This window comes from Trachemys scripta, chromosome 11 (assembly GCF_013100865.1).
Source record: "Trachemys scripta elegans isolate TJP31775 chromosome 11, CAS_Tse_1.0, whole genome shotgun sequence".
Taxonomy (NCBI): Eukaryota; Metazoa; Chordata; order Testudines; family Emydidae; genus Trachemys; species Trachemys scripta.
Genome location: NC_048308.1, coordinates 18,109,109 through 18,180,842, shown reverse-complemented (window position 1 = coordinate 18,180,842; position 71,734 = coordinate 18,109,109). Strand labels below are relative to the sequence as shown.

General features: G+C 43.0%; 1 protein-coding gene across 2 annotated transcripts; it reads right to left on the bottom strand.

Annotated features, from left to right (window-relative positions):
- Nucleotides 1-11,104: 11,104 nt before the first annotated feature.
- On the bottom strand, nt 11,105-37,411 carry HNMT (histamine N-methyltransferase). Of its 2 annotated transcripts, XM_034785711.1 has the most exons (8): nt 37,290-37,407; nt 33,360-33,486; nt 31,309-31,455; nt 26,557-26,609; nt 20,853-20,960; nt 18,671-18,801; nt 16,556-16,649; nt 11,105-12,509 (listed from the first exon to the last, which is right to left on the bottom strand). In XM_034785711.1, the coding sequence occupies exons 3-8, from the start codon at nt 31,443-31,445 to the stop codon at nt 12,154-12,156; spliced, it is 879 nt and encodes a 292-aa protein (XP_034641602.1). In that variant the 5' UTR covers nt 31,446-31,455; nt 33,360-33,486; nt 37,290-37,407; the 3' UTR covers nt 11,105-12,153. The 2 variants fall into 2 exon arrangements, with proteins under 2 accessions (XP_034641602.1, XP_034641603.1); XM_034785712.1 differs by lacking the exon at nt 33,360-33,486 and having other exon boundaries at nt 37,290-37,411.
- Between the last annotated feature and the right edge of the window lie 34,323 nt (nt 37,412-71,734).

The window sequence follows — 71,734 nt, the reverse complement described above, 5'->3', positions numbered from 1 at the left end:
GCTTTGGGCAGCCCCCATGCCTCCGGACCCTGAGCCGCCAGCCGGGCACTTCCCCTCCCGGGCTCCGGGGGCGCAGGGTCCAGAGGCATGGGGGCTGCCCAAAGCCGGTAGCGCTCGGGCAGCTCGGCTCTTAAACAGAGCCGAAGAGTCAGGGGAGGAGCACAGCAGCCAGAGCCCGGGAGGGAAAGTGCCCGGCCAGGGGCGCAGGGTCTGGACGCATGGGGGCTGCCTGAAGCCCGAGAGATATCAGCTTCATGATTTGCCAGGCAGCCTCCAGACCCTGCGCCCCCAGCTGGGCGCTTCCCCTTCTGGGCTCCAGCTGCGCTGGGGAAGCGCCGGCTGGGGGCGCAGGGTCTGGGGGCTGCCCGGCAAACCGTGAAGCCGGTAGCGCTCAGGCAGCCCTTTTCGTGTGGCTGGGAGGGAGGAGGGGGAGTTAGGGCGGGGACTTTGGGGAAGGGGTGGGGAATGGGCGTAGTTGGGGTGGGGAAGGGGGTGGGGAAAGGGGCAGGGCCAGGGCCCCGTGGAGTGTCCTCTTTTTTTATTTTTTAAATATGGTAACCCTACTCATTGTACTAAGAATTGTACAAACTCAGAGTAAGTGTCCCTGCTCCAGAGAGCTTGCAATGTAAATACATGATTGGCTCTCATTTGAGGGGTGTTCACTGAGAATCTTTACAGATGTAGATGCATGAGAAACCCAAGATGGAAGTTCTTCGAGATAGCCTACATCAACCACCACACATACAAGTTAAGTGCATAATCTTAATTTGAATCCTTCCCAGATAAAATATATATGCAAGTAGTGCAGCATATTTCCATTGATTCTGAATCAGTGATTTCTTTCTAAAATGGGAATATGATATGCAGAATATTTCTAATTTTATATAGCAGAGCTGATGTCCATGTCTAGAGTATGCCTATCCAAACTACTTAAAAATAAAAGCTTATTACTGTCTTCATAGATCAGTTCAAAGTAATAACTTTTAGTACAGCTCAACTGCTTAGCTTACTTTGGTACATTCTGATGCAGTTTGTTCTAAACAAGTCATGTCCACTATTCTAATATGACATGAAGCCTGATAGAAAAATCTATGATCGATTATAGGAGCAGGACAAAGAGATATGAGAAGAAAGCAATGCAGAAGAACAGATATCCATCACTGTTTAGCAATGAGACTAAAGAAGGAAGCTAGTCATATTATAGAATTTGAAGTTAATGTAGCACATCTTTTTGCTATGTGTAGGTAAACACTCTATGCACTAGACAGTTTGTCTTACAGACAGACTGATTTGGTATGAAAAGTGGATTCTGAAGTGTGGGTTTTGTTGGAAGTGAACAAAATAAACTATTGTTTTGTTAACTTGAAAATAACTTATCATGTAATAAAGAATACTTTCCAGCTGTTTGACTGTTGCTTACTAAAATTATTTTAAGCTCTTAAAACATTTGATAGTTTACAACTTAAAAATAGCAGAATACTAAATACGGATGAGGAAATACCAAAATATATTGATTAGAATGAAATACCAAAGCAAGTCTACTGGCTTTTTAATGTCAAATTAAACTGGTTTTTGTTCTTGGTTGGAAATTCATATTTCAAAAGAAATTAATAATTGAAGGTCAAATTTTGGTATCCGTGATACCAGTGGGTGTTTTGCTATCAGCCTCAGTGGAACTAAGTTCTAGCCTTTGAGCTTAATCCATTCCATCTAATCACGTATATCTGTCTGCCTTTCTCTATAAAATGTTATCTATATAGCCAGGAGATAAATTGCATTGGGCATGCACTTTTGGCTAGATCACCTGCACTCTAACCACAAATCCATGGAGATTTAGTCTAACTTTCTAAATCCTTTGAAACAGCTTCCACAAGCTGCTATATATTTTTTTCCTTTAAGAAAACACACTCAACCTATTAGAGAAACATTTTCGTCTCCTCCCAAATTATAGGATGGACAATACTAAATCCTTTATTAGATGAAGATATGATTTTGCAGTAAAATCATATAAAAAGTGTAATAATATATATGTGCAGTACTCAGCCATTATGAGCAAGATGGGCCCGTGGCCTGATCCTGGCTCCAGCTCCATTTCTGTGCATATGGGCAGAGGGGGAAAATGGGCAGAGTCAAAGTTTGTTTTGTCCCCTGTTGCATAAGGAGAAGTAGGCTGCTACTCATATAGACGTCTCAGCAGAGGGGAACTGGGGGTGGGGTGTCCTGCTCAGCAGAAGGCAGATGTTGGGGAGCCAGTTGTGGTTCCCTGATCCCATGGATTAGTCTATGCCAGCCCCAGATGCAGCATTAGTCTGAGCATTCCAGAAGCTGCTCTAAAATACACCACTAGCAAATAACCCTTTGGAACTGAATGCCAGTGGAGGATCAGTGTTATTTAACAGAACTTTGCCATGTCCTTTCCTCAGGGCAGTACAAATAGGCTGTAGCATAATTGTAAATCTGGCCTCAAGGCTATCGAGTAGATATAGAGACTTGTGCTTATGCCCTAATTTCTAGATATTTTGTAAAACCCCAGCTCTGCCATGTCAGGCTGTGACCTCATTAGCTTTGCCAATCTAAGCAAGGACAAGATCTACTGAGTGCATTGTGTGAGCTTTCTGGACTACTGCTGCACACTGTACACGTTTTCAGAGAACTATCCATGATGACTCCAAGATTTCCTTCTTGAGGGTAACAGCTAATGTAGACCCCATCATTTCGTATGGATCATTGGGATGATATTTTCCAATGTGCGTTACGTTGCACTTATCAGCAGTGAATTTCATCTAACATTTTTGATGGGCCTGGTCACCTAATTTTATGAGGTGCCTTTTAACTCTTTCCTGTCTGCTTTGGACACATCTGCAAACTTTGCCACCTAACCATTCACCCCCTATTCCAGATCATGTTATTGAATAGCACTGGTCACAGTACAGATCCTTGGGGGACCCCACCATTTACTTTTCTCCACTATGAAAACTGACCTACCCTCTCTTTCCTATCTTTTAATCAATTACTGATCCATGAGCGGACCTTAAAATAATAAAATATATTTGGAGATATACCTATCTCCTAGAACTGGAAGGGACCTTGGAAGGTCATCAAGTCCAGCCCCCTGCCTTCACTAGCAGGACCAAGTACTGATTTTTGCCCCAGATCCCCAAGTGGCCCCCTCAAGGATTGAATTCACAACTCTGGGTTTAGTAAACCAATGCTCAAACCACTGAGCTATCCCTCCCCCTACCATCTTATCCCATCATCTTCCCTCTTATCCCATGACAACTTACTTTGCTTAAGAGCTTTCAGTGAAGGACCTTGTCAAAGGCTTTCTGAAAGTCCAAATATGCTATATTAACTGGCTCATGATTGTCGTCACCCCTAAATAGATGGGTCAGGCATAAGAAGAGGTGTTAGTTCCAGTGTCCTGGCAAAATTCCAATTTGAGTAATTACATTCTGTTTCTCTAAATTTCCTCTCTTTCAGCTGCTTACAGAATTCTCCACTTCCTGCCATAAATTGTTATGTAATGGTGCTGTGAGCAATTAAACAGCTGCTAAATTTTACCCGAGAGGTTGCTGCACCTCGGTGGTAGAGGAAGTGATTTTTTTTTTTTTTGCATCTAAAGATTTTAAAGCACTTTGGAACATTGAGATGCAAGATGCTATATACATGAAACATGATTATTTACTATTATGTTATGTAGCCCATCCAGACACATGTTGTACTTTAAAGACTGAATACGTACTGTAGGTATGGGCTGAAATCCTAGCCTTATTGAAGTCAGGGGGAGTTCCCCACTAATTTCAGTGGGGACAGTATTTCATCCTATAATATTCTAAGCATAACTGTCAATCTATCTAGTGAACACATGGTTCTCCTGAAATATGTTAGATGCACTCAAATTGAAGTAATTTATTATGAAGTTAAATAAGGGCAGATTTGGACCCAATGTGTACTTTGGGCCATCAATAATATTTATACTTCATAACTCCTTGGTAACTTTATTTTGATACTTGTCACCTTTATAGAGTTTTGCATGCTCAAAGCATTGTATATACATAAAGGTGACTGCAGCTCAGCCAGGATTTCACCCTTTAATTATTAGTCCTTTGCAACGCATGCAGGTAAACATTATTATCCCATTTTACAGATAGAAACAGAAGCACAGAGTTTGTCTAAGGCCTCATGGCATAGCTGAGTATGATCATTCGCCTGGTCATGCTACAACCCTCTTCTTGCTTTAGTTTTAATGCTAACAAAAGTTTTAGAAACAATATTGGCCAATTGCTTGTCAACGTTCATGTTTTCCAGTAGAATCAATTAGGTTGTATTTTTTCCTTTTGTATTTCTAATTTAACTACTAGGTTTCTTCTTCTAAAACTTAAATGTGAGTGAACCAAATCTCTCAAACAAACACAAACACCCCCTACCTCGTGGGCTGAGACCTTGAAAGCCGTGGTTCAGCTTGTTGCAGATTTTTACGGTTCAGTCATAACTCCCTGAAAAACAGGGCTTTAAAACGGAAGTGCTGACAAAACTTTAAACTACAGCAGTGCAAATGGCGCTGCAATAATTTATAATCTACAGGCAGCTCTTGGGTTTATTATCACTATGACAAATGCACTGTCATTGTTAATAGGATATTTCCCAGCAAGGACTTCTTGTTATGCAAGCCAGGTTCAGTATGTCATGCAGCATGATAGCAATAAAGTCTACAAGAATTTGTAATGAACTTCAATTACTAATAGATTATGGTTAATGGGAAATATGTGCAGTAAAGATATGGGTTTTTATATGCGCCTTCTGGTACTCTACTAGGCTATGATTTATGATACAATTTATGTTAACATTCTCCAGTATGAAAAAAGCCTAAATTGGTGGAAAGCTGCTTCATCCATAACAAATATTTAAGATAATTTTGCACATCATGTAAATGAAGATATAAAATTAGATATTAATCCTTTTCATTTTAGCATTTGTATTTTTATTAATATGAAGATGTTGCCCTACTGTGTAATGACATTAAATATCCCATCATGAGCTGCAAGCATGAATTACGTGGACATGGTGAAAATGACGCTAGCATCTGAGATGTAAACGCAATTGTTCAAATTGCTGTTGTAATTAACCAGCACGATAAATTATACATAAAAATATTATAAAGTGACAGACTTGAGGCTGCTCAGACAAATGGATTTGGCATTGAACCGAGCCAGTTTATGAGAACCGGGGCCCTTTTAAGTAGGGGTAGTGGTTTGGAGGCCAAATACAGCAGGAAGGAAGGGTATTTTGGAACCAGCCTTTTTGCTCTCTGTGGCTATGCTCTTTCCCCATGTCTTGCATCACTCCAACAATCGGGTCCTCACAAGTTCCTTTTCATCTCCTTCCACCTAGTAACACTCTTCCTATAAACAAAGCCTCTTGCAGGAGCCATTTCTAGGAATGATCACATCACACAGCACAAGAGCCATGAGCCCACAGTTATTTGCAGGTGAGGCAGAAAGCTGGAAGTTTTGTCAATATTCTGACAAAAGTCCCACTAACTCTCCCACTTCCTGTGATAAACCCCATGCACCCTAAGTGCATGTGCTCATAAAGTAGAGAAATGAGGGGAGATCTACCCATCTAGCCAAAATGCTTCATCATAGGCACAGCCAATGAGAGAAGCAATGCCAATTGCTAAACAGACATATCAAGCTGCATTTGGCTGGAAATGTTTGTTTTTAGTTTCTGAAAAATATACTTGGCCAAATAGAAGACACAAACTTCCATTCCCATTTAAGTACATCTTTACCTTGATATAACGCTGTCCTCAGGAGCCAAAAAAATCTTACCGCGTTATAGGTGAAACCGCGTTATATCAAACTTGCTTTGATCCACCAGAGTGCGCAGCCCCGCCCCCCCCGGAGCATTGCTTTACCGGGTTATATCCGAATTCGTGTTATATCGGGGTAGAGGTGTATATAGATAATACAACACTGTGGGTCTGTGTCCCCTTTGATTTACACAAGTTTTGCACGGGTGTAGCTACATTGACTTAATTGGACTTGCTCATGATTTGTGTGCATTAGAAAAGGATCAGGCCCCTACTGTTCAACCTGTTTAAGCCAAAGTGGGAGTGTGGGCAGAAGACAGTGCAGAAGGGTCTTCCTCTGCAAAGCTATTCTGGGAAAAAATACTTGCCCTTTGGTTCAATCTGTTCTATTCCTAAGGCAAACAATTATATGTGGCAGAGAAAGGGACTCAGCTAAGCTAACATTTCATAAATCTCAACGGGGGGGGGGGGAGTCTTCTTGTGAATTATAAAATAGTACTATCCTGCTGCCAGTTAATGGCCCCACTTACCTGTCATTAGGCAAAAATGGAATGTCCTTTGAGAGGCATGAAAAATCTCTTACAACTTCAGTGAACCAGCAAGCCCCAAACTAGGTTCCTTTCTCCTTGCTTCCTTCCTGGAAATAGAAGTGCCCAATTTAAAGTTGAGTAGTGTATCCCCTTTAACACTCAACTGGTCTAATTCTCACTTGTCCCTGTTAACAGAGGTGGCTGGCAATATAGACTGAAGTTTAGGAATTTGATATATTCTCTATTAAAAAACTGAGATCTCGTGAAACACAAATGGAACATGCCAGAATTCCCTGTATTCCTCTGTTTACAAGGAGTTTTCTTACTCAGCCTGAGCTCCAAGGGGCCAGCACTAGAGTCCTTTCTTTTTGATCAAATTCTGTTTTTAAGTAGGAAGCACAGAAAGCTGGTAAGATTGTACAAAACAAACTTCTTCCTTGCCTGTTAAGGAAAAGAGAGTTGGCACACATCCTCTTGAACTGGAGGCAGGGGTGCCGGAACTGGGGAGGCCAGGGGGGCCATGCCCCCCACTTTTTACCAGCTGTAAGGGCAAGTGGCAGGGGAGGGGGCAGAGAGGAACAAGCAGGGGTTGGGGCCTCCAGGGGAAAGGTGTGGCACAGAAGTGGTGCCATGAGTGGGGGAAGAGACTGTGTGGGAATGGGGCCATAGTTTGGGCACCTGTGCGCCCCCCCCCACACACACACTTTTAGGGTGCTTCTGCTGCTCCTGGCTAGAGGAATGGGATTCCATAGTGTCCTTCACAGGGATTTGTTCTCTTTCAACAAATGTGTCAGAGAATCATAGAATCATAGAACTAGATGGGAACTTGAGAGATCATCTTGTCCAGTCCCCTGTACTCATGGCAGGACTAAGTATTATCTAGACCATCTCTGACAGGTGTTTGTCTAGTCTACTCTTAAAAGTCACCAGTGATGGAGATTCCACAACCTCCCTAGGCAATTTATTCCAGTGCTTAACCACCCTGACAGTTAGGAAGTTTTTCCTAATGTCCAACCTAAACCTCCCTTGCTGCAATTTAAGCTCATTGCTTCTTGTCCTATCCTCAGAAGTTAGAAAAAGCAATTTTTCTCCCTCCTCCTTGTAACAACCTTTTATATACTTGAAAACTGTTACCATGTCCCCCTCAGTCTTCTTTTCTCTAGACTAAACAAGCCCAGTTTTTTCAATCTTCCCTCATAGGCCATGTTTTCTCGACCTTTAATCATTTTTGTTGCTCTTCTCTGGACTTTCTCCAGAGAAGAGCAGAATTTGTTCACATCTTTCCTGAAATGTGGTGCCCAGAACTGGACACCATACTCCAGGTGAGGCCTAATAAGCATGGAGTAGAGTGGAAGCATTACTTCTTGTGTCTTGCTTACAACACTCCTGCCAATACATCCCAGAATGTTTGCTTTTTTTTTTGGCAACAGTGTTACACTGTTGACTCATATTTAGCTTGTGATCCACTATGACCCCCCAGATCCCTTTCTGCAGTACTCCTTCCTAGGTAGTTATTTCCCATTTTGTATGTGTATAACTGACTGTTCCTCTCTAAGTGGAGTACATTGTATTTGTCCTTATTGAATGTCATGCTGTATACTTCAGACCATTTCTCCAGTTTGTCCAGATCATTTTGAATTTCAATCCTATCCTCCAAAGCACTTGCAACTCCTACCAGTTTGGTATTGTCCACAAACTTTATAAGTGTATTCTCTATGCCATTATCTAAATCAATGATTAGATATTCAACAGAATCGGACCCAGAACTGGTCCCTGCGGGACCCCACTCAATAAGTCCTTTCAACTTGACTGTGAACCACTGATAACTATGCTCTGGGTTTTCTGACCAGTTATGTGCTCACCTTATAGTAGCTCCATCTAGGTTGTATTTCCTAAGTCATTTGTTTATGAGAAGATCATGCCAGACAGTATCAAAAGCCTCACTAAAGTCAAGTTATACCACATCTACTGCTTCCCCCTATCCACAAGGCTTGTTACCCTCAATGGTGCCAACATTGCTTAGAATGGACATTCCAGATGCTGGAAACACTACAATCAGCTGACTTGTCCAAAATTAACTCCTGATTGGCTCTTTATTGCCTCAAAAACATCACTAGATTTTTGGTACCCAGAAGTTCATTTCTTAGGACACTTCAACCTTGCATTTGATAGATAGGCTGAAGTTGGCTGCTCGGTCAATTGTAAGAGATGGGAAAACCTTAACTCTCCCACCATGCTGGAATACACTCAACTGGCTTGGAACCTTTTTCCTCTGTATAAAGCTGTACTGACAGATCAGTTTACAGATAAAATAACTTCCAAAATAACCGTAGCAAAAAACAACAACAACAAAAAACAGGAAAAGGCCATTTTCTGCAAGAAGGGCAATGAAAATGTTTAGGGGAATGGAACAGTTCCTCTATGAGGAAAGATTAAAAAGATGGACTATTCAGCTTAAAAAAGAAATGACTAAGGAGGACTTTGAAAGAAGTTATAAAATCAAGTATGGTGTGGAGAAAGTGACTACGGAATTGTTAGTTACTCCTTCACATAACCCAAAAACTAGAGGTAACCTGATTAAATTAATAGGCAGCAGGTTTAAAAGAAACAAAAGGAAGTATTTCTTCACACAACACAGTCAACTTGTGGAACTCATTGCCATAGGCCGTTGTGAAAGCCAAAAGTATAACTGGGTTCATAAAAGATTTAGATAAGTTCATGGAGGATGAGTCCATCAGTGACTATTGGTCAAAATTATCAGGGATGCAACCCCATACTCCAGGTGTCCCTAAACCTCCAAGTGCCAGAAGCATCTTGCACTGGCCACTGTCTAGTGTACTAGATGGACCATTGGTCTGATCATTCTTATGTTCCATCTAGTCATAACAGTTTTGTTATATATGAATGTATTTCTGTAAATTTCCAGGGATCTATCATCTCTGGTAGGGATGAATTGGCACAGCTTCCAGAGAGGGTGCTCTTGATGTGTTATAAAACCATTCCCACCCCTCCCTTTGATTTGGTGGCAACATTACAACAAGTGTTTCCCAAGAGTTCCAGCTACTGTATCACTGAAGGGGACAAACCACCCATAACAGATGACAACTGGCTGAAATCTTGCACCTGTTGTAATTAGAGATGCATACAGCATTGTGTCTGAAGGGGAGATTTCCTTCGCTCCCCTTTTAGAATTGTCATAGTATTACAGGTCTGCTAACATGAAACTGCACATGCTGCTGTATAAAAGTGGTAGTTTCTGTTCAGTGCAGCAACTGTGAAATATAGTAGGTACATTATAAAGTACACTGGGATTAATATTTGATCCCTAGATGTAGATATGTAAAACAAGTCACACCAACATGACTGTAAATTGCTATTAATGCCTGGTACACTTCCTACTAAATCACCCATCACCTCAAATATTTAATACATCGATATTGAATTGGCTGTATATACAAAATTAAAGATCCCATCTTGCAGCTAAAGCATTATCTACAGTAAACCATTTCAATATTGAATCAAGTTCACCTGCTTCACTGAATGAACTGAGTATTCAAGCTATTAAATTCACTCATGCAGCTATATTGTATTCCACTAAGCACTGTACCTTGTATATAGCATAATAGCTCCTAAAACCATAAAATCATTTATCAAAACAAATTAATCAGCTACTGAAGTGAAGACAGTGAAGTTCAGGGAAGGGATTTAGGATAAAATCACTTCACCAGCATTGAGAAGCATGAAAAAAGTCCTCCAAAGTATGTCTACACTACAGCTGGGAGTGTGCTTGAGCTAGCATATGAAAATAGCTTTGTAGCTGGAGGTAGGTCGGGCAGTAGCTTGGCCTAGGCACCCAAATACAAACCTGCCCAGAACCCCCCAGATACATACTCAGCCCCTGTGCCCGGGCTACCCCCAGCTATGTGGCTATTTTTAGCCTGCTAGCTAGAGCAGAGCTAGTGCATGTTTGACTACCTGAGCTGGGACTCATTTTCTTAGCTGCAGTGTAGATGTACCCTGAGTCAGAAATGGGTCAATGTCTTTAGATAACTTCAAAAAAAGATCCTTCTTGCCGAATAGCTTATATTATAGATCAGTGGTTTTCAAACTGGTCGCAGAATGTAAGGCACTGGGTCGCGGCGGCTCTGGTCAGCACCGCTGATCGGGCCGTTAAAAGTCCCTGCTCGGCTAAAGCAGGCTAGTTCCTACCTGTTCTGTCACTGCACTGTGCCACGGAAGCAGCCAGCAGCAGGTCCGGCTCCTAGGCGGGGAGGCCACAGGGCTCCGTGCTCTGCCCGCGCCCCAGCATCGGCTCCGCACTCCGGAGCTGGGGGGGCGGGGTGGTGGTGGTGCCTGTGGGCGAGAGCCGCATGGAGCTGCTTGCGTACCTCTGCCTAGGAGCTGGACCTGTTGGCCGCTTCTGGGGCACAGCGTGGTCCACGGTGCCAGGCAGGCAGGACAGGCAGGAAGCTTGCCTTAGCACCCCTGCTGCACCTATCCCCTACCCCAGCCCTGAGCCTCCCCCAAACCCGGAGCCCCCTCCTGCACCACAAAGCCCTCATCCCTGTCCCCAGTCCAGAGCCCTGACCCCCTCTTGCACCCCAACCCCCTGCCCCAGCCCTGAGCCCCTCCCACACCCCACGGGCTTCAACAATTATCTTCAACTGGGTCACCAGGAAAAAAGTTTGAAAACCACTGACACTGGGCCAGCTCCAGCCCTGGTGTAACTCTGTTGAAAACAAGAAGAACCCCACTGATGCCGTTTCTGTTTCATCCTTTAAGTTTTATGTTTACATCTTGTACATTATGGAGGCCACCAGACACATGTAGCCCTTGTTACACAAGAGTGAAGAGAAATAAGGGGAAATACATATTTCTCTAACTGAAAATACAAACATGAGACAACATTTTGGTTTAAAAGATCAGCAGCAACTCATGCCTACTAAGGATTTGCATACTACCTTGTTCTCTAATCCAGTGCTGCAGAGATCTGGGCATCTGATGTGAAGAGCCAATATATTCTGCATGCATGGAAGTTATGATCACCATTGCCCAGGGAGCCTGTTCATTTTGAGAAATGGTCTATGAGAGCTATAGCTTTATCTCTCCAGAATCAGCTGTGTATATGAATCTGATTCATGGGGAAGGGAAGCCGTAGGTGAAATAAAATACATTTGGAAATACGTGAACAGGGGAACAGTGCTTTGAGATGGTGTTGATTAGTAGGGCAGCAGATGCATGCAATTAATGCCTACAGAAGATAACCAGAAGTATGTTGTTTTGAAGGCAGTGTTGCAACAACTTCAAAACCACATCAGTAGCAGAGGAACCAATCCAAGGATCGGTAGTTATGGGGGAAGAGTTTTGTAAGCGAGGTTGACTTGTACCAGAGATTTCCAAACATACTTCATTTAAAAAACTATTTGGCTGGATAGCATATTTAAATTATAATGATATCCATTCAAGGTCAGTATTACTCCTTACCCATCCATCAGAAGTGCATTGTTTTGTATTTGCTGGGCTTTGATTAATGGTGCTAGTTATATGTATTCTGATTATAGAACTGCCATATAAGAAAGTATAACTTGCTGAATAGCAAGTTATGTATTAATATATTTTTGAAGAATTAGTAATGTATTAACGTGCATTTGTTACACCTATTAATATTAATTTCCTAACTGTTTATAAACTCTCTCAGACATACCTTAGTAAACTTAATTGATAGAGTATGAAACACAGACAGACATTTAAGTGGTTAACTGTTTGTATATGATCATTTGTTTTTGGACTGAGAAATCCAGTAGATCTTAATCATGGCTCAATCACTATTGCACTCAAGTTGTTGTTAAAAAAAACCTTTCCATCTTTCTCTTCACTGCATTCAGGCTTTTTAAGTTCTTCCATTATTTCATTTTTTAGGTCTAGACTAGAGGTTTTACTAAAATCGCAGGTTTCTGTCAAAAAATCCATCAGCAGCTCCCCCTCTTTGTTCCCTTTGATAAAACAATTAGTTATGTCCATAGTGGATGGAAGCTCATAGACCTGATGCTTCAGCCCTATTGTATTGAGTTGCTCTTTGATGTCAGCAGACGAAACATATAAGCAAAGATCGTTCAGAGGTAAGCGAGGTCCATATTTCTTCCACAGCCTGGCCCAGCCACTGGTTCCTGCCAGATTAAAATCATATTAAAAATAAGAGTGTATTTAAACAAAGTTTCAGATGTATTATTTTAAGCATTATGGCCCCAATTCTGAGCTGAACCTTTCAGGAGGCACAGCCCAGGAGACACAGCCCATGACATGGGAGCACAGAGGCTATATGCAAAATAATTGCTACACTAAATGGGTAAGACCCCTGAGTGTAGATGGGCCTGCACACAGTGGAACCAATGCAGTCTGGTGTGGCAGCAAAAGGGCAAGATCCACAGAATCTGCATAGGAGGTCCACATACCCCGCCTCTGCTTCCCTTGTACCAATGCCCAGTGGGGTTTGGAGGAAGGGATAGGATGGATTCAGCCACTGAATCCCCACTCATAAGACAGCTTCTGCAGCATTGGTAGCTTCAGGGAGGATTCCGTTACAAACCCAGCCCTTCATTCTTTGGCGGCAATTCGGCGGCAGGTCCTTCCCTCCGAGAGGGACTGAGGGACTCGCCGCCGAATTGCCGCCGAAGAGTCAGACATGCCACCCCTTTCCGTTGGCCGCCCCAAGCACCTGCTTCCTGAGCTGGTGCCTGGAGCCGGCCCTGCACCCCTTAACCTGGGAGCCCCCTTATGCACAGTTCATTAAAGGCCTGATCCTGTTGCTACTGCTGTCAATGACAAAACAACCACTGATGCAGGACTGGGCCCTTACCCGGGCTATATAGAAGCCTTGACCCTGAAAGAATACAGGGATTATTCAGCAGTTTAACGGTTTTAAGTTTAAGGCTTGTTAAATGATAAAACAAAACACTTAGTTATATCTAATATTTATATAGGGTTAGGCTGTGCAAGTTGCCTAGAGCCCAGAGTAAAGGATGGTGCAGAGACGCATCACTTAAGGCTAGGGCAAAATTCTACCTCAAAGCTGTTTAGGGTACAGGTGAGTATGTCTGCTGCTACATCCTGTCAGTCCCATTACACGAGGACATTCTTGAGTAGATTCCTCCCTCTCTGCACCTCTGGAGAGCAATCAGGGCCTGCTATTTTGACTGGCTCTTATTCAGGCTGTACAAGGCAGCAGGGCTGGCTCCAGGTTTTTCATGCCCCAAGCAAAAAAAAAACAAAAAAAAAAGCCAGAGTGCCGCTGCCGAAGCAAAAAACAAAAACCTGGAATGCTGCCCCTTGAAAAGTGCCGCCCCAAGCATATGCTTGGAATGCTGGTGCCTAGAGCCGGCCCTGCAAGGCAGCAGGGGTGGGTAGGAGAGGAGGGATGAGAATGCTCCTATAGCCTTCCCCAATCCTGCACGTGCATCTAAGGACCAGCCACAATCTGGCCCATAGTGATCACACGTTTGTACATACATACGTTTTCACCGCAGAGACATACTTTGAATTAGTAAGGTACCGAGACAGTGGACATTAGAAAAAGAACAGTCAGGGAAGCTGATGACAATGCAGGATTGATTTCTTTACTCTCTCTAATCTCAGTTCCATGATTCAGCATTTCCAGTGTAAATCATTTATAAAAAGGATGACACCACCCTGATTGGGTGGGCTGGAAATAAATCCAGGCCTAATTGAGGCCCTGCTGAGAGACAGGACTCTAAATTCCCTTAACTAATAAACCATTCTCCAAAACTGGCTTTATCTGTAAACAGGTACCTACAGTATAATAAATACTTCAGTGGTTTAGAGGAGACTCTGATGATATTTTTTTTTCACCTGGTTGAAAATGAATGCAGAGCACTAATTGGAGAAAAGTTGCTGGTGTCAGTGTTCAGTTACTTGGTGCCATTTCTGAGCGGAGCAATTATATACTACTTGAGTGAAGCATCATTATAATAGCTCTCTGTAGGCGCAACATATGGCACTACTTTTGTTTTCAAGATGATGTTAACTGAATGGGGTTTTTTTTTTGATTTGTGATTATAAACACTACAACTTAACTCTTGTAGCTGTCCTGGCCTCTCGAAAGGTACAGAGTGAGTCGGAGGGACTGAAACCGTCATAGAGAGACCATGTATCCTTATCAATTCTTCTCTTTTTAGTCCCAGGTTGTTTTTCTGTTTGTTTGTTTGTTTTGTTTGTTTGAGGGAGCTATATTTTGAAACTGCTTTTGCCTGTTTATTTTCTTGTAGTTTTCCCATCTCACCTTTCTCTTCCTGTTTCATTCTCTCTGTAGCTCTTCTCCTTCCCTTCTTTTTTCCTCTTCCCTTAGTTTTATTTATTTTTTTATTCTCTGCTATTCTAAGCTGCTTCTGATTCAGTTTTCCTTTCCCTTGTTGGTTCCATTGCTTTCTGCTCTTCTCTATTCCATTATCTTCCTCCTTTCCTTGTCACCAGTCCACCTCTCTCCAGGTTAAAGGCCACTCTAGGTCAGAAATCCTACACTCAAGACTCTTGTTCTGACTCGGGTGGGAGGGCTGGCCTATCAAAACTTGTGAGACTTCTGGACACAGCAATCATGACTGTTCACATATGTTTTCTAATAGCCTTACTTGTAGATGTAGATTGACTCATGCAATCGTGAATTATGAGTTGCATTTTCAGAGATAAGTACAATAAGGAATAATACCATGCAAAAACTGTAACGCTGGGTGAGGACTGCAAATATTTTATGCATTAGTTCAAATTTGTAAAAATTCCTTTTGACTGTGTTCATGCCCTTTTTTGTAAAAAGCAACAGAGGGTCCTGTGTTTTTTGTGTTTGCCTTCCATGAATATTCCAGTGAATACATTTACTGGTAGCTTGAAGGGAGTCAAGTGAATATCCCAAAACATTCATGGACAAGAAATTTCAAATTCAGATTTCCGGGTATTTGTGCCAGGAACCTGATTTTAAGAGTTATGCTGATGCAATCACGGAACTGAAACATGTCACCTGTGTGTCTAATGTAAACGATTGTAATTTTAAATATGGAATACTTGCACTGAACAGCTTGCTAACAAGCTACCAGCCAAAAATGATTCAAAAACAATTTTGAATAGTACCTTTATGAATTGCCTGCAAAAAGCACAATTTTCTCAAACACAAAAAGGGGTGAACTTCATTATTTAAAATATACATTACAAATTTCCCCAAATCTAATAAAAACAAAACTTTAAGCACTGAGGCCCAGTTCCTCAAAGGTATTTAGCTGCCTAAGGGCCTTGCCAAGACAATCATAGGTGAACGTTTACATATCCTAGCAACGATTACATGTTACTGTATCCTAGCGTCAGAAAATCCCATATAACTGTATGAGAAATTTCCCAGGAGGTTATGTTAGACTCCAGTCATGGTAATGCTAATAAATCCATAGTCATCTGATGTCACAGTACTGTAGAATCCTAACTTATTGTTTTTCTATTTTGCTACTGAATCGATTATACAGTATCTCAATCAGATGTGAAACAGCCAATCTAATTCTGCAGATGAGATTTTCCACAAAATGATGATATTAAGGAAATGGGCAGTTAAAGGGGAAAATGGACCATATGTCCACCAACACCTGTTGTATGGCACAACAGGGCACCATTGCTGCTGTTTGCTTAATGCCACGTGTCTAAAAGAGTTACAAGTCTTTGTGCCTGATCCTGTAACCTTTAATGCATGAATAGCTTCACTGATATTAATGGCACTACTTACTTGAGTAAGAGTGTCAGGATCAAGCCTGTTTGGTTCACTGTCTGTCTATTATGAGTTTATCACTGTCCTTGTTGTTTTTATAGCAGTATTTTTGAATGTATTGCAAAGAGAGACATTGTGTGTGGTCAGGGAGCAATTTTTTTTACAAACGAAGTTGCCAAGATTCTGACGTGAATTTCACAAAGTTCTGTTTTTATTTTGTGGACTTTGAGGCATACAGTCTACTGTATATAAAACACACACACACACACCATATAATACATGTCTAGTTCGCTGGTAGTTCACTAAGCTAGGAGCTTAAGCTCTATAGTACAGGAATTAAGTTAATGGAGAACTGGCCTATGACGAATTCAGATGTGTGCACACATGAACACATACAGTTCTCATAGGTGCACATTCAGATCTGCACTGTGTGGAAAGAACTCACTTAAGATCACCTACCTGATACGACAATAATAAGGAGCTTAGCCTTAGCTTCCAGCAGACCGTGAAAGTATTTAATAGTAGCAGGGATATCTTTCACATAGTAGAGCATCTGGAAATGAAAAGAAATACTGTAAAATAAATACTCCAAGCCTGACAGGTTCCTTGGAGATTGATGGCAAATGCAGAGGCGTGGGCAGCGTCTGTCTGTGTGTAGCCAGAAAGCAGGCAGAAAATGAGCAGATAGTGGGAGCAGCAGTGGGAGGTATCCCTGAGAGGCTACAGCTACACTAGAGAGCTCACAGAGTTGCAGATGCACCAATGCAGCTACACCTCTGTAAGTTCTCTAACGTAGCTGCTCAAAGCTGACTGGGCGACAGCTCTCTCAGCTTAATTACTCCAGCCCCCATGAGCAGCAATAGCTATGTCGGGAGGAGAAGCTTTCAGCAACTCCTGCTCTTGTTGAACAAAGATGAAAAAATAAGGGATGTCCCTTGTAATAAGGGACTGTTGGCAACCCTAAGAGTCAGCTACTAAATAACATAAGTGGATTTACTATTAGCCCTGAGTAAGAGGCATCAAGTAGTTGCCCAGAGCCACAATTTGGTCCCTGGTTCCCCCTTTGCTCCAGTAAGTAAGTAAGCTGGAGCACCTATTGACCTGGAGCAGATAACTTCCTTCTCTGCACCAGCTCAGCTCTGTGGACTGACGCGCTGTGGGGGAGGGCAATGCATAAGCTCCGCCCACTTCCCATCCATCTGCATGAGAGGAGGCGGCTGCTCACACTTGGCAGCGACATGGGTACCCTGCACAGAGGAGTGAGGGGGTGTCTTATGCCCCCTTACACCTTGCCTGGGTGTGTTGGGCAAGTGACGGTCTTGCCCTAAGTTTTTTGTCCAGGTTTGCATTGGATACCTTTTAAAAAAAAGAAACCTAGAACTTTTTTGTAATTGCTGAAAGTTTTACTCATGATGCCATTTCTAGCCAATAAAAATAGGATGTGTCCAGAATAATGTAGGTTATGTACAATACACAGAGTGACATGATTACCACTCTAGGATTTCTGCTCACCTGGGACAGCTCCATCACAGAAGTGGAAAGTTTACTTTTTTTATGACCAGACTGTTAGCCCTCTCACCAATGGAGAAGCACTGACCACTTAAAGGGACTGCGTTTTCCTTCTCACTTGTCTAATTACCATGCCTAGAAAACCAAGAAGGTGCCAAAACACCTTGGATCCAATCCTGCTCCCATTGAAATCAGTAGTAAAACTCCACTTGACTGCAATAGAAGTAGTATGGATCAGGGACTCTATTTAAGAAAAGTTGTCCCTAGAATGAAACGACATGCAGTAGCTCACACTCCAGGGAAGTGGTGTTAAAGTTCTGTAATTTTCTGAATGACACCGCTAACCGAGCTGTGCGGCGATTTCAGCACAGAAGTGTTTAATTTAATGTTTGCTAACATTCTTCTCTGCCCCCTTCCTGAAATCCTTCTGGCAATGTCTGGTCCACAAACACATCTTTCTGTGATATCATTAATCATTCTGGGGCTTTGTCTTCACTGGGGCCTTGTCTTTACCTTTTTTACCTCAGGGTAACTAATACAGCTGAGCTATTCCAAGGCAAAACCACGGTGGAGACAAGGCACAGATAAGGTAGGTAAGGTCAAGCCCAGGTGGGGATATAGTGCTCACCTCACCTATTTTAACTGATGGTAAAACTACAGTGCCTTGTCTCCACTGTGTTTTTACCTTGGGTTAGCTCACCTGCATTAGTTACTCTGGGTGTGGGGGGGAATACACAGATTTTTAGCAGTGGAAACACTGTCTGTGATAACTTCAGTGACCCTAGAAGTACAAAGAGAATTTCACAGAGAGGGAAAACTTAAAAAAACATTAGTTAACATTGACATCTCTGCTGACTGCCACCTTAGCCTGGTTAATGAGGCTACTAAACCCTAAAGTTGCCTTGCTATACCTCAGTTTTCATTTTTGCTGCTCATTTGTAGGTTGAGTTTATTTCTTAATAATTCTTTACCTTTCTTCTCATCAAAGTGCATAATGAGGTCACTGACCTTAGGCATACTCTGTAGAGACGGACTTCAACAACATTTACTATGCATAGCTTTTACCTGAATCATGTGAATAAAGTCCCATTTCTTAAACACTTTTTTCTCATTCATTCGACTTTTGTATTCAGATGACGTCTCCTTATGCCAGGTAAACTTTATGTTCTCAAGGTTCGGTGTCTTAGCTACACGTTCTAAAATACAGAGAGGATGGTGTTTAGTCGATCCCATTTGCAAATGTGGAAACAATTTCCATTCAGAATTGTAATATAGCCAAAAGTTACATGTTGGCATCATTTGTAATGTAATAACAGAATATTAAAAATGAAGCCTATATGTTATAGTATGTGAACAAATAAAGGTAATACATAGTAAAGATCGGCCCAGTTCTGTGAGGGACTGACTGGTCAAGTCTTTGTGGGATGAAGTACAAATGGGATCTGATGCCTTTATCTTTGGCACTCTTTGCTGTAGAGACTTTTCAGTAGAAATGAGCAAAAATTTTTAATGTGTGTACAAAGACTGAATATTAGGAAGAGGGAAGTGTGTTTAGAGTGGGCTCACTGACTCAAGGGCCTGATTCACCACTGCACTCCCAGTTTTATGGCAGTGTAACTAGGTTGTTTCCAGTAGTTATATCAGCATAAAAACGGCAGCATCGCAGCAGGGCTTCCCGGGGAGGGGGCAAGTGGGGCAATTTGCCCCAGGCCCCTTAGGGGCCCCCCATGAGAATATAGTATTCTATAGTATTGCAACTTTTTTTATGGAAGGGGCCCCTGAAATTGCTTTGCCCCAGGCCCCCTGAATCCTCTGGGCAGCCCTGCATCACAGTGGTAAATTCAGCCTAAGATGTGCACCACTTGTTCAGAAGAACATGCTTTGTTAAAATCACTTGCACATTTTGATCTGGTACTGGTCTGCGCCCACGAGGAGCACGGCTGGCCACAGGCCCTGCTTCCAAAAGCGTACAATCTATACGTAGAAATCAGTTTGCCCATCACCAGAATATGTATAGCCACGTACTGATGGAACCCAGTAGGTGTTTGACAGTACATAACTGGCTAAGATTGGCAATCAAAATGAATACATTTAGTTGAAACTTCAGTGAGAATTTGGCCAAGGGCAAAGACTAAACACTCATACTTTATTAGGTTTCAGAGTGGACTGGGAATGGCTGAGCCATTACAAACATTGAATCTATCTCCCCTTGTAAGTATTCCCACACTTCTTATCAACCTGTCTGTACTGGGCTAGCTTGATTATCACTTCAAAAGTTTTTTTTCTCTTACTTAATTGGCCTCTCAGAGTTGGTAAGACAACTCCCACCTGTTCATGCTCTCTGTATGTGTGTATATATATCTCCTCAATATATGTTCCATTCTATATGCATCCGAAGAAGTGGGCTGTAGTCCACGAAAGCTTATGCTCTAATAAATTTGTTAGTCTCTAAGGTGCCACAAGTACTCCTATACTTTATTAGGTATGCCAGGGCATTTTTCACAAAACAATCGGTGAGGATCTCTGATTTATGGAGAGAGGCATGTTCTAGGCCTCTGAGCATAGGACTGAAAGCAAAGATCTTTTGATTGCCAGTTTGTACATTAATGTTGTCAGTATCTTGGGCAAGCTAATTAACCTCTATGCCTTAGTTACCTAATTTGTGAGGACTATACTTAACTCAGTAGGGTATTATGAGGATTAGGTAGTTAATATTTGCAAACCACTTAAAAATAATTCTTGGCATTCTTGTTAAATACAATCTCAAGCAGACCCCTCAATGCTATTCTGGGACACTGAGTCAGTACCATCTGAGGGAAGAGCACCACACCACTGAAACACAAACACGACATCCTAAAACATTAGGGTTTTACTTATAGCTCTCTCATCCAATTACTGAACCCTGTCTAGTTTATAAAATCTGACCACCTAGGCATGTAAGGAGGCATGGTTGCAGATAGCAGTCTAACACTGCACATACTGATAAATACTGTGCCATAAAAAGTGCGGGATAAGCAGAAGCATCTGTGTAGTTATAAGGTTTGTCCATGCAGCGCTCTTTGCAGGATCAGGAACTAGGACATTGCTAAGAAGGCAGGACTCAGCAATACAGTTGAAAAATTACTAATCCTAAATGAAGATAGTAACTTTTTCCTCTTTTTGAGGTGAAATTGGAACAAAAAGCCTTATAAAGATGATATGTCAGCCAGTGGTCAACTTCGTTAAATGCATTTGCTAGTTCAAATACCTTTGTAGCTGAGGATTTGTTCACTGCTTGGCTCTATCACCTCATTGCTAATGGTAACTCCTGGATATTTAGCCTGTACTTTTGAGAGAATCTGAAGGTCAATTTCACCTAGGATACAAATATGAAACAGAATAAAAATCATCAGAGCAAGGTTAAATGTGAGGGTTCTGCTAGCTATCATCCTTCCCAAAATCCCTCTTTTTTTTAAAAAAAATGTAGGTCTCAGATCAATTGCCATGATGATTAAATCCACTATTTATGTACTGGACAGGTATCACACGGGCATTGGCAGTGTAGTCTTCCACATATTGCTCTCATTGAATTTCTTCAACCTCATCCTGGAAGATTATCTCTAGGGACTGAATATTAATTCCATCAGTCCCTCATGAGTCTGACTTTTCTGACACTATTGCACTGGTATCAGATGTGATGTTCTGTAGTGATATGTACACATGTCCTCTCAAAAATGGACTGAACCTCCTATTTTGTTTCACACATGCCACTAAATAGCTGTCATCTGGTTTTATTAGAGAGTGGTCAATACCAAAACCCAGGATACAATCATCCCTGATCTTTGGCAAAGTATAGATCTCGATCCAAACTGCAGATCTGCCCCTTTTCTAGTTACTACCAACCCAGGCTGGTGTGGAAACAATGAACCAGAGGTAAAAAGCTCCGTGGCCTATTAGAAAATCTCTAAGCCATCACAGTATTCCCCCATTTGTATTTTACAAGGCCATTTGGAGAGTCTTTTGTGTTTATTTTTGAGAGTGAATTAGGGGTCTTTGTTGGCTAATGAGACACATGAGAAGGGGGGGAAAAATTAATTTGAAAACTGAAGCAAATCGCCATTTTTTCCTTTGGTGCTTAAAGTGCTTTGCTCTTTCTGTGACTGACTAAGCTGAATACTGTGTGTCTCTGTATACAGCATAAAGCAAATATAACAGCACTGGCTGCTTTTTCTCTGCACACAAGGGATCATTCAAAGCTGCTGCAGTGATGTTATTGATGAGTGTATTGATAGGCCAACATTTAAATTCCTAGTCCAATAGGCAGCATCAGTAAAGCAAGCAAATAAGACGTTCATTTGTATGACGAAGGACGCCAAGGACACTGTGCTGTAACACTTTATAAAGGCATTGCTTAGACTGCACTGGCTGCATGGTTTTGGTGTTCAGTGTTGGTCACCTTATTTGTCTAAACATTCAGTTAAGGTCGAGAGTGAAAACAGAGGGCAACTAAAATGAAAAATTGAATAGCGGGTCTTATTTACAAGGAGCAGCTGAACTTAGTCACGAAAGGCGACAAGATTGAAGTATTTAAACTATGTTAAAGTATAAAATGTTTGACACTCAATCAAGAGTAGAACTATGGACAGAGATTTAAGATAACAGAGAATGTATGCAAGAAGAATTTATGGAGGGATGGTGAATAGTTGGAACGGATTTCCAACTGAGTAGGTGGAGTCAAGCAGCATTAATGTACTTAGGCAAAAATGGATAACTGGGGTGAATTTGGTAAGTTGAAGAGATACAGATGTGTCTGAGAGTGGCTGGCTAACCTTCCTGGAGGCAAGCAGGCAACTTTTCACATGCTCATTCTCTCCTCCCCCTCTCCCCACCAGCTTGGTTTAATGTGACTTCTTTTGGTACACATGGTACTTATGACTCCCATTATCTAAGCACCTTACAGTCTTCATTTTATCTAGCCTCACAACACCATGTGAGGTAGGGAAGTACTATTATGCCCATTTTACAGACGGGTATCTGAGGCACAGAGTTGCCCAAGGTAACACAGGAAGTTGGCAAAAGAATAGGAAATTGAATTCAGGTCGCCTGCGTCCCAGGCTAGCGACCTAACCACTGGACCATCTTTCTTCTCGTCATACCACTGCAGACATGAAGAGGTCCATGCCTTGCTTCTGGACCTACTATATGTCATGTGACAGGGTGCTGGGCAAAGGGTTTCTGATTCAGCCCTCTGTCACGCCAGCTCCTATTTAGGGGGATAGATTAGAGCTGGCTGGAGATAACCTGGCCCTAATTGGGGAAGCAGAGACAGCTGCCGCGTAATTACCCTGGGGCTGTATAAAAGCCTCAGGGGGTGGGGAGGGAAGAGCAGAAAGAAAGGGAAAAGGCAGGGAGTGGAAGCAGGAAGGTCGGTCTCACCTCCTTTTTGCCTGCAGATGGTGAAGGGCCAACTGTAAAACAGTGGTAGGAACAAGCCTGTGAATAAACTGCACCAGTGGTTACTAACCCCAGAATCTCAGAGTGACTTTGTAGACTTGGCAGAGGCAGGAACCATGGGCGCCCTGCTGCGCTCTGCTACATGCCACTACAGTTTTTAACTTCACACTACAGTCGAAGGGTTCAAGTCTTGCACTATTTGTGTGTGAATAAGCCCTATTACAGGTACATAAAAACATGGGGAAGAGTTTAATCTTTTCAGAGCTAAGTATCTTTTTAAAAACAAATGTTTACATGGCATTTGTGTAAGCATGTTCTTTCAAGAAAGGGAAATTGAATTTCAGAAGTAACAAATAGCTGTGGTTTTGCTATCACCACAAAATTGCTTTTTATTGAAAATCAGGGCAAATTAATTTGTTCACAGTCTGCTGTGGGAAAATCTGGGAACATGGAATTGTTAACTAACTACTACAGAGTTCATTTTCTGTATCAACCTTCTGTAAAAAAATTATCCCCTTGGAAAGGCTGTGCCAGTCTCAGTAAAATAAAATCTGAATTTTCCATTTCCATATGTTGATAGAAATTTCTACTCTTCATGGCCACACCACCCTTACGTTATTTGGAAACAAAAAAACTTTGACTCATGACTTAATCTACAGCCTTAATTAACTTCAGTGAGTTCTTTTATATGCAAACAGGTGTCCTGAGGCATTTTATAGTCAAATATGCGGCAGCTTGCATTATCAACAATTTGGCAATTAGGCTATTGGAAGTATTTAAACTCTCTAATACAATTACCTTTTAAAGGCTATCACTATGTTCACCATCAAGTTTCTAATTAAAAATTTTAAATAAAGGGATAGTTTACAGCACAGTTGATGCCTTTTATGTTTTTTTACAGGTACAGCAACATTAGGATGCTGTGCACTGAAGTGGAAACTTAATAAGGCACAAGCTGCAGTCAACAGCAGACTCTCTCCATCGTCTGGTTATAATGGGCCCAAACAGCGACATTGAATGGCCAGATCGTGCCTGGCCTTAGTGTGGGAGCACTAGGGATGAGAGAAGCAGGATGAGTGCATGGAGCCATCCATCGACCTGTACTCTCTGCACCAAGGACCAGCAACAATCATGCTCCCTGCATGCTGGAGGGCCCAGAAGGGGATGAGGCCCCAGGAAGAACAATCTTTACTGAGCTCTCACAGGGTTTTACAGCTTCATACTGGCCTCAATATGGTCCTGAGGCTACATGAAACTGGTGTGAGCCCATTAAAATAACGAACAGTTGAACCTTCCTTATTGACTCACAGACCCTCAGGGTGAGGGAGAGAAACCTCAGCAAATCAGAAAACCGCTTATTCTTAAAGTATAACGGTAGTTGAGCAAATGAGCTGTCCTGAGTTTAGCATATGACTTTAGTCCACTCTCAGAGCCAATGAGAATCCAGCTTCTCGGTTATGGCAAAATGAGCAATTGCCACTTTATTGAATCAGTGTCCGTCACACTAAGATGCGTCTCTCTGATTAGACAGTTAAACACCCCACTAATTGACTCAAATGATCCTGTGAGAAACAACACTTTTTTGGCATAAAATGATCCCCCTTGTTTAGAAATAAATCTCTCTACCCTGTCTCACTGTCAAGGTTACTCGTAAATTACTAATTACTCGGCGTTTACACATGGCAATTCTTACTTGTAAGGAAAGATTGAAAAAAATGAGATTAGTCTTCAGAGATGACATGACTAAAGCATTTAAATTACATTAAGGGTTACTTTAAACTTGTTGATCTAATAGAGTCTAATGGGCAGACTAGAACTAAGGGACATCAGTATTAAGTGGGGAGACTTATGTAAGCAGTATTTAGGAAGGCATTATATCATGTAGGAAGGCCACTCCCTTATTTATCTACATATATATCTTCAGGTTTTCAACAGCACCCAGACACCACAGTGGCTGAAAAGATGGTGGCTACCAATACCTTGTCTACCCTAGCATCACTACCCCACTAGTGGACCAGAACTGGGGGCAACAATAGTGGGAAATGTTAGGGGGAAAAAACCTTATGTGACCAAGCTCAAAGTGTCTGTCTCCTGCACAGTATCCCATCAGCAAATGAGGATTCAGAGATGCATGTTTGATGGCGTTATAACTATCTAAAGCATAGGAATTCTTGGGAACCAGTAATTTCTATAAGAGGCCTTTGTGGTGAGCATGATTATTCATATGAACTTGTAATGTAATGTGACAGCAGGAACAAAGCCAAATCTAGAGATTTTAGGGTTCATACGCAGAGGTCTTTATGTACCAGGAAGGAAATAGGTTTGTGGTATTTTTTAAAAAAACTTTACTCATGATCTGCTCCGTCCTTGGCACCTAAAGATGCAGAAGGAATCAGTTCTGTGTAGGTAGTGCACAGAAGTACAGTAAAACTGAATGAGTTACAGGAGAGACTGATTTATGTGAAGGTTCAAGGGATTTTTATGAGCTTGGCAAGATGAAAAATGAAGGGAGATAGGACAGCCATGTGAACTGTTTTTTGTGTGTAAACACTGTGGGCTAACTTGAGCCAGCTAGGCACAGTCCTGAGTAGAGGATAGTGCCACAGAAGGAGCTCAGGGAGAGATTTCTTGTGAGGGGTACACAAAGGGGCAGGAGGTGGTTCCTTGTACCCTGCTTGAACACACATACCTGGAACCAAGCACTGTGTCCCTCATTGTGTGGTGGATGGGATATAGAAGATTAAGAGAACTTACAGAATTAGTTTCTTTCCCTTTCTTTTGATTTCCTTTCCCCTTCTCTTCTTATCTAAAGATGATAATCCGAACCTGCCAGATCCGTAGATGTGTATGGCAGACGTGGGGCTAAATCCCAAATCTTTGCTTGCTTTGTATTCACTCCTTACTCAGGCAATCAACAGGAGTTCTGCCTTACACAGCACTGAGTAGTGAGCCCAGGCCCTCAGCATTTGGGAGGTGGGGGGAATACTTCAACTGCAACATAATCCCCTTTCACGCCCCAGCCTCACAGAATCTCTGCAGGACTCCTGCTGTGTGAAAATAAAGGTAGTGGGTGTGTGAAGGTACATGTTGGGCTCCACTGGATTTCCCAGGCCCTCAAACCGACAAACTATTATTCAAGCAACGAAGGGTGAGCAGGAACTAGTCTCTAAGTAGTAACATGGAATAGGTTAGTCTTTGAGTCGAGTAATCCGCCAGTTGCTATAGATTACTTTATGAAGGTAACTCTAATAAGCCTGTAAATTTCCTCTGCTATTCCCATGGATTTATTCTGAGTACAGATTGACAGCTGTGTGATGCTTTTGGTTGGTGGACAGCAGCCAATATCACCAGAAACCTTGTTTTTACTAGAGAGCCAGATTTGGATTTGAACCCATTTTTTTCAAGGAAAGGTGCATCCACTCAGGCCCATTGTGGTGTCGATTCTCATCTGTGATTTGCCATCCAATATTCCCACCGGAAAAAATAAATATATACAAAGCTTCAAGGTTTTACTGTACCTGAACCACCACCTACACTTAGAATATTGATGGCAGACTTTCCATTTCCAATGCTGAAAACAAAAATAGGTTTGCATATTTTAGGCTAGATATTTAATAGATTATTTTCATTAGTGCAAAGATTTAACACCCTTAGGAAAACACACGCACACCCCACAATAAGACAGTGTACACAGATATGTGTTGCTTTATATTAACATAGAACTATAAGTGGGCATGGCAGGCATAGAGCCAGGCAAAGGATTCATGCTCAGTGTTTATTCAGTCATTACTCAGGCAATCCATTGGAGTTCTGCATGTCTTAGGCCTGAAAACAAACTGGGCCCACCACACGTTTTCTTCCATCTTGGAGGGGAGTGTGTCCTCGGACATATGCAAAATTGTGTGTGTATACATATAATGGATATGTTTGTATTGTACTTGATTGCACCTGATCATGGCTTTGGTTTATAAGCTATTCAGAGCATGGACTTTGTTTTAATGTTTGTTTAGTAGCACACACACATAGGCCTTATTTATACCTGCGTAAATCCAGAGTAACTCTATTGAACAGAAACATTAATACCTAGATCTTGTACAGCATTTTTTATCTCTAGCTTTCAAAGCCCTTTGCAAAGGAGGTCAGTATTATCCTTATTTTACAGATGGAGAAACTAAGGCACAGGAAAACAGCAGAGTCAGAGATGCCAAGAGAAAAGAAGGCAGAGCAGAGAATGGTCTGCTGTGGTAAATGCAGCCAAGCGATCTAGACTAATAAAGCAGCACACCTTGACTTTACCTAGGAGGAGGTCATTAATGACTCGGGTGAAATCCTTTCTCTGTTAAAATCAATGACAAAACTCGCATTGACTTCAGTGGGATCAGGATTTTACCTCTTTTTAGCGGGTTGTGGCTGATCCTACTGCTTTGTAAGAGGGGAGGTGTGACCTAAGAACCCTTTAATGACACCTGGTGAGGGAGTAATAGGAATATCTTGAGCCTGACAGGTACATTCTGGTTCAATGAAGAATGTCAGTGAGGTCTTAAATGAAAGCTGACTCGCTGTCTTTATCTAGGGTTACCATACGTCCGGATTTTCCCGGACATGTCCGGATTTTGGGGGCTCAAATCCCCGTCCGGGGGGAAATCCCCAAAAGCCGGGCATGTCCGGGAAAATCGGGAGGCTCGGCCGGGGCCTCTTTGTCCGGGGCCGGGGGCAGGGGGCGGCGGGGAGTGAGGCGGGGGGTGCGCCGGGCCGGGAGCCGGGGTCGGGAGCCGGGGTCGGGGAGCCGGGGGGTGCGCCGGGCCGGGAGCCGGGATCGGGGAGCCGGAGGGTGCGGGGCCGGGAGCCGGGCCCGCGGGGCTGGGAGCCGGGGGGTGCGCCGGGCCCGCGGGGGGTGGTCGGTTGGGGCCGGCACCCCAGGGCCCGAGCCGACCCAGGCTGGAGCCGCCGGGGGGGGCCAGCCTGGGCCGCGCCTCCTCCCCCCCGCCCCCCTTACCTGCTTCAGGCTTCCCGCAAATTAAATGTTCGCGGGAAGCAGGGGAGGGGGCGGAGACTTTGGGAGGGGGCGGAGTTGGGGCGGGGGCGGGGCCGGGGCCCCGGGGAGTGTCCTCCATTTGGAGGCACAAAATATGGTAACCCTACTTTATCATCATAGCCAAATGTATGTGCAGATACCATGTAAGGGGTTATGTGTGTATACATACACACTGAAAATATGTTCTTCGATTCTGTTTCAAGGTATGAGTCACCAGAAGAGGTGAAAAAACAGGCTGTCAGATAAGAGATGTGTATTCACCTCTCTGTGTGTCAGTATGTAAATTAAGCATGTTAAGAAACCCAATGGATGCCCACTTATATACAAAGCCAAAGAGATGTGAAGTAAACAGGGAAGCAGCACACAAGAAAAACAAGCCACGGGAGGGCAGACATTGAACTTGTCTTGTTTGCCTTCTATTTATACTGCCACCTCCTTATCCTGGAAGTGAACAGGCAGTTTATCAGCTAACCGTTTTAAAGCTGCAAAAGACCCTGGATGAGAGAATGTCTTTAACAGGAGTTTAACCTGTTGGTCTCCAGAAAGCATGTTATGATTGTTTTACATGTAACCTTTTGTTTCTAATACTTTACTCATTATCACTTGAATCTTTGATAATAACATTATTCGTGTCTACACTACAGATATACCTAACTGCTGTGGTGTCAGAAATGCTGGACCAGAGCTGAATCTTACAGCTCTGGTGTGTACGTGGTTCACGGGGACAGCAGACCAGGGATTTATGTGAGTAGCCAGTGATGGGGCTGGATATTACAGGCATAGCCCAGAGGAGAGCACTTGAGTGGCTAGAAAGCTGGCAGTGTTGGGAAGCTGTCGCTGAGCTCAGCACAGGCAAGGCTCCCTACCACGGGAGGCAGGGGGTAAGAAGGTGAGTCACAGCCCTGGGTACCCCTGAGAGCCATCACAACAGCACTCCCTTCTCTCTCAGGCTACAGGCCAGAGGGCTTACTCACAGCTAAAAAAGATTCTGAAGCACGAGCCCTGCAATTCCCTCTGTCTCTGGGAGAATGGGTTTTGAGAATCAGAGCTTGGCCAGGAAACAGAACTTCCATCCTGTGATAAATTTTGAGTTTTTGAAAATGAGATTTCCTAAATCAGGATGAAAACTAAATTGTTCCTGAGACTGAAATTCCAAAATAATTGTTTTGGAAACAAAAAAACGTTCACACTTCCTGGACTGCTGTGTGGGTGGCTGGGCTGTCCAGCTCCTTTGCCTGCTTGAGCAGCTGGGAAGCCAGTCTGCTGGCAAGTGTAGGTAGCCCCCCCTGTGACAGGCAGACAGCCATGGAGCTGAGGAGCCAGGGATCCCAGGAAGCTGGACAGGCTGGCAGGAAAGTTGATGGAATCAACACGTTCCCATGGAACATTTCCCCTGGAAGATGCTGATTCAACAGAACTGAAAACTGTTCTGTTGGAAAATTTCAACCGGCTGTATTTTGCATGTAGAATATAAAAGCACTTTTAGCTTTTTTTAAGTACTTTGCAAAAGTATTTATATTTTACAGATGGGGAAACTGAAGCACTGAGAGAGGTTAAGTAACTTGCTCGAGGCCCAAGTTGGGAACAGAAACCAGGGGTGAAATCCTGCTCTCATTGATTTCCATGGATCCAAGATTGCACCCCAGGCCTTCAAGGGAAGGTAGTCCGTAAACTTATTTGATTAGTAAATAGATTGTGTGAAAGCCAGAGAAAATCTTTAATTTCAGTTAAAATGCTATTTGTTTTTTATAAACATAAAAGCCTTAAATATAATTATTAAAATAATTCCATGGAAATCAATAAGCATTTTATCTTAGAATTTAGATTATTAAAATCCTATGCGGTTTGTTAATATATTTTTTGTACATTAGTGTTTATTAAATCTAAGTTATATTTGCATACAAGGAAACAATTAAATCTAACTATTTCCTGCTACCAACTGCTTCACTACAGCCTACTTAGAATCAAACAAGTATGCAGCCAATATTCATAACTTAGAATACAAAAATGATACATACATACAAATAGGATTAATAGATTCAATAGATCATAACCTTTACAGAGATATGTTACATGGCATACGTAGTATAAAACACATTCTAGTTATGTTATATATATATACATTCATATGCATATTTCCATAAAGCCTTATGGGAGGTACCGTCAGAGGGGGGAGAAGTAGATTCACTGGAGAGTAGGGATAGGGTCCAGAGTGACCTAGACAAATTGGAAGATTGGGCCAAAAGAAATCTGATGAGGTTCAACAAGGACAAGTGCAGAGTCCTGCACTTAGGAAGGAAGAATCCCAGACATTGCTACAGGCTGGGGTCCAACTGGCTAAGCGGCAGTTCTGCAGAAAAGGATCTGGGGATTACAGTAGACGAGAAGCTGGATATGAGTCAGCAATGTGCCCTTGTTGCCAAGAAGGCCAACGGCATATTGGGCTGTATTAGAAGGAGCATTGCCAGCTGATCGAGGGCTGGTGAGGCCACACCTGGAGTATTGCATCCAGTTTTGGGCCCCCCACTACAGAAGGGATGTGGACAAATTGGAGAAAGTCCAGCGGAGGTCAACGAAAATGATTAGGGGTTGGGGCACATGACATATGAGGAGAGGCTGAGGGAACTGGGGTTATTTAGTCTGCAGAAGAGAAGAGTGAGGGGGGATTTGATAGCAGCCTTCAACTACCTGAAGGGTTCCAAAGAGGATGGAGCTCAGCTGTTCGCAAGTGGTGGCAGAAGACAGAACAAGGAGAAATGGTCTCAAGTTGCAGCAGGAGAGGCTTAGGTTGGATATTAGGAAATACTATTCCACTAGGAGGGTGGTGAAGCACTGGAATGGGTTATCTAGACAGGTGGTGGAATCTCCTTCCTTAGAGGTTTTTAAGGTCAGGTTTGACAAAGCCCTGGCTGGGACGATTTAGTTGGGAATTGGTCCAGCTTTGAGCAGGGGGTTGGACTAGATGACCTCCTGAGATCCCTTCCAACCCTGATATTCTATGATTCTAGTCAGACCTCATCACAAAAAAAGGCCTTTCAGTGGAGTGTCTACATAAAATCTCTAACTAAAGCACTATCAAAGATCTACAGAGGGGGAGAGGGGGGAAAAAGGGCAATCTATAACTCTCAGGCAGCTCTTGCAAGCCCAGGCTCCTGCACTCAGAAGCATACATTCATCACTTGTACAGAATTGTATCAAGGGTTTGTCCTTTTGATAAAACATCTGACTCAGTTACCTCGATATTATGCCCGGCAGCTTCTTCTCAATGAATTCCAGCATGCATTGGTGCTCTGTCGAATTCTCAAGGAACAGACGAAAAGCTTCGACATATCGGCTGTGGTCTGAGAGCAAGCTCCTCATAGAAGATGCCATGTTTGGTTTCCTATGGAATACACAAAAGAATGGGGTAGGTTTTTTTCCTCCCTGTTTTAACTCTTTCTTCAGCCCTAGTAATGAATCAAACACACACAGACTACAGTTATAAGTTCCCCAATGTCTCAGACTGCTTCAGAATGCCATGCCAGTGCTGTATCTGGTCTGAACACTGACAATGTGCTTGTATAATCGGCATAGCTACATTATTGCTGGACTTTGTTCTGAGACCTTGGCCTGTTGCTTTAGATTAGAAACAGAGCTGTGGAAGGAGCTTCCATATAAAGTGCATAACACTATTCTACAATAAAAGCCCTAGTTCAGGTCTGAGTAACAATTACAAATCATATATAATCTCCACTGACAAAATGTCCCCATTTTATCTAGGGTTACCATACGTCCGGATTTTCCCAGACATGTCCGGCTTTTTGGTCGTCAAATCTCCGTCAGGGGGGAAATTCCAAAAAGCTGGACATGTCCGGGAAAATAGGGAGGGGTCGTGGGGCTTGGATCCGCGCTGGGGCTGGAGCCGGAGCTGCTGGGGCCAGCGGTGCTCGGCTGGGGCCAGCATGCTCAGCCGGAACCAGGGCCGGTGCCCCGGGGCACGAGCTGGGCCGGGCTGGAGCCACCGGGGCCGGAGCCGCTCGGCTGGGGCCGGTGCCCGTGTCCTGGGGCCCGAGCCAAGCTGGAGCCGCCGGGGCTGGGGTGTCCCGGGGCCGGCGCGCTCCGCCGGAACCAGGGCCGGCGCCCCCAGGCCCCGAGCCGAGCCAGGCCGGAGCTGCTTGGCCGGGACCGGTGCCACGGGGCCTGAGCCGAGCTGGAACCACCGGCGCCGGGGCGGGCCGGGGCTGGCGCGCTTGGCTGGAACTGGGGCTGGCACCCCAGGGCCCAAGCCGAGCCCGAGCCGCTCGGCCAGGGAGCCAGACTGGGCCGCACCTCCTCGCGCCCCCCCGCCCCAGTTTACCTGCTGCCTGCCTCCCTGTTTCAGGCTTCCTGCGAACATTTGATTCGCGGGAAGCAGGGGAGGGGGAGGAGCAGGGGGCAGAGCGTTCAGGGAATGGGGCGGAGTTGGGGTGGGGACTTTGGGAAAGGGGCGGAGTTGGGATGGGGCCGGGGCTCCTTGGAATGTCCTCTTTTTGTTAGTTTAAAAAATGGTAACCCTAATTTTATCACAGTAATGGGGTAGGATTCAATTACAATCTACACAGATTATTTGTAGCGGAGGGAAGGTATCTAAATAGTAGCACTTGAATGTGGGGATTGGAAGGAAACTAGGTATAAACTCCCAGAGAAGCTAGGAATTGTTATTTCTTGCTTTCAGCCACTTGGTATTTTTATAGAGGACTCTGAGTAGTGGTATTTTTGTAGATAGGTTGTTGAAAACTATAACAATCTAATAAACAATATTTTATTTATGAAGCACCTTTCATCCGAGAAGATTAAAATGCTTCACCAGCATTAGTTAGTTAAGTCTCACAAAAGTCATTTGAGCTACTAGTAGAGCAGTAGTTTTAACCCCATTTTACAGATGGACAAATGGAGGCAAATAGAAAGTGGAGTAAGTGAGACAGCAAAGTCACAGAGAGAGTCAGTGGAAAAGCTAGGAATTGAATCCAGAGTGCTGAACCTTAGTCCTGTGCTCTAACCAACAAACACTGCTTTCTCTCTCCTCTTCTGCTACTGTGTATGGTGGGGAATATTGTGGCAAAATACACTGTATGAATAGGTTATGCCTGTGAGCAAACAGAACCGAATAGATGCTTGACTCATTTTTCCCAGCTGTCTAGCAGTTCTTTGCTCCATTATCCCTGCGTGGAGTCATTTGCCTAAATGTTGTTTAAACCCCTCTCCAATAACCCTGAGCTGAACTCCCCACAAAGGGAACGGTTAAACAGAGTCAAAGCAGTTACCTACCTTATCCGACGAGCTCTGGAATGAGAGTAGCCAGCTGAATAAAGCTACAGTGCCGTATTTCCTGGATTTGGTTGCTGTGCAACCACTATAGCAGCCCACGGGCTCCAACTCTGCTCTGTTACCTCCACTGAGCATAAATGGGAAAAATATAAAATGCGGAGTTTTAGCTGGGTTTCTCTGTGTGTTGGGCCCACCTGTCTGCAGGGCGTTAGCTGAATTTGTATTCGTAGGCGAATCTTTGTTGGGTAAAGTAAAAGAGTTCCAGCTAGTGCATATGCTGTGAAACTGGGATGCCTCTTCCTTTCAGGGCACTGCACCATTACATTGCCCCAAACTCCCTCAATGAGCAGTTCAGCAGCCATTTTGTTCTCTAAGTTGCCACAGCACATAACAGAGAAGAGCGACACTATACTTTCCTCTAGGAGCTGTGTGGCCAGGAGCAACCCTGGAACTTCCACAGGAAGATCCCACAGCACGGATTGGAAAGCTGTGCTGTTGCTGCTTACATGGTCTATAGCAACTTGTGCCACTGTGTTCGGTGGGTATTTTGGCAGGGAAGGATCCTGCTGAGCACGTCTAAGAACATATCAACAAACCCCCCAACCATGCCCAGCTGGGATTCATGGGATAGATGCTTACAGTGGCACTGAACTGTGCCTGCATTAGGGAATTGTCTCTGGCCCTTTGTGATGCCTCCACAGCCCCGGTACCCCACTAGAATAGGGGCAAACTCTCTCCCTATTGCTCTCTTTGAGGCTTTCTCTTATGGTTTGCCAAGTCGCCCTCTCAGGCCTCATTCTGTGCATATTTCTAGTTCATCAACAGGAGTAGGAGCCAATTTTTAAATGTATCCAGATTTTTCTTGGAATGCTAAATTATTGTTCCAGTAACTGCCACAGACAGTGGGGTTTCTTTTTAAAAAAATATTAAGTTTATTGGGTAGCCCCAAAGCTCCACCAGACTATGGGCTGTCCTGTGACTTCAATATACTTTTAGATGTATTATTGCTGTTGAATGACTGGGGTGAAATGAGCTTGGTGGTCTCACTTCAGTCCCCAATGGACAGTCCCCTACACTGTGAAGACCATCACCATAAACAGCACTCACTGATGGTCCCTAGCAAACCATGGAGAAAACAGACAAAGGTACTGATTCTCCATGCCTTACAGCTGGATAGCCATGTACATCAGTGCCAAGCAGCTGTAAAAAGCCACCATGCTGATTGGGTAGCACCAGTGGGGTTCCTGGAGTGCTGTGGGACAGGCACCCTTTTCAGAAACAGTGACTGGTGGTATAGATCAACTGCATGACAAGCATTTAAGGTCCTTGTACTGCAAGGCCCCTTTGGCTTTAGCAGCTGGTGGGTCCCACCCAATAAGCATTCAGGCACACAGCTCAAACGAAAGGATGATTCTCTAGATCCCAAATACCTTAGGCTCACTGGCTTAAACAGTTTCAATTAACAATTATAATATAGTCTTTGGGGTAGTTTTAGCCTTCAGGGGAAGTCCAAAAGAAAATTATCACTCCTCAGGCCTAATACCCTGGGTGACAGCTCTTGGTCCATTCCTCCATTAGAAGTAATTAGGTATCCTCAAGGTCACCTACCCAATGTTCACTTCTGTGGTATGGGAGTCTCTGGGCACTGTTTATTCATGCTGAAACAGTGGTTCCCACACAGTTCCTGCTCCACTTCCACTCAGGGCTGGCTCCAGGCACCAGCTTAACAAGCAGATGCTTGGGGCGGCCAAGGGAGAGGGGCGGCACCTGCAGCAATTCGGGGGCGGCAGGTCCCTCACTCCCTCTAGGAGCGAAGGACCTGCCGCTGAACTGCCACCGCCGATCGCGGCTTTTTTTTTTTTTTTTTGGCTTGGGGCGGCAGAAATGCTGGAGCCGGCCCTGCTTCCACTTGACTGGTAGCTAATTTAAAAAAAACAAAAAAACAAAACCTCAGACAACTGACCTAGCTCTTCATGATCTGGCTACCAGAACCCAACCACTTTCAAGTCCTGTGCTCCTCAAGATATCTTAACCTGACTGAACCACTCTTGACAAACCATCCTCCCAACTGGCGTGGAAACTTCTCCTTCCTACTGTCCTATGACCGCATTCATTCAACTCTGTCAGATTCATCACAGTATTTTACACTTTTTTTGGAAACGATGGTATTGCCCCTTGTGTAGGGAAAGGGAGGTACTTTTCAGGTAACAATTCTGTCAGTGGTGTAAGTGCTGGGCCAACTCTATCAACCCCTATAAGTTTCGGTATACCTAGGTGGGTAAGGGATTGTGGGCTAGAGTCTGACCTCAGTTACATCTGGGTAATTCCGCAGCAGCTATTGAAAGTAACTGAGTTATACTTGGGGTCAAATCAGAATTTGGCCCTGCTCATGAAATTTACCTAGAGACAAGAAAAATGACTCAATCCATCTGAAATGCCCCTTGAATCTTTCAAGTACCCTAAAAGCACTCAGAGAAAAATGTTTAAATAAGTATATTAAGGGCAATATTGTGGAGCTCTTACTCACGCTGATAAGCACTTACTGAGGCAAGCAGTCTCAGAAAACAAAAGGTCTGATCATGTGATTAAGGGGTCACCCGTATAAACAGGTGCTCCAGAATCTGGCCCTCACATAGTAAACTATAGGCACAGGTAGCTGTGAAGCACCTAGTCTCTGTTCGTTGTTGCTGGGGATTGTTTTAATGAGCCTGGTTTTGTTAGATAAGAGCCGTAATCTTGCCTATGCATTAGAAAGACAGACTAACAAATTGCAGCTAAATTGACTCCATTACATGAATTACCAGCCCTCAGGCCAACAATTCAGTATGTATTTGGTGCACTAAAGTGAAATTTGCAGTGAATAAACACATAATAAAATGCAGTTATGCATTAGGAACTACAAAACTGTTCCGGCTGCCACATATCCAGACATTCAGACACGCATATGGATCAGTTTCACTGACAATTGCTTTCTTTCTTAGATGCTCAGCACTGAAATCCTCCAACAAAATCAGAGAACTAAGGGAGATTTCAGAATAGACAAACTAAAATGTTGCCAGAATTGTACAGGTTAGTAAGAAAGCAAAGTAATAATTGAATGTCCACAGGGGTTATGAAACACACTGTATACCACCCATAAGAAAGAATGGTACATTCCATGTTGACACATTCCTTTGCTCAGTCCACCAGCTTATTCTTTAGTGTAGATGGAATAACGCAGGCTCATACCATTTGGCATTAAAACATTTTACAACCTTCAATCTTCTAAAAATATTCTACAGTTGTTAGTCTTTTTACAATTTAGGATCATGATAGTCAAGGTTTTTTATTTCTATAATAACTATAGTAGTTGCTGTGATTTAATTTGCATGTTTATTTTGTACAACTACAGTGATAAGAACAGAATAAATTCATTTCACGTTAGATGCAGTTTAAGGAATGTATCTTGTTCATTTGATTGACTGATTGATTGTGATTTGGCCTGCAATCCGTTAGCTTAGAAGTGGGGAAAGAGGAGGAGGAAATTAATTCTACAAACAGACCACTAATGATAGGGCAACTTGTCCAAATGAGCATTACTAACTGATAATCAAAAATTATCCTGGACATGTTTGGTTTGGTAAATTGTAGGCTTGAGTCTGATCTTACACTAGTGTAATTGACGTTACTCCTGATTTACACGGGTGTGAATTAGACCCTCATTGAACCATACAGCAAAACCTTTTAAACTCTTCAGATTAAATCAGAAAGCAAAGTGAGCACTCCTCAAGCAATTGTAAACTGGTTGCAACAGGAAAGCATTGATTGCTACAGGATTATTTCTTATTGCTGAATGCTACCAAAATATGGAAGACATTAGCCTTCCCTTTTGAGAACTTCAGTGAAAAATACTTTGAAGCCTGTGCTTCTCCTGAAAGCATTTGTACTTACGTGTATAAAGTCTGTGCCTTAAGAGGGCCAGCTCCTTTCAGTTTCTCTGATTGTTGCTACAATGTGCAGGAAATGGACTCTGAATCAAAACAGCTTGTTTGTTACAGACGGATTATATCCCCACCCATAGAATCAGGTTTTGGCATAAAGCCTGATCAGGAATGAAGCAACACAACCTTTAATGTGTTGTAATGTGGTTTACAACAGAGGGCCAAATTCTTCTCAGTTTCACCGCTGTAAATCTGGAGTAGTTCAGGTTTTTATAAGTGTAACTGTAGAATTTGATTCTTACCATTTAAACAGAAATATAATTAAGAGTGGTAGTTTTAATAAGAGACTGCACCTACCTTTCAAACAGAATAATGTATTTTATAACTGTAAGAACCTTATACATATTGAGCATGCCAGAATATTAAACAGTTAAACCATATGAGAGCTACTGACATCTCCTAGGACTCCACCTTCAGAGCCTTAATCAGTCATACTCAAATTCTTGTTCACTTTCATACAAATTTGCCTGAATAAGTACTGGCAAAAATTGCATAAGGATGTCAGGGTTTGAACCACTGCCAATTGTTTACACACAGTTGACACAGACCCTAGCAAGTGCCCCTTCCTGGCCACCTGCCAGGACTGCTGTGAGGGGAATCCTAGCCTCTGTGCTCTGGGTCCCCTGGGTGTGTGATGCTTCTGGGTCCTGAACGGGGTCCCCAAGCCCTCTCAAGGTGCAGACCCTTCTCTGAGCATTGGAACCTGCTGTGCAGCCACCTACCCACCCTGGGAGCAACACTGACTCTTCAGGCTCCCCAGTACATAAAAACACCCCTGTTCCAGAACACTCCCCCAAAGTATGAAGCTTCTGGTTTACAGTTGACCTCTCTCAGGGGCAACATGGTAATTGTGAATTCTTAACGTATACCAGTAGGGGGACTTTGCACAGATTCTAGGGCCATTGCTCATAACAGATAAAGCACCAACAATACAGATCATATAGAAAATATCCTAAACACAATGTCACCCTCTCATAGAATCATAGAGTATCAGGGTTGGAAGGGACTTCAGGAGGTCATCTAGTCTAACCCACTGCTCAAAGCAGGACCAATCCCCAACTAAATCATCCCAGCCAGGGCTTTGTCAAGCCTGACCGTAAAAACCTCTAAGGAAGGAGATTCCACCACCTCCCTAGGTAACCCATTCCAGTGCTTCATCACCCTCCTAGTGAAAAAGATTTTCCTACTATCCAACCTAAACCTCCCCCACTGCAACTTGAGACCATTACTCCTTGTACTGTCATCTGGTACCACTGAGAACAGTCTAGCTCCATCCTCTTTGAAACCCCCTTTCAGGTAGTTGAAAACAGCTATCAAATCCTCCCTTGTTCTTCTCTTCTGCAGACTAAACAATCCCAGTTTCCTTAGCCTCTCCTCATAAGCCAGGTGCTCCAGTCCCCAATCATTTTTGTTACCCTGCAATGGACTCTTTCCAATTTTTCCACATCCTTCTTGTAGTGTAGGGCCCAAAACTGGACACAATACTCCAGATGAGGCCTCACCAATGCCAAATAGAGGGGAATGATCACATCCTTTGATCTGCTGGCAATGCCCCTACTTATACAGCCCAAAATGCCATTAGCCTTCTTGGCAACAAGGGCACACTGTTGACTCATATCAAGCTTCTCGTCCACCATAACCCCTAGGTCCTTTCCTGCAGAACTGCTGCCTAGCCACTCGGTCCCTAGTCTGTAGCAGTGCATGGGATTCTTCTGTCCTAAGCGCAGGACTCTGCACTTGTCCTTGTTGAACCTCATGAGATTTCTTTTGGCCCAATCCTCTAATTTGTCTAGGTCCCTCTGTATCCTATCCCTACTCTCCAGCGTATCTACCACTCCTCCCAGTTTAGTGTCATCTGCAAACTGCTGAGGGTGCAGTCCACGCCATCCTCCAGATCATTAATGAAGGTATTGAACAAAACTGGCCCCAGGACTGACTCTTGAGGCACTCCGCTTGATACTGGCTGCCAACTAGACATGAAGCCATTGATCACTACCTGTTGAGCCTGACAATCTAGCCAACTTGCTATCCAGCTTATAGTCCATTCATCTCTTGGGGAACCATTTCTCCTTTTTTCAGGCAGGCAGGGTCCACCATGCCATTGCTTACCCTGCCCCTGAAGCAGCCCCTTCATCTTAATATATGCAAAATGGCTCTCCACCTCCAGCCACCTTCCTCCGCAAATCCACCTTCCTCTGCATCCATCCACTTTCCCCCGCAAATCCTTTTAAAGATTCATGCTGGGGGGTCACTTGCTTCTTTTGTTCTGCCTTTTGGTACCTTTTCACTGCTCCCAAACCCCTCCAGACAAGAGGAGAAGTTGTCTTCTCTCAGCTAAAGCCAGCTCATTGCCCCAAGATGTTTTACTTTGACTAGACAATCATTGAGTGCTGGGGAATCACTCACCATCGTCTCTTTCTGGTCTGGCAGAGACATGACACAACACTGCTAATTCATGGGGGATCCACCAAGGCTTTCCATGACACAGTAATTTCATAAAATCATCCACAATTCAGAAGTGGTACAGGCAGAGCCCCCAAATCATCACAACTGCAAAGGCTCAACATCTTTACTCAGGGCTCATTGTTGACTTCCCTCCCCCTCCCCCCCGCTTTTTATTTTTATTTTTGTAAGGATTTATTTGGAAGTGACACAGATCAACCCCCCAAATCTGAACAGTCCAGAACTTCAGTAGAAGGTGGTGATCCTGAAATCAGGATTTAAGCCCGGACCTGACATAGCTCTGCTCTCCCATCCTCCTCCTTTCCCCCCCAGTCTAAACTCAGATCTGAACAGCCATACTTTGGGGGGGGCATGAAGGGAGGAGGAAAATGGGGTTTTTGAAATGAAGATCCAAACCCAATCCAGCACCATCTTCCCTTTTAATGAAAATAGTTGCCACTTAACATTTTCCAAAGTCCCCAGATGTGCATGGGTGTGTTTTTAAATAGTTGAATGAACTCTCTAGGGACACAGCATGGTCACCAGTTCATGACCACATAGCAATTCCATATCTGTACACACACTGGCCAATCCATTCACCTCACTCCTTCAACCTAGTTTATGCATGTTGTCTCCCAAGATAGACATGGCATTGCACACAGAAACCACTACCACAGCAGGTGCAGTTAGCTGTAGCCATCTAGCAGTATGCTAATAAAAGGTCAGATAAAAGAACAGAAGAAACCTGCCAGTAATAATATAAGAAATGTTGCCCCAGGGAAATTTAAAAGCAGTTTGCTGTGGCATTTGTGGTGTGTACTCATGGACTCGTGCAACATTGTTTACCTTTTGCTTTTATAAAACCTATAGTCGTAATGGTTACATTCTAGCATTTCTTTCCAGTATTATACGCATGTGCTGGTTAAGGTTATAAACAGTGGGTAACATTTTCAAAGTGCCTAAGTCACAAGTTTCATTGACATTAGGCTTCTAAGTGATTTAGAGTAGACAATGCTGTAAAAAATGCACCCAGTCTCAACTATCACCCCTGTGTTCAAGTGTTGATTAGTACATAACATTTGTCTTTTCATCTTAAATTCTCCATGTTTTCTCTACTGCAAGATTAATTATTTTAAGAATAAAAACCTTTCAACCACATTTAAATTATGCAAGCCTGAAAAAACTCTTTCCATTACAAAATGTATAATAATAATAATCATCATATTAAGCACACTTTTAAGGACAATTAAAAATGGCTGAAGTTTGAAACTTGTCCTGAACATAGTCCTCAATGAGAATTAGCACATTTGCTCGATTTGGGGGATGGTACATATAACTCTTAGATTTTTAAAAGCAATTGAATAATCACTTCTGTGCATGTTCAGTGGACACCTGATAGATTTAGCAAAACTTTGTCTAAAGATCAATGAAGATCTTTGACATCACAGCATATCCTCCCTTTTGGAGAAGAGAAGTGTGTTAGGCAGTAATAGGGATTGGTGCATGAGGGAAAAGACTAAATGATGCTCCAACATTTTGTTAACATCAAGGGAAGGTGTGGGGGGGAGAAATTACAGGCATGAAGAATATTGTAAATCCCACATTTTAGGATCTTAAAATTTAATTTTTATTTGCTGCATTCTATCATACTTTCTAAATCCAAAAATTTCATTCCAAAGGTAAATTTCTATCTCCATCTGAATACTGACATTTAGAACGCACAAGCAATTGCATACAAAACCCCACACACAATACCCTCTGATACAGAAACAAAGTTTGCAGAGCTAAAATTAGAAATAGTGGAGAAATGGCAGTTGTGATTGCTGGGAGAAAAACTGGTATATTTTTCCGATGTACTTACACATCATTCTTTGCAAAGTAGCTTTGTTTATTTTTTTAAACTATTATGTATTTCACAATGAGCCTGTCAAACTACAATAATTTATAGATGTTATTGTAAATCCTTTGAAGAAAATGAAATCAACAGAGGATGTTCCCAATAATATTTTTTGAAATTTCAACTGTTGAGTCTTAATATTACTTTGTTGAATTCAACATGCATTATATTTGGCCTTTGTATCCTTGCTCCCAACACTAAGTGCATCTGACTTAGAAAAAAAAAATATTACGTGTAACATTTGGGTTGGCAGTTTTAACCCTGTAGTAGAAACGTATGCAACACTGTAGTTTTGATTCACAAGTAGTGTGCGAGAAATTTCTTTGGCTTCAATTGTCATTACTCACACTCACTTAATTTTGCTGTGAGTCCAGGGTTTAATCAAAACTCAGCTTTAAATGTCAAATTCACTTATTTTAAATATTTCTATAATTTTAACTTGAAGCTGTAAATCTGCTCAGGTTCCCAAACTTTTCAACAAGCACCTTAGAGGAAATTTTGGCCCTTCTGCAGACAATAGGAGTTTTCCCACTGATTTTAATGGGGCAAGGATTTGACCCATGGTGTATTTCTAACTTTTAAAGAAACATTACACCAGGCAAGTTTCCTATGGTTTCAGGCTTCATAATCAAATATTTCCCACAGCTTGTTATTACTCTCACATATGACAGTTGAGGACAGCAATGCTTTCTAAGATACAGAGCCAAATTCTGCCTACAGTTACACTGGTGTAACACCACTGGAAGCCAGCAGCCTTGCACCAGTGTAACTGCAAACACAAAGGATCATAGAATATCAGGATTGGAAGGAACCTCAGGAGGTCATCTAGTCCAACCCCCTGCTCAAAGCAGGACCAATCCCCAGACAGATTTTTGCCCCAGATCCCTAAATGGTCCCCTCAAGGACTGAGCTCACAACCCTGGGTTAGCAGGCCAATGCTCAAACCACTGAGCTATCCCTCTCCTATCCCCTCCTACACAGACATATGTTTTGGAGCGAGCTTCCCAGCCCGGGTCGACAGACTGGGGCTAGCGCTAGTGCTCTAAAAATAGCTGTATAGACAGCGCTTTGAAGTTGTGGTCTTAATTGGAACTCTGGGTCTGAAGCCTGGGGAAGAGGGGTGGGCTTCAGAGACCAAGCTCCAGCCAAACTGCAACTTCAATGCACCGCCTATACAGCTGTTTTAGAGCACGACCACAAGCCCTGCTAGCTTGAGTGTGTTGACCTGGGGCTCTAAAATGATGTGTAGACATATCCAAAGTGGCACATATTTAAAAAAAAAAACAAGTTTGGGCCAGCATTATCCATACACCCCTGTTGCTTTGAGCTGCTCCAGAAACCCGGCTCAGTTGGCAACACCAGAGCAACACAAGCCTGCCAAATTGTATCCATGCATCTGGTCCTTCAACCCTCCCCACCCCACCCAACTAAAAAGTCACAACAGACTACAATTGCATTCCAAGTAACAGATGCGATTTAGTGTAAGAGCAGAAGTTTAGCAAGTGAAAATAAAAATACATATTTGGTGTTTTGTGTGTCTCATAAAAGCAAAAGATGTTTGTGTTAATTTCTTTCTTTAATTACCCGTGAGCCAGATTCTGTAGTCCTTGTTTAAGCCAAATTCTCAATCATTTCAACTGAGGCTAGCTTTTGTGCTGTGCTACCTAACAGGGAGCAGAGGTCAAAATGGCCCCCAGGGATAGTTTAGAGCAGCTTCAGTGGGCTGCCTATAGCCTGTACAGCGGCCCAGAACGCCATACCTTTCACCACTACTGGCATGCCTCCAACTGGCTCCTGTGCCAGGAGAGGTCTCTCCTGGCCCTCTGCAGCTCCTATATAGCCTCCCTACACTGCTGTAGTAGTGTATGGGGCAGGTATGAGGACCAGAATTGGTCCCATTGTGTGCACCACCACCTACGAGGCCAAAGCCATAGGAAACTTAGGGCTGAAGTCCTCTCTCAGACAAAACTCTGTGATTTTACACAACGGACTGTCAATACTTAGCCCTTGGGTAGCGCTATAATTTTTCTAACTCTTAACAGAGTTAACTAATTAGTCTTCACAACACCACTGCACACCTGCTCCCATTCCCATAGTCACACAAATACGTATTACAGCAGACTGCCAGGTCTGCTATAGTTAAGGATTAGACTGGCTTTTTGTGTACAGCTGGACTCTTCTAAGGGCTCTAAAAGCCTCAGTTATGCAGACTTGCATACATATTGGACTGGAAGTATCCACACAGCTACCCTGAGAACAGCATCAGGCCCAAAGTCAGTTGCCATTAACCTGACCTCCTCCCCACACCCTATTCCAGAGGGAGGCTCCTGCAGAAGTTTGCGGATTTTCAGGGCTGGCCACAGTACAGCAACCAGCCCTCCTTTCTTTACTTCTCTCTAAGGATGGGCTGTTGCACAGCTGGTTTCGCAATTCTTCCTCAAATAGTTTGATGTGGTGGCATTTCATTTTCGGAATTGTTATGCAATGTCACCACACAGCGTTACCATGCAAACATCTAAAAAGACAGTAACTTCCCCTTCATCAAACTGAAGCCCCTATTGCCCTGAACCACCAAAACACTTAAGCACCTACTTAACTTTAATCTTGTCTGTAATCTGCTAAACTACAAGAACGTTAAGCACATTCTTAAGTGCTTTGCTGGAGCAGGCCCTGTGTTGACATTCTGTTTAATACATTTGAATAAAACCGTTTTGGACAGGCTGAGGTTTCTACCAAAATTTGCTTAGCTTGCACCATAACCCACTGTGTCACTTAACTCCCAGTGCTTAGACCTCACACTGAGGAAGGCTGGATTAAAACATTTGTAAACTAGACCACGGGAGTTGCAGATGTGTGAACATTTGAACAACAGTATTTATAGTGTACAGTTTTATTATTCACCCTAACTTGGATGATACCTAGTGTAATAGCTACCATAGGTCCTGAAAATAATCAACAGTCACATAATCCTTTTCTCTGCTCTATGCAGTGAGGAGCAAGGTGGGGCAGAAATGCCCCAAACAAGTGGAAGGGGGAAGGATACTCCCTCCCTGGAAATCCATTGTGAAAAAACGGGGTAGGAAGAGCTCCATGGCATTGGGTTGCTGGGTAAGGCACAATTGGAAAGTACTCCACATCAGCAACTTGCTCCCGTCTGTGCTATGCTGACTTTTGCTGCAAATCTAGCAGCAGATCATACAAGCTGAAGGTTTTTACTGGTAGAAATTCCCTTCCATGCATGTAATTTTTTTCCTGCCGGGGGAAGGATGCGTAGCTACAGGCCCCATGTTCTCAAAGACTGTCTGGAATAGAGGGGGTTGCCCTTTATTGCCGTGGACCAAGTTTCGTGTCATTCTGTACAGTTTTTCCAGCAGATGCTCAAGAACCTCTGATTACACCTCAGCTCTGCCTCAGCTGTATGCACCTTCATTCTGCACCATAAGATGTACATTACATTCTGATATAAATCTGTCTAGTGCCAATTACATTGGTGGATTACTACTGAGCTGCACGAGCTGAGGATCCAGCCCGGAAGAGGGTGAAGCACATATTATTTACCCTCATTGCTTCCACAACGTTAGTGCTGCATAGAGCCTAAAGTAAGGGACAGTGCCTATTCAATAACACACACTCTGAGACCGTGTTGTAGTGAGTGGAGCATAGAGCTGCTGATTATACTCACAGTTCTAATGATGAACCTCTCTGTACACCTGGGTCTGTCAATAAACCTCTATGCCTCCCTACTCCCATTTGTAAAATGGAGATAATAGCACAAACTTATTTACCAGTCTTTTAGGAGTGTTCTGAGGATTGATTAATTAGTTAACATTGTAAAGTGCTGCAGAGAGGAAAAGTGCTATCCAAGTACTGAGCATGGTTAACGAAAAGCCAGAGTACAAACAGGACATTTGGGATCAACTATTAGTTACATGTGAAAAGGAGAGCAATTATAAGCAGAAAGAGGTGTAATATTGATTTGATCTTGGAATTGCTCAGAGTCTTGGACTAGCCCATTGGACGTATGCATCAAGCTGAAGTGACACTTTGTCTTAGTCTGAGAAACATCCCATCAGTGCAGGAACTGAAGTCTGTAATCACTTCAGAGAAAAGATTGACCTATGGGAGTAGGAAGAAGATGTCTTGTGCAGTGTTTTGAGCACATTAATAAGGCCAAGAACACAAAAAGCCCTGATCAGACATTACAAAAAGATGAAGATCTTCCAAGAGATGGTGTTTGTGGGGAGGCTTTAGAACAAAGGCCAAACATGGATATTTATAGCCTGTTGCCAAACTCAAAAGCATTCATAGATGGGACCAGACATCCATGCTCACAGTTAGATCAGTTTATTTGACTCTCCTCCAAATCTGATTTAATCTTATTCAGTCAGTCTGATAAAAGGAAAAACTAGACCTTGTTTAATGTTTACAGAATTACTTCTGCTGTCTTCTAATAAAGCACACTGATGTAAGCCACACTTGATAACAAGATTTCTGTATTAGGCTAGCAAAATCTCATTTTGCACGACAACTGAACTGTCCATTGCAAAGAACAGACAGGTTATTGTTCATGCTTCTCCAAGGTTCTTGTTATTAAAATGGAAATTCCCCAAGCTTTGTACATATGTGCCCACATACCCTCTCACAAGGCTATAACTGTCCACTCGAATTCCAGCACCTCATTTATTAAATTGGTTCTCATTATTATACTTTAGATAGTTTACTGAATAAGGCCAAAATAAACTTGGTATTTAGTGTAACCCTTCTGCCAGGGGGAGTCGGCAGCAACAAAGGTCAGGCTCAATAACTTGGCGTTCCTCCAAACTATACAAAACAGAGCCAGCTACCCAGTAATCTTGGAAAACCTAACATTACCCCTGGCCACCTATAGGTGGCAATACTTCCCCACTCACAAGCACTGAGTCTGTGTATAACAAAAGAGAACTCTTAATAAAAGGGAAAGGGAACCCAGCATTAGTTTTGGAAAACGCCGCATTCAAAAGCATGTGACCATAAGCAAACCAGACCTCATATCATGTTGGGCAGTGTCCATTGCCTCAGTTTCCCACCATGTGGTGGGAAAGTCCAATGACTGATTGGCCTTTTAACACAGCACTCCCCTCTCCCTCCACTGCACCTCACACACAGTTGGCTGTCCTTGGTTAGCAAAGACACAGAGTTCAGAGGTGCATTCACAGGTTTCACCTCCTTCCCCCCGGGGGGTGAAGGGGAAATCAAGCAATGCCTCTGCTACTGTTTTTGCAGATGGCTCGCAGCTGCCACCGCTGGCCCCTTTGGCCATTACCCCTCTGCTGCCTCTGCTTGCTGTCCCATGATGGCACATTTGGAGGTTCTACCACTTAACCCAGCCCTCGGTGATTTCAGCAAGTAGTGGGGAAACTCACAGCCAGTGTAGTCTCTTTATTCTCTGTCCTTACACAAGGTCTGAGGCTTAACACCTAGACTTGCTCAGCAGTAATGTCAGCTCTAGGGATCACCAACTAGAAACAAAGACCATCTGTTAAATCAAATCAGCTGTCACTAAAAACTAGAAACAGGCAGGTCTAATGGTGTTTAGGATGCTTTGGGGAGAGTCCACATCATCATGTAGGAGCACCTGTCCCCACCTACTCTCATCTTCAGTAGGATTTGGCATCCCTACGCTCTGCTTAACCAGTGAAGTTCAGTTGAGGGTGACCCTCCTCTTAGTCAGGGCATGCCAAGCACAGTTCTGCTGCCCTTTACTCGTAAAATAAGGATAACAACATTTTATTACCCCTGCATTCAAACACTAGAGTGATGTGTAACCCAACCAGCCAAAATTGATCATTCTGGCAATGCAGCGCCAGCTGCTGTGCACCTGGACAGAATAGGCATGTCTATGCAAACATGGTCTGCTCCTGAAGTCTTTTCCCCCAGCTCATCACTATATGTCAGGGCGAACTCATTCAGACCCTGATTACTCTAGCACAGTTAGCCGTATAGCAGATCAGCAGTAATATGCTATTTAATTATAGTCCACGAGTGGAAGTTTTATGGCCTAATCTTTAAAAATCTCAATCTCATTTTTTGTCACCCACAAATAATTTTGTGTGCGGTTTTGCAATTCTTTGTAGGTGCAAATAGGAACATATATCTGCCTGTCTGATGGCACTTGCAAATGAGGTAGCTAGACTTCCAGATGCCTCAGCTACACCCACAAATAATCATACCCATAAAATTTCACATGCAATTATTTGTGGATCTCTTCCATTCCCCACCCTCAAAAAGAGAGACCATGTCAAGGTTACTTTAAAAATTAGGCCCTTTAAACTCTTCATTGCTCATCATTTTTATTGTTTTCTTTACAATATGTATCACTTTAATTTTGAACTGTGTTGTTTGATATATAAGAACATAAGAATGGCCATACTGGGTCAGACCAAAGGTCCATCTAGCCCAGTATCCTGTCTTCCAACAGCGGTCAATGCCAAGTACCCTAAAGGGAGTGAACAGAGTAGGTAATCACCAAGTGATCCATCCCCTGTTGCCCATTTCCAGCTTCTGGCAAACAGAGGCTAGGGACACCATCCCTGTCCATCCTGGCTAATAGTCATTGATGGACCTATCTTCCATGAATTTATCTAGTTATTTTTTGACCCTGTTATAGTTTTGGCCTTCACAACATCCTCTGGCAAAGAGTTCCAGAGGTTGACTCTGCATTGTGTGAAGAAATACTTCCTTTTGTTTGTTTTAAACCAGCTGCCTATTAATTTAATGTGGTGACCCTTAGTTTTTGTGTTACAAGAAGGAGTAAATAACACTTCCTTATTTACTTTCGACACACCAGTCCTGATTTTAGAGACCTCTATCATATCCCTCCTTAGTCATCTCTTTTCCAAGCTGAAAAGTCTCAATTTTATTAATCTCTCCTCATATGGAAGCTGTTCCATTTCCCTAATAATTTTTGTTGCCTTTTTTGGACCTTTTTCAATTCCAATATATCTTTATTCCAATATATCTGTAGGCAGTATTCAAGATGTGAGCGTACCGTGGATTTATGTAGAGGCAATATGTTATTTTCCGACTTATTATCTATCCCTTTCTTAATGATTCCCAACATTCTGTTAGCTTTTTTGGCTGCCATTGCACATTGAGTGGATGTTTTCAGAGAACTATCCACAATGACTCCAAGATCTCTTTCTTGAGTGGTAACAGCTAATTTAGACCCCATCAGTTTATATGTATAGTTGGGATTATGTTTTCCAATGTGCATTACTTTGCATTTATCAACACTGGATTCCATCTGCCATTTTGTTGCCCAGTCACCCAGTGTTGTGAGATCCTTTTGAAGCTCTTTGCAGTCTGCTTTGGACTTAACTATCACGAGTAGTTTTCTATCATCTGCAAATGTTGCCACCTCACTGTTTACCCCTTTTTCCAGATTATTTATGAATATGTTGTATAGTCCCAGTCCCAGTACAGAACCCTGTGCAACTCTTTAATGTTATTGATATATACTTTGACTTGGTCAATGCCTTTCATTTGGAAGGATCCCAGAATGTTACAGGATACACTGTAACCCCCCCCCCCAATGCAACATATGGTATATTTTGGGCAATTTAGTTTAAGTTGGTTTGTGCTTATTAATTTTTATGCTGGTCAGCATTGAGGGAGGGCCCCAACTTCTTGTCAACCAACAGACTCTCCAGCACTCATCCCAGCTGCTGCTGGTGGTGTACTTGCTCTGTAAGCATGTTGCTGAGCAACATGCCGAGGCCTCCCTCCGTGTGAGGGCCTCAGGAAGCAGCACTGCTGACCTCAGCACAGAAGAAAATAAATACCTATTTCAATTTACTTCAGCAGATTTCAGATCCACTAAAATAGTGGAAATAAATGTACAGCAATAATTTCACCTTTTACTCTGCCTCACACCCACACCTCCAAATCACCATGTCACCCACAACTGTAATAGAGCCACCTCCAGGATAAACTATAGCAACTGTTTAACAGCTCACAAAGACCCCATGCAGCAGTTTAGACAGCAAGTGAGAAAGCATACTGTATCATGGGAAATTTAGGTTGATCAATTGTATTGCTTATCTTCAGAAAATTCCAATATGCCAGTGCTGACAGCCCTACTCTTACATAAATGTGTCATGATATGTTGAATGACAACAAGTGGCCAGACTTAGAGCTGATCAAATTTTTCATTGTGAACACAGTATTCAATAAATGTATCACTCTGTCCCTTTGTGTGTTACCTGCGAATGGGTCACGATTTTCATAAATTTGTTCCTTATTAAAAATCATTGTACAAATGGTTTTATGAGCCCATTTGAGCTAAGGACTGTTTGTGAACTGTTTTGTAAACAGCATTCCAAATTTGTGATTTGTGACTGGTAAAGCACATCAAATGCTCTATTCCCCATCTGATTGACCTAACTTCCATCAACTACTCCTTACTTCCACCTAAAGCAGATGACAAATATTCTGTCTTGATTAAACTAATCTTGGCTATGAGCCTGATAGTCACATTTCACAAATGTTTGCAACTGGCAACTAAAGAGGCATACATACACTGAACTGAGTGAAACTTTTATGTAAAAGTCCTGCAGAATTTGATTGCTATAGGCCCAACTGGTTGAAATGCTACTGTTCTACAGAATTTATGGCAGTGACGAATCAGGCAAGATGGCCCAGATCTCCATCTGCAGCACACAATACAACTTCGGAAGCAACTTTAAGCCTACAGACTGCTCTAACCTATGCTGGGGAACTAACCCTGGGATTGGGGGAGTGCAAAAGGTACAGCTGAAGATCTAACCCACAACGTCTACCTCATAGAGCATAAGGACTAGAAATGGCTCCTTTCTACCAACAGAGTTGAGAGTTCCCCTCTTTTCTAATGATACAAGACTTTAGTTTCTAGCCCAGGTACTAACCCTTAAAAGAGCAACAGAAATTCTGCATAGAAAAAGATAGTTTCGATAATCTTAGGAGATTTCTACAAAGTATCTGTATAATTCTCTTCTTTTGATGCCTGCATAGTGAACTAATGGTACTAAAGCAACTGTTTCAGGCATATGTATACATGTACACAAAAAAGCACTAATAATATTTTTGAATTGCTCTAATGGTTTAGCAGTGAAATATACATCTTATCAAAATATATGAAAGTGCCCAATAGTTTAAAGTTTCTATCAGTACATGTAACTCACACATGGCTTCATCACCTGTGAATAATTTGTGCAGCCTTCCCAAATTGATGCAACTAATGAATTTATGCCACCACATCATCATATACTCACTTTTTCTCAATCCAGTATATAGTAATAAGATTTATGCTAAAATATTTCATTTGATGTGTATTCTGAATGCCTTTGTTTAAAATTGTTAACAGTGTTATTGCTGTGCCCATATCACTAACAGCTCTTGGCTAGATTCTTCAAGCCATTATCAGACTCAGTAAAAGTATATTATTTTGCTCAAGCTCTGCATATAACATCTGTTCTGTTCTTTTACAGACAGTAAATACTCTCTTCCCTTGACTCCTCAGGTTTGTATCTCTACCACTTTGCACCGTGGGTAGTCAGTTGCACCTTAGCAACGTGAGTGTGAAGGTGTACTGGATTAGAATGGCATCATTTTGCACCCACTTTGACAAGGCATACATAACTACTCCAGGTGGAAAGCAGGGGAGACCCAGGAGCCTTGTATGTCAAAATCTTTTTCTTTCATAGATTGTCACATCAGACATTGCCTGCAACAAATCTTTCAGGTTCAGAGGATCACTGACTTTCCAATGTCTATACAATATACATTCACAATCAGTAAAGCCAGCATTATTAATTTTCCTTGCCTCATATAATTACTGTCTAATTAGATTACATGATTAGTAGAAATCGTATTAGAAGCTGTATTTTAAAAAGGATTTGAACACCTTCTTTCTAGGCCATATTCACTCATTCACTAGCCATCCGAAGAATGTTGCAGTGACATCTGCTGTCAGTTTGATTCCAGTCATTTATCCTCTACATTTTGCATTCCCTCTAAATCTCTTTATTGGAAATGTAATATTTTGTGCCATTAGTACCTTCCCTAGTATTTGAGAACTCATTATAGAGTTATGTGATAGCTTATATAGTTATGTGTTGGCTTCGTTCTTTTTATAGCAGTATCATTCATATGTGCACTTAAGATCATATCATAAGTATCATTATAAAACCACATACTAGGGGCATGTCAGTTATTCACAACAATTCATTCAGGACTGAATCTTAGCATACAAGTTCTTTCAGCCTGGAAGGGAGTTTACTCTTGACAAAACTTGTTTAAATATTTTTAAGTTTACAGGAATAAACAGGATGAGAAGCTATTGGGCTTAGATATTATTGATCTCAATAGTGATAGAATAATGTGTAAAAAGAACAAGTTCTTATTGAGCCCAGTTTCCTCTCATTCTGGTTTCAGACTGTAGGTGTTACTTTGATGTACACTGGTGTAAGAGGACAACTGCACCTATTTCGTTTAGAATATGCTGAGGAAGGTGCTGAATTCATGTGGTCGAGCACTGCACTAGGACTCAGCAGATCTGGGTTCCACTCCTATCTCTAACACAGTCTTCCTCTGTGACCCTGGGCAAGTCTTGTAATCTACCCCTGCCTTAGTGTTCCCCATCTGTGAAACTGAGCTAATACTACTTTGCTAGCCCACAGCAGAGTTGTGAAGCAAATTCATTCATATCAGTGAGATTCTCCTATGCTGGGATGATTAAAAACCCTATAAATCAATAAAGCAGCTGCTGCGTATGTGAACACAAGGAGCTCTTTTCTGATCTGTCCTCAGGGTCAGCGTTGGTCAGGAACCTGCTGAGCTTTAGTCCCACCCCCAAATTGTATTCACCATATGACATCTAGATTTTTAAGTGTTTGAGTCTACTCTGCTGTCTTCAGAAACTGCCTGCAAAGCTGATTGTGCCTCATTTCCTCTGCAGAAAGCACTGTGCCAAGAAAGGAGGAGGAAGAGGCACAGAAAATTAGGGAACCAACAGTACTGGGTGTAGAAGGCCAAACTTCTTGGAGCCCGCAACACAGTTGCATGCACATGCACACATATACAGGCTGCTGGATGATCCCTGTCTGAGTGCCCTCAATAGGGCTGCGAAGCTCTCCTGTCCCCTCTTCCATGTGGGGGGAGGCTAAGAAAAGTCACCGTTTATATAACACATAGACTATAAAGCCATTGTGATCATCTAGTCTGACCTCCTGTATAACACAGGCCATAGGACATTCCTGAATTAATTCCTGGTGGAACAAGACAATCTCTTTTAGAAAGCCATCCAATCTTGATTTTAAAATGTCCAGTGATGGAGAAACCATCACAGCCCTTGGTAAATTATTCCAGTGGTTAATTACCCTCACTATTAAAAAATGCACCTTATTTCTAGCCTACTTTGTCTAGCTTCAACTTTCAGCCATTGGATATTGTTATACCTTTGTCTATTAGATCAAAGAGCCCTCTATTATCACATTTCTGTTCCCCATGTAGGTACTTACAGACTGTGATCAAATCAGTCCATAACCTACTCTTTGATACATCAAATAGATGAAGCACTCTGAGTTTATTAGTCTCAGGCATGTTTTCCATCCTTTAATCACTCCGTGGGAGCTGTCCTGAAGATAGTGAATCCCAGGAGGCTGGGAGATCAGGTTTGGTTTATCTAAGCATCCAAGGGCCTTATTTTCCTCCCTCTGACACTACTGATTTCAGTGGAGTTAGAATAGTTTTAAACCAGTGTGAGAGGAGAATTGGGCCAGGCATTTGGAAATGTATCCAGATTGCTAGGGTCTGAAAACTGGGCAAGGCAGACCAGAAGAATAGGCTTTCTCATGAGATTTCCATGAGGCCTGCCCCTCTGCTTCTGGGCATGGCTGGAAATATGTGTGCAGTCTCTGTTGCTATTTCAGTACTTCTGCTTCCATGTTTGGCAAAGCGCCAGGAAAACAACAACAACAACAAAATGCAAACCTCCAGAATTTTAAAAAAGTCCCTAATTCAAAATCAGTTGTTGCAATGAAAAAAAGTTTAGAGAACCGTTACCTTTTCTGAATTAATTAACCCATCCCGCATCAATCCCAACTCATCTGTTAAAATTTGTATAATTCTGTAGCATATCCTCCTTATTCTCCACTTCTACCAATACCTCTCCCAACGATCAGAGGGAAATAAGTGAAATATTAGCGAAATTTAGTACCACAGGTATTCAGTTCACTCCAAGTTACAGCTGTAACTTGCACGGGAACAGTACCTACAGCCTCTGTACATCATCATCATGAGCAATGGGCAACAGAGGATAATTAAACTGACACATGTTTTCTGAGTAGCTGAATGCACACAATATAGTTAGAAAGAAAAAAAAAAGATAATAGTTACTTCAAGATGACTTACCACTACAGGCTCCAAAATGTGCCCTTCAGAGTGCCCGTGGGTCCACCTCATAGATGTGGTGCACATGCCCCAGACTCTGTGGCAGCCTGTTGTCCATCTGGTGTGTCTCACTGCAGCCCTGTTTAGCCCTCTACCTCTCAAGAATGAGTGGGAGTTAGATTCTATAAGAAACAAACTGCAGACTTTAATAGATTAAGATTTAAAGGGACACAGCCAAACTCTGTGTGTGTGTGTGTGTGTGTGTGTGATATATATAGTGCCAAACAAATATATTTATTTTATCAAACAAAAACAAGCTTTTATAAAATCCTGATATTACTAACAATTTCCACAAATAATTAAAAAAAAATCTAGCGAACAGATATTAAACAAACATTGCCATGTAGTGTTTGAAACTCCATGCTTGCCTGTTCTGTTCATTCCCTCTGAAGCACCTGGCATTGGCCATTGTTGGAAGACAGGATACTGAGCTAGATAGACCACTGGGCTGACCCAGTTTGGCCATTCTTATGGAAACCCAAACGTTACACTCCTAAGGATCTGAAAGTGAAATTGCCTGTCAAAAGAGCAAAACTCATCCCCAGTAATTTTCATTTTCCACAATAAGAGAAATACGAAGTGTAAACTTAGGGCCAGTCATCTAAAGAGCTTAAATTGCTTCCCTAGATAAGGCCAGGCTACAATTAGTTCCCTAAGACACTAATTTCACAATTGGTTTCACTGTGTACTTCCATAAAAGTGCACACAAATACGGAATTTCACAGTGAAATATCAGCACAAACCCAAACCTCCATAGCTACCACTTCTTGGTAGTATGTATATAGATCACCCCACCATACCATCAGTAGTATTATAACTTAGCTGTAAAGTACAATAGCAGCTTTTCAATTATACATAAGTCCTCTATTTTTAATTGGAAGTGAGTCTGGAAACTACAGTAGCTTTAACTTGAAGGTTCCCACTTTCAAAGTTCACCGTTTCTGAGTAATGCATGCACAAAAGTCTTTAAAGCTTTTCTGAGACTGAAAATGTTTTTCCCACTTCTTTTTAACCAGCACTCAGAAAGCGTGAATGGGGTTTGCTCAAACATGAAACTAAAGGCTCATGTGGACTGAGGCCAGGCATGGAAGATTTCCTTTGAAAAGGAGAATTTTTCAGAAATCTATGAGCGTGTAAAAACAGGGGCTATAATGAATGTCTGAATGTATTATAAACTGTAGCATTGGCTGCCAGTAAATGATACAATAAGAAAGTGGATCTGTACTACCTATAGAAATTGGTATTTTCCAATCAGTCATTCTTTGAATTCCTATTCCTGTCAAAAGTGGGTAACTGACAGTCTTATAATCAGCATGGTAGTCCTTTCACTAGCCTTTCTTATCTATAGGAATGTTTCCTACTCTCCCTTACCAGCCTACCCTGAAAGCCTACAACCGTTGCTTGTAATAATTTTTTTTATAACATTTCTACCCCTCACTTCAATCCAGTCAGTGCCATTGCAGGCAGTCTGCTTGTTTCATTGCTTTTTTCAAGCATCATATCCTCCCGAGATACTATCACACCCAGCTCCTCCTGTTCAGTCTCTCATTCATGCAGGCTTTGTATTGCAATTAGTTAAAGCCCCAGCTATTTTCCTGATTAAATAAATGGTGGTCTGGTTACTCCAAAGATACCATGGTTTTATTAGATAACTACACTACTATTTTGATTCTTATTTGTCTTTCATTTTCATAGAGACAAATGCATCCCTGTTTTATGTGTTTGTTGTTTTCTTAAGATGGAATCCTCTGTGCCATCTTTATACTTAAGTATTGCTCTCTTATGGGCCATAGACTTAGGTTCTTTGTTAGCTTTAATTCAGTCGGTGTGCAGGAAAACTCCTAGCAAAGTCATTGAACATTTGCCTGAGTAAGAAATAAGGAAAAACTGAGCCAAGGACCAAGTCAAGGAGTTGGCTCCAATTCCAGAGATAGGCAGCAACCCTGCTGGAAACCTGTGCTGAGTTCTGGTGCCCACAATTCAAGAAGGCTGTTGATAAATTGGAGAGGGTTCAGAGAAGAGCCACAAGAACGATTAAAGGATTAGTGATTGACTCAAAAGAGCTCAATCCTATTTAGCATAAAAAAGAAAAGGCTAAAGGGTGAATTGAATACAGTCTATAAGTATCTACACGGGAAACAAATATTAATAATGGGTTCTTCAATCTAGCAGAGAAAGGTATAACACGATCCAATGGCTGGAAGTTGAAGATAAACAAATACAGACTGGAATTAAGGTGTGATTTTTTTTTTTTAAACAGGAAGAGTAATTAACCATTGGACAAATTTACCAAGGATTGTGGTGAATTCTCTACCACTAGCAATTTTTCAATCAAGATTGGCTGTTTTTCTAAAAGAGATGCTCTAGGAATTATTTTGGGGACGTTCTATGACCTTGTTTACAGGAAATCAGACTAGATGTTCACAATTGCCCCTTCTGGCTTTAGAATTTATGAATCAGTGAATCCCACCTGTTTTCTCCAGCTGCCCCAAGAGTAGAAATTCCTTCATTTTCAAATAGCAGCTGAATCCTTCAAATCAACCAAATTATGAGTGTGTTCAAATAAGATACTCTCCATGTAATAGGGAGAGAAAAAGCCAAAGAAAGTCATTCTCTTCTAGCCATGATCATGAAAAGCCAAACTGAAATGGGCTCTAAGAACTGTGCAGGCTAAACATGGATAGGTCGTTGACCTCACACAATAGAGCCCAAGTTCTCAGTCCATAAATCTTTGAGCCTTCACACTGTATGTCCCCCGCAGTTTGGCCTTTTCTTCTAAGAACCAACGTGGACTCTCTTAGAAGTTCAGTCAAACTCCCTCGGCTCACCCTCATGGTCCTCCACAGGGAGCAGCAACAGCCACTTTATAATCCTTGATTTAGCTTAAGTGTTCAGACCTCACGCACATCAGGAAATAGCCTTATAACCCCTCATCCACTGGGCACCTCCATATTGCCTCATCTTTCATTAACTGCTTGTTCTCTTTCCTTTACCACCTAAATGGGACCTAGTAGGCACTGGGAATTGCAAAGGGGGCTGGCTCATTTTTTCGATCTTAGATACTAATGGAACCTTTCTGAAGTAGATAAAAGGGGCCCCTTGCAATTGTGTGCACTGACATCCTTTGTAGTGGAAAATCAATTAGAATTCTAGTTACTTCTTCCAAACTCTCAGAGGCAAAGGTGTGTGTGTGTGTGGGACAGGGGGTAATGGGGCTCCCAGTTGGGGTGTGGGTGTATGGCTGCCTATGACAGAGGAGAATGTATGATCCCTAGAACAGTATCAGCCATGTCACAGCTAGTTAAAAATAAAAATCAGGGCGTTACTATTATTAATATATTTTAAAAGCCATCTAGTTAATTTTGCGGAGGGTTAAAGCACAGGACCAAGAGACTTGGATTCTTTCCCTGGCTCCTATTCCTGTACAGACTTCCTGTGTGACCTCGAGCAAGTCATTTAGAGTAAAATTTCAAACTCCAGCCTCCATATGAATATGTGAAACTGCACAACACCGCACTTGCACTTCATAGGTGCACACACTGGCATACATACGTGCCTGGATGAGCTAGAATGGGTACAAACCGCTTTGTGACAACGCGGTTTTATGGAGGAAAATTGTAACCTTTGGGCACACATGTCCCGATTGGTAGCCTGTTACACTCATTTTCCCAAGGGATAAGGACAGTAGTCAATGCTAATCTAGATACTCCACAGAGGTATATTCACGTACAGCACTGCAGTGGTGCGGCTGTGCAACTGCACCAATACAGCTGTGCAACTGCAGCACGTCTGGTGAAGATGCTCTATGCCACCAGGAGAGAACTCTCCCATTGGCTTTAAAAATCCCACCTCCGCAAATGGCAGGAGCTATGTCGGCAGGAGACGCTCTCCTGCTGACATAGTGCTGTGCACATGAGCACTTATGTCGGTGTAACTTATGTTGCTCAGGGGGGTGATTTAGTCACATCCCTTGAGCGTGTGCCCCATAAGCTATAGTGTAGATGTAGCCAAACTCCAGGCCAGACAGAGGCTTAGGGTATATCTGCACTGCAAAGAAAAATCTGCGGCACTGCGTCTCAGAGCCCATGTCGATCGACTGGAGTTTGTGGAGCTTGGGCTGCGGGGCTAACAATAGCAGTGTAGACATTCCTCCTTGGGCTGCCGCCCAGGTTCCAAGACTCTCTCCCACCCACCAGGTTTCAGAGCCCAGGCCCCAGCCCAAGCGGAAATGTCTACACCGGGGTGGCCAACCTGAGCCTGAGAAGGAGCCAGAAATTACCAATGTACATTGCCAAAGAGCCATAGTAATACATCAGCAGCTCCTGATCTGCTCCCCCACCCCACTCCCAGTACCTCTCACCCACTGGCAGCACCGCTGATCAGCACCTCCCCCTCCCTCCCGCACCTCCCAATCAGCTGTTTCCTGGCATGCAGGAGAGAGGGGGGAGGGGATGGCAGGCTTAGGGGAAGGGGCAGGAAGGGGTGGAGTGGGTGCAGGGCCTGTGACAGAGCCAGGGGTTGAGCAGTGAGCAGGGCCGGCTCCAGGCACCAGCCCACCAAGCATGTGCTTGGGGCGGCGCCTGGAGGGGGGCGGCGGGGTGGGGTGCTCCGGCCCGAGAGCGGGGCCGCGACTGGGCTCGCCACCCTCCCCCCGGCGCTCTGGCCGGTCGGGGATTGCGGGCCCGTAGCCGGGCTTGGCACCCTCCCCTGCCGCTCGAGGGGGTGGGGGGCGGCGGGTGGCTTTTTTGCCTAGGGCGGCAAAAAAGCCAGAGCCGGCCCTGGCAGTGAGCACCCCCCACCCCCCAGCATATTGAAAAGTTGGCGCCTGTAGCTCCAGCCCCGGAGTCAGTGCCTATACAAGGAGCCGCATATTAACTTCTGAAGAGCCACATGTGGCTCCGGGGCCACAGGTTGGCCACCCCAGTCTACACTGTTAGATTTTGGACTGCAGACTTAGCCTCGCAAACCCAAGTCAATTGATCTGGACTCAGACTCAGCATGATGGATTGTTTTGCAGTGTAGTCATATCCTCAGTGACCACACAAAGTGCAAGGCAGTTGAAAGTCAGACCCACAGCATTTTCACCTTCATCTATAACTTGCTACATGTACTGCCACAGCTGATGTCTGTGCCATCCAGTATGTTTCAGCCCATTACACATCTTATCATCATCTTTATGAATCCAGGATATGTGGAATTCTCCCTGAACTCTTTATTGTTGATGAACATGTATAAAAGCAACAACTTTGGCAATGTCTTGTTAGATTAATCTCAGAATAGCTCTCTTTCAGTTAAGAGATTCAAAAGTCTCAAAACTCCAAGACAAAGGCACTCAGAGAAAGTGGGAGAGTGTTAAATGTGTTGGTAGCACAGTGCAGAAGAAAAAAACATGATAGGAAGCACCACAAGACAAATACAGCTAGCAGTTCACAGTGAGCTAACCCCTTCAGCTGCAATACAGTGAGGGATCACCACCCTAACAAGGTTGCTATTAAGTGTCTTTGCTATGAAATTCACTGGCGTAATGAGATCAATGTCTTTGTAATATTTTGTGCCCTTGTATGGAAATAACCTGTAGACATCAGCTCAATACCTGACAACGGTTCTCAGTCAGAGCAAGATTCTGGCAGAACAGATTTGACTGCTCAGCTTCTAGTAAAAAATAACAAACTCCACCATAGCTGACAAACATTTCTTCAAGAGGTAGCTCCTATACATTCAGATACTCGGAACTTACAACACTGCCTGCAACTGCACCATCTGGTGACTCCCAGTTATTCTACAGTTTCAGCTAAATGCAGTGTCTGTATCCACTGACATCGGTGAGAAAGCTCCTATTGAGAGCAGTGTAAGAAGAGACCCTTCTTATCTTTTTTTAGCCTTTTTTTTTTTAGCTTCTTAGCGTTTTTTTCCCCCCCAGTGCTTTCTGAAAATCAAGACTATTTCAAAAGGCCTCAATTTGGGACCCCCAAAATTGAGACATCCAGAATTACTTGTAGGGTGACCAGACAGCAAGTGTGAAAAATCAAGACGGGAGTGGGGGATAATAGGCGCTTATATAAGAAAAAGACCCCAAAATTGGGAGTGTCCCTATAAAATCGGGGCATCTGGTTACCCTAATCACTAATCACTTTTGAAAACTTTGGCCATTACATTTAGTTTAACAAGCTAATTCAAATGAGGCTTAAGGAGACCCCAGCCAAAAGTTTGGAACTATTTTCTTGCAGACTAACAGAATGATGGAACTTGAGTGAGACAGTTTAGGTCAGAAGCAGGGGTCTGGGTTTGGGTTGGTACGGTTGATTTTTTTAACTTGTCTTTAGGATTTGCTTGACCCTGAGCAAGGAATAGAAACATGCAGTTATTCTGCAAACACAGCCGCATGTCTCTGTGCTAGAAGGTGGTATCCAAGTGGAGAGTGTGTGAGGGAACATTATGCATATATAGTGAGATAGCTGTGGCATATAAGGCTGCCTGGGTTTATCATAAAGGTGGCAGTGAAAAGCTTTAGTAAAATTTGCTTTATTCTCCCTCTGATCTTTGACTCAGTCTGTAGTTGTGCTGGAGGTGCTGAGAGAAGCAACCTGTCAAGTGTCATAACACTGCATGTTTAATTTTCCTACAAAATAATCTTGAAAATCTATCATGTGTATACTCCTCTAACTTTTCAGCTTTCACAGTGAAGTAAGAGACAGCATCATGGCACTTATGGGTATTGATTATTTAAATTAATGGGCTGAGACTGATTTAATCTAATGCTGCAATGATGGGGATTCTAAATGGTATTTCTTTTCATGCAATGAAGCTGAAAAGTAGAGATGTCTCAAGGGCAGACTACATGCTACTTGCTATCCAGAGACAATGGCTCACAAACTTCCAAGACCCACAGTGACCCCTTCTCCATTTCAAAAATATACTATAAAATAACCTTTCAACCTGCCAAGGCCTAAATGTGGGACACGGTGTTACAAAGACCCAGAATGAGGGACACAAAAAATTAATTTAGCAGGAAATGTAAAATGTGGTGGGACATGCCTTGGGTCTACATTACTTTCTGTAATCCATTTTATGATTCTGCATTTCTCATGTAAGTAATTTTCAACAGTAATAGTTGGGGGACACCACATCTCCACGAAATAAAGGTAACTTTAGGGCTAAAACGATGAAGTCCCTCAAAATGAGGGATAGTTAAGAGGTATAGTATGATGAGTAGAACTGGAAAAAAAGGATTAGATTTCAGGAGGGACTTAGTGTCACCAGGGAATTCAGAAATGCAAGCTGAGTCCAGACAGCTAGCTGTCAAACTCTAGAGCCTCAGTATATCACACAGCATACTGAACACAGATCTCTCCCCTACAGCACTGTATTGCTAATGAAACAAAAGGAACAGCTGCATAGGTGAAATTCACCCCAACTCATAGGGCCCAAGTAGGCATGCCCTTTCTGCTAGCTAGAAGGTAAAATCCCCATGGTGCATAAGGCCATCTGCCCCACTTAAACTCTGTGTCAAGGGCTTTCATGGGCCTGTGCAGGTTCCGAGTGCTATGGGAGTTTCACCTTATTTCATAGGGGTGAGGCTGGTAGTAAGAGAAATGTGGAACTAATAGCACTCACTGCCTAGTGCTGTTACTTCTCTCTTACCAAGCTATGCAGCTCAGTTTGCATTCCTACTATGCTATTTCTAGGCTTCTCCTGAGCACAGACTATCAATCATGCCAGATTGTGTAGTGGTTTCCTGATGTGGATAAGTATCCACCGGGGACAAAGATAAGACTACCAAACTTATTAAGGATGTAATTCCAAATCTCCAGAGATCAAAAGTTACTATAGTAACCCTGTATCCATCTAGCTTGTTCGGCTCTTGTAATTTCTGATATAATACATCTATTTCATTAGACCATATTGTCACGTTTCATTACATTACATGACATGGGAAACGCACAGAAAAATACATGAGACACTGCAAATATTTGACAGTTTTCCAGAGTATGACACTAGAAAAATTGTTGCAAGTCAGATTGTGCATCTTACATCCTGCAGTGTTGGGTGCCCTAGACAGACATGATTAGACCACTCTACAAGTAATAGCGAGAGCAAACTTGCAAAGTGAATTTCAACCCCTAAAATTTAATTCCTACTCACTCTGTTGTGTCTAGATGTGGTATCGCACTCTGATTTCAAGATAATTGCAACACCTCTGCTCCTCAGGCCAAGCTAAGCCTGTGATTTAACTGTTCCTCTGATTTTTTCCTTGCCTTTATCACTTTACGGCACAGATTTCAAGTTAGTCAGTCTTCCTTGGACTTTTTGTATTGTCATTTCAAGTAATAACAATAGCACTTATAGAACTCTATGAAATAAAAGTATTCAGCCCAGATGCCTGATTCCATCCAAACTGCTCCTGGCACTTCATGGTGGAGTGTGGGGACAAAGGTTGTGTAAAGCCACCTTATTTACCTCATCCCCAGTTCTAGGGCTGGCCGGCTGCTGCTGGGCCACTCCCTGCCATAAACAGGAGAAGCCTCAAAGCTCCTTTAATTTTGCATTGGCTGCCAAACAGTCTCTGAGGGTCTTTTTGGCTGCCAGGGTTCACCAGTCAGGGCCGGCTCCAGGCTCCAGCTGAGTAAGCAGGTGCTTGGGGCGGCCAAGGGGAAGGGGCGGCATGTCGGGCTCTTCGGTGGCAATTCGGTGGAGGGTCCCTGTCCCTCTCGGAGGGAAGGACCTGCCGCCAAATTGCCGCCGAAGAAGAAAGCAGCGCGGTGGAGCTGCCGCCGATCGTGATTGCGATCGCGGCTTCTTTTTTTTTCGCCGCTTGGGGCGGCAAAAACCCTGGAGCCAGTCCTGTCACCGGTGCATAAGGGACACCCCTGCCACATTCCATTTCTCCAGGCAATGCCTCCTATACTGTAACAGTGTCACACAAGAGCCTCTGTGATGGCTCCATGCAACTCGCAGATTCCCCCATGCAAAGGAGAATCTTCAGATGGGGTTGGTCCACAAAGCAACCAGAAGCGGGGCTAGGACCTAGCCCATGAAAGTAATGGTTGTATGTACATTCTAGTCATCCAGGATATTTACACATGTTGAGTGTTATCCCAATATACCATAACAGCTCTTTGCCATAGCAATGGACTACTCCATAAAATGTATTCAGGCACTTATAAAAATGCATATTATCCTTCTGAAAAGCCATAATCCCTTCAGGAAAGAGATGACAGTATGTGGTGCAAATTCATATTTGGGGACTTTTACATTATGGTCTTTGTGCATTCTTGACCAGATGGACTTTAACAGCTGCCAGCCATACACACACTCTTTCTGAGCTAGAGGAACAAAACAGCTCATTTGTTTCAAATTGTTTTCCAAATATACCCAACACAAGGGCACTTCTCTACAATATTGACTATTTGCCTGCCTAATTTTAGCTTGATAAGTAATGCTATTTTTGAGAATTAGAAGTGTGAGAAAAAAACAAACAATTCCTTCTCCAGTCCTGTAATTTAAAACCAGTGGGATCCATTCCCCCCTCCGTCCATCCCCCAAGATTTGGTAAAAATAAAATACCCATCCCAGGCTGATGCTCTGAACATCAAGTTCATTCTGATGAGAACTGTCAGAGGTGGGCGATAAACAGCAGAGAAAAATGGGTTTTGGAATGAAATGCGGACACAATTAGAGGGACAACACTGGCACGGTTGCAACATAAATATGTGCTCTAAATGCTGTCCAGCTGTGACACACACCTAATGATCAGGTTGGAACATCAAAAGCTATGTAAAGAGGGCCATTGCTATGTGGGAGTTCTTAGCCCCCTTTCTAGATTTGGAGATCAAGTTAGGCATAGGGGGAGCAGCCAAAGGATTTTGATTTGAATGTGGCTGGGTTAAATATCCAAAGGCTGATATGATTTTGGAAAGTCTATCTTGGTTCTTTGGATCTCATTTCTCTGTATTTTGTAGCACTAAGGCTCCGATCCTTAGGGCTAGAGTCACAGGGTGGATTTAGGCACCTAAGTCCAACATTTAAGCACCACTGGCATTCACAAAACCACTGCTCAGCTGCCACCTAAACCAGTAGATGTCCAAAGTCCCCAGGGTGCCAAAGTTTCCACCACTGAGCTTGCGCAAATCTGCCTTAGTCCTGACACTGCTGAGCTGCTCAGGACCTAACTCATGTCTAAGACCCAACAGGATTCACAAACCGGGTGTTCCTCTGCCTACTTCACCTGCAGGCCTTGATTTGGTGGGTATACTCTGAGCACACCTATCCCCACCAGAGAAGGTGGTAGTGCCCCCCCAATACCCAATAGCTGGCCTCCCAGGGAGTGTTCTAATCACTGAGCTATAGGGTCATCTCTCTCTCTCTGTGGCCCATTGACTACTTAAGTATTTCATGCAAAGAGGAGGAACTTCAATAGGAGAGACAGGCACCCCCAATCCAGAATACCCTATAGCCCAGTGGTTAGGGACTCACCTGGGAGGTGGATGACCTGAGTTTTAGTCCTTGTCCCAGATCAGATAGGGAATTTGAACTTGGATCACCCCCATTCCAAATGAGTGCTCTAATCACTGGGTTATTGGAAGGGTGGCGGCAGGAAAGAGAACCACCACTGCTTCTTTATGTGAGATGGATCACCTAACACCAGGAGTGAAAGGGCACATGACTGTCAATCCCAAATGGAAGGAGGTGCCTCCCCTGGCCTGGAGTTAGGCACCTATCTCCCTCTGAGGGTCCAGCTTATGTCATACCATTCTCCTTGGCATTGTCTACTGGCTAGCTTAGGCAGCTCCCCACGCAGAGTGCTGGCTTTTGGGAATCCCGTTTTAGGTGCTTAACTCTCCCCATGCATTGGATAGGGAGTCTGGGCACCTAACTCGAGGCTGTGAAATCCATTAAACAGCAGGGCACTATTGTGAGAATTGGTCTATTACTTTTGCCTGCTTAGAAATTTACCACGGAAAATAGGTCAAGTTATTTTCAGTAAAGAATGTTATAAAGAGGTGCAAAAGCACCAGAGAAACTGGATTAGTCTACACCAAAAAATCCCCGTTAATATAATCCAAGGATTGAAGAAATTATGCTTGTTAAAAACAGTTGATGTGAAGCCAAAAGTTAATGAACCAAAAGTGTTGTGTAGAAAGTTAGGCCTAATTGATGGACAAAACAATGAGGGGATGGGTTATTCTACCTTGTTGGGTCCTTATAGAAAGATGGGCGGGAGGGGAGGAAACAGAAAGAACAGACAGAGTCTACTGGAATGAGTTTCACCCATTGCTGTCTCCCTCACCATCTTCTGGGACCCTGGACCTTCTTCGTCCTAATCCTGAGGGATGTCCTGACCAGCAGGGACCAAAGAGAGAGATCTACCCCTACCAACTTCAGATGAATCCCAAACACGCCCAGGGAAGAAATGGGATTGGACTGTAACAGCAGCAACGGCAACAGCTCCAGCTCCTCTCAACCAACTAACTTCTTTTCTTTTCCCCAAAAGGAGAGTTATACTATTTTGAATACCATCTAAGACAGTGGTTCTCAAACTTTTGTACTGGTGACTCCTTTCACATAGCAAGCCACTGAGTGTGACGCCCCCCCCTTATAAATTAAAAACACTTTTTAATATATTTAACACCATTATAAATGCTGGATGCAAAGCGAGCTTTGGGGTGGAGGCTGGCAAATCGTGACCCCCCATGTAATAACCTCATGACCCCCTGAAGGGTCCCGACCCCCAATTTGAGAACTCCTGCTCTAAGAAATTGTCAGGCAAGGGTGAGGGGGTTGTCCTTCTAAAACTCTCCTCAGCTAAAGAGAAAAAGAACAAAGGATGTTGTTAAAACGAAAACCTTCTTTCATACTTTACATTTCAAAGGCTTTAACTGTTTCCCTTCTTTTTGTATCTTTAATAAAAGGTAAAGGGATTTTTAACGGTGTGTTTGCATGGTACTGAGCAGGTTGAGGTCTCTGTACACCAAACCCTGAGCCTTGTTTAACCCTGTTTAATGTTGGACAGTGACTGGTTATGTTAACAGCTTCAGCCCATTTTTTCTATTAAAATTAATACAGCAGCACTTAACAGAGGCACAACAATGCTGAGCATTGCACTGCCTAAGTCCCCATTGTGAATCTAGCCCATGGTGCACAAAATTGAAACACCATTTAGAGCCAGATTCAGTTATTCTTATGCACACTGAGCAATCCTATTAATTTCAGTAGTGCTAAGTGAAGAGTAAAGTACTATGAAATATAAGGGGATCAGAATCTGTTCCTTAATAAACAGCTTCTACTCACGTATGCAGTGTAGCTGTAGCCACGTCAGTCCCAGGATATAAGACCTGAAGGAAAGCTCTGTGTGGCTCAAAAGCTTGTCTCTGTCACCAACAGAACTTGGTCCAATAAAAGATATTACCTCCCCCACCTGGTCGCTCTTACGTCTCACTGTATTCAGTACTCAGATTCTAACAATATGAACCAACTTGCTACATATGAAATCCCTGCTCAGTCCCCAAATCCATCTCACCCACCCACATGCTGTCCATCAGACCCTCCCCCAAATGCCAAATGTGAGCTCTAAGGCATGCCTGGAAGAGCAATAACTCCAGGTTCTGGTGGACTAAAGAGGAGGAGATGAACATGTTCCAAAGACGTGGGGCCTGCCAGCCACCACCTGTTGATATGGAGGTTCCCCCACTTCAGACAAGTGCTTCTGCTTATCTGAATCGCTTGAATCAGTAAACAGAGCCAGGACTCTCTCTTAAAAGCAGACTTCCTTTGATGACTTTGAGCGCTTCTGCTTCTCGTCCTGATCACACTTGACATCAAGGATACATTTATAAAGGATTCATAAATGATTAATTAATGATTATAGAGGCCAAGAGATTGTTTCTAGCCACCAGTGACACTTGCTACTATATTATAACCCTCTATAACACATAGCTCACAGTCACAACTTACCCAAAATGTACCCTTAATATAAAAGTATGACGGGAAACACTATGAAAGCAGCCTTCCTGGACCTATTTATGCACTGGGAGCAGCATAAGAAGTTCATAAAAAACATTTAATCAAACAATACCAACCTCAAGAAGTCTGGTTCTGAAAACTTGCAAAGGGATTAGGAGGCAGTTTTTTTACCCAAACCATTTTATCCATCTCTAGTTCAAATTAATATGCCAAACCATTAACCCAGCTCCCAAGTAGATGCTGTAGCTCAAAGGTGCAGACTGTGCTCATTTCACTGTAGTGAAACAGAAGGAGACATAATCTGTAATATTTATTCATTATTTTTAAATGGAAAAAAATAAAAACAATTGAACTTTGGAACTAATAGGACAATACTGCCCTCTGGTGTCTAAGAGTGAAATTGTTAGCTTGGCCCAGCATTAGTACCAATACTTTACCTTTCCAAAGTACTTTACAAAGTTGAACGAATGCATATGTATTTATTTTAGAATGTGATTAACACTGTATCCTTATCATAACAAAGCTTCCTGAAGAGCTTGCCAACTCCAGACCAAGTGAGTAATAATATTATTTCCATGTAGGTGAACCTGTGAGAACTTGGCTTATTGTTTCTAATAAAATAACACGTTTTGATAGAGTCAGGAGTTATAACTTTAGGAAATTATTTAAAAACAAGTGGGTTAAAAGCTGTAAACAGTTGCTATAGGAGCAGGCTGAGTTGTAAGTATATGCTATTAGCGACTAACTAACCTCTATGAACTGATTCAGTGTTTTTATCAACTGGCTGTATTCCACCAAACAATTAAGGCAGCAAAGCCAGAGTGTGGTGGTGTTTGTTTCCAAATTTACGTGGTAGAGAGAGGATAATAGAGGAAGAAGAGATATTTAAATGAAACCAGTAGAAATATGTTTCTCCTCATCCAGTGCTGTATGTAGCTCTCTATCTGGGCAACTAAGTCTGGCTTTAAATAATTAGAACTGTGTCAAATCAGAATTTTATAAAAATATGGTTTGTTCTTGTTAAGGATTGTTTGTAGGTATGCTGTGAACCTTTGATAAATATCTGCTGATCGTCTCTATCTGGTTTGGTTATCTTGTTACACTGATGACCAAATACCTATAGGCCAGGTCCCATGGAAGATGCAAAGCAGTCATCCAGCTTAGTTGGATCCCACATCCACTTTCCTGCAGGCCCCCAGAATAGTGTGCATGTCAGAGGTGGGGAGGGGATGTGGTCACAGCATACTGCACTCTGGGTCTAATTATTGGGGGTTGCTGATGTCTGGAGTGCACCAAATCATCAGAGTAACAGTAACGTCCCAGGTGTACTGCAACTTCCAGGCAAGCACTGTAGGTGCTTCAGCAGTTAGGCCTTGTAGGTACTAGCTCTGCTGGGTCATAATAAGCACTCAAACACATGGCTAAGTGAAAGGGTAATTTACCAGGGCTGTCAGAAAAGAGAGAGGTTAACAATACCTAGGTACACAGTCTTAACAATTATAGTCCAAAGTGAGCAACTTCCTAGCACTGAAGCGGAGTCCCATCCAGTTGGCAGCCTGGCTGGTGACAACAAGCATTTGTTTGAGACTCTCAGGGTTATCTGCAATCAGGACTAGGCTACAAGAGGGCTTCATCATATGGTAGAATTGCAAATCACTTTGTGCCAGGTCCACACAGGAGCTCATCTAATCCAACCCCCTGCTCAAAGCAGGACCAACACCAACTAAATCATCCCAGCCAGGATGATTGTCAAGCCAGGACTTAAAAATCTCTAAGGATGGAGATTCCACCACCCTCCTAGTGAAATAGTGTTTCCTAATATCCAACCTAGACCTCCCCTACTGCAACTTGAGACCATTGTTCTTTGTTCTGTCATCTGCCACTACTGAGAACAGCCTAGCTCCATTCTCTTTGGAACCCTCCTTCAGGTAGTTGAAGGCTGCTATCAGTTCCCTCAGCCTCTCTTCGTAAGTCATGTGCCCCAGTCCCCTGATCATTTTTGTTGCCCTCCACTGAACTCTCTCCAATATGTCCACATCCTTTCTGTAGTGGGGGGCCCAAAACTGGACTCAGTACTCCAGATGTGGCCTCACCAGTGCCGAATAGAGGGGAATAATCACTTCCCTCAATCTGCTGGCAATGCTCCTACTAATGCAGCCGAATATGCCATTCGCCTTCTTGGCAACAAGGGCACACTGTTGACGCATATCCAACTTCTCGTCCACCGTAATCCCCAGGTCCTTTTGTGCAGAACTGCTGCTTAGCCAGTCGGTCCCCAGCCTGTAGCGGTGCATGGGATTCTTCTGTCCTAAGTGCAGGACTCTGCACTTGTCCTTGTTGAACCTCATCAGATTTCTTTTGGCCCAATTCTACAATTTGTCTAGGTCACTCTGGACCCTATCCCTACCGTCCAGCATATCTACCTTTCCCCCGCCCCCAACTTAGTGTCATCTGTGAACTTGCTGAGGGTGCAATCCATCCTATCATCCAGCTCATTAATAAAGATGTTGAACAAAACCGGCCCCAGGACCAACCCCTGGGGCACTCCGCTTGATACCAGCTGCCCACTAGACATCGAGCCATTGATCACTACCCCTTGAGCCTGACAATCTAGACAGTTTTCTATCTATCTTCTAGTCCATGCATCCAATGTGCTTCTCCCAGCTGTGTCCCAGGGCAGGGAGTCATTGTTTTGTTTACAAACAGAGGCAGGGACTCAGATGGGAGCAAAACCAAGAAGACTAGTTCTCAGAGCCTCCAGCAGTTGGTCCCAGGTAACTGGGAAGGATGCCATGGTTAATAGTATGAAAAGCAGCATAGAGGTCAGGAAGGATGAAGAAAGAAAGAGAATGAGAGGCAGATGAGAGGAGAGCACTTACCCACCCATGGGTGGTAGGTTCTGCTCCAGGCTGGGTTGTGCAACAATGCCTGCGTTGCAGTACTAGATTTTAACTGAAAACCATTTTGTTTTGTCATTTCTTTGTTCTGAGTTTGAGAAAAGGAAGGAATGAGAAAGTGTCGTATGAGTATCAGATGTGATTATACCTCAAATTTTTAGGGTTTCAACTGCATTCAGGACAATTCCAGAACAAAGAACAGAAATTGCATCCACAGAGTCCATAAAGTCGACAATTATTTGTATTATTCACTTGGCACCATCTGTGTGCTCAGCACTGCCAGAAAATGTAATCCCTTAGCCAATGCATATAAAATGTGTAACTCTGGATAAGATGGCTCAGATATTTAAGTATGAAGTGTATAGTTATTGACCACACGTTATCACATGTTCACTGTGATGTTAATATCTATGAACGGAGGGACGGATGGCAATAGAAGTTTTATTTGATTAAGGACTAGAAGGTTTGACCCTCCAACTTTCTTTCAAGAGGGAGAGCTGCCCAGAGCTCCTGTGCCTGTTTATTTTCCTTTCTTGCCTGCAGTGGCCCTGATATATCTCAGAAGTCTCATTTTTCCCCCAACTTTAAAATGTGGAATTTTCTTGGTGTTTGGTTTAAACTATTCTCCTGTGAAAACTGCAACTCAATCACTGTAGTGCTGTGTTTAAGATCCTTCTGGAAAGTAACTAGCCTTTAAACAGAAGTCAAAGCAGTGTTGCCAACTCTCATGATTTTGTTATGAATCTCTATTGTTTTCCTTAAAGCCCCAGCTCCTGGAGGCAAGTGACGTGATGATTTCAGCCTTCATTCTTAAAGAAAAATGAAGTTTCTAGTCCTTGTGGCTGTGGAGAAAGCTTCAAAGTGTGACCCCAGTGCACCTTAAAGGCTCAAAAAGCAGAATGTAACAAAAAAACCCTCAACAACCCAAATCTATTATTTTTACACAATCTCATGATTTTTGGTGAGCCTGATTCATGATTTTTTTTAATATTTGGGGTTGGCAATACTATGAAAGTGTTTTGAAAGTGTCAGTTTCACTCCTGTTTAAAGTCACTTTCTAGTCTATTGTTTGTAGTGGGGTAACACACCTAGAGCCCCAGACAGGTGCAGTATAAATTCATGGGGCCTTGCCCTAATAGGATGTTTCCAAACATTAAATGATCTATTCCAAGCTTGATGAAGTGCAAAAAAGTGATAGAAAGTCATCTAGATTTTTCTACAATTGTTTCAATTGTTGTATTCAAGAGTTAGTAAAGTAAGAATATACATTAAATTTTTAAACCTAACCAGTGTCCCTTAAGTGAATTGACGCAAGATGTCAGAATATGTTAGTATTAGAGCTGAGTGTGTCTAATAGTTATTTAATTGTCTTTCTTTATATAGGAATTAGAAATTATCTGACAGGAGCACTGTATCTAAGTTATTATCTGAAAAAAAATCAAGAGTTTTCAGGTGCCCAAGTAGCCTCTGGAATCATGGCTAAAGTTGCCCCCTCGCCCCAAATCAGAAATGGTGCCCCTGTCTGGCCCCATGCACAAGTTAAGTGGAGGAGCATCTATCTTTCCTTGGTTCATGGATCATTCTAGGGCTTAGGCAGGAGGTAGGCCTCTGGACATCTAGAGTAAGGCAGCAGCATGCATGCCCAGAGGTAGGAAATTAGGCACCAAGGGAACTTTTACTGTGAACACTTAGACATCGAGTGAGTTTAGGCATCTACAGGGTTGGGCAGCAGCT

Coding starts and splice junctions, on each gene's coding strand:
- HNMT (XM_034785712.1), bottom strand. CDS start 31,445: ATGGCATCTTCTATGAGGAGCTTGCTCTCAGACCACAGCCGATATGTC. Junction 26,610..31,308: donor CTGCCGGGCATAATATCGAG/GTAACTGAGTCA, acceptor TTTTGTTTTCAG/CATTGGAAATGGAAAGTCTG. Junction 16,650..18,670: donor ACTTTATTCACATGATTCAG/GTAAAAGCTATG, acceptor TTTCATTTCCAG/ATGCTCTACTATGTGAAAGA.